General features: G+C 52.8%; 1 protein-coding gene across 3 annotated transcripts; it reads right to left on the bottom strand.

The window, feature by feature from the left end:
* Positions 1-27,375: 27,375 nt before the first annotated feature.
* THBS2 (thrombospondin 2) lies at positions 27,376-55,622 on the bottom strand. Of its 3 annotated transcripts, none has more exons than XM_036926503.2 (22): positions 55,298-55,622; positions 52,653-52,727; positions 51,255-51,811; positions 49,658-49,742; positions 47,060-47,256; positions 45,326-45,466; positions 44,638-44,734; positions 42,154-42,321; positions 41,770-41,946; positions 40,874-41,047; positions 40,245-40,372; positions 40,020-40,172; positions 39,340-39,558; positions 37,257-37,364; positions 36,482-36,641; positions 34,592-34,710; positions 33,725-33,959; positions 32,067-32,294; positions 31,718-31,989; positions 31,170-31,267; positions 30,029-30,168; positions 27,376-29,308 (listed from the first exon to the last, which is right to left on the bottom strand). In XM_036926503.2, exons 2-22 carry the CDS (start codon positions 52,702-52,704, stop codon positions 29,301-29,303), a joined length of 3,516 nt encoding a protein of 1,171 aa, XP_036782398.2. In that variant the 5' UTR covers positions 52,705-52,727; positions 55,298-55,622; the 3' UTR covers positions 27,376-29,300. The 3 variants fall into 3 exon arrangements, with proteins under 3 accessions (XP_036782398.2, XP_036782396.2, XP_036782397.2); XM_036926501.2 differs by having other exon boundaries at positions 42,154-42,324; positions 55,298-55,621; XM_036926502.2 differs by having other exon boundaries at positions 42,154-42,324; positions 47,060-47,253; positions 55,298-55,621.
* Positions 55,623-70,627: the final 15,005 nt, after the last annotated feature.

The following is a 70,627-nucleotide window of genomic DNA, read 5'->3' as shown; positions in this document are numbered from 1 at the left end:
AATATTGTGTCTCCTTGTTCTCTATTCTTTTTTTGGGGAATTCCAATTTAATATTTTAAACCTTACTGGCTCACTCCCCAGGCTCTATAATCTTTGATATTTTTCATCTTTAGCTCTTTCTCTTCAGATATATCTTCTAACTCACTTTCTCTTCAACTGTGTTGGTGGTATTCTTGGCACCTTGTTTATTGTGTGTATTTTGTGGTTTTTGATATTTGATGAAACCGTGTCTATTAGAATTCTCTGAAGTCAAGGTTCTCTGTTAGAGAATTTATTTTCACTTTGCAAGGTAACTTTTTTTTTCTAACTACAGAGGTAGCATAAATTGTTCTGTAAAGGCATGTATAAAGTCTGGCTTGTGGCTACTCATTCTAGAGCAGACTTTCTGCACCACCAAGTCAAGTCTGTGACAGATAGGTATTTATTACCTCTATTAGCAGGAGATATATTTTATAGATCACCCTTTACTGAGAATGCAGCTATTCGGGATGTGAGCTCTGTGCAGTGGTCTTCAATCTGACCCTCACCTTGCCAAGCACCTACACTGTGGCTCCTCGCCTTCATAGCAAAGGCTAAAACCCATGCTCTAGGTCACAGAGGAATAAGATATACCTCTGCTTCCAGCTCTTGAAGACTTTTTTTGGATTTTGGCCCCTATTTTATCTTTGCCTTCTGAGTATCACCTTCACTTTCTTTCCAATTAAGTCATGAATTGAGAAATGTAAAAAAAAATGTTGCACCCTGATGGTCGGAGGTCATGCTTTTACCAAACTGAGCTTTACCACATTTGCCTAGAAGGCAAGGCACGACCATGGGCACAGCTGTGCCCTTCTGCCTGGCCACAAGGGTGCCCTCCGGGGTGACCTGGCCACCTGAGAACAGCAATGCTGCTGTGCACGTTCGGCCATCGGGAGGCCTGCTGCTGGGAGGCCGTGGCAGGTGGATCGTATCCCTGAGGCAGAAGCCCATCCGCTCCAGACTCCAAACTGGCAGCTGGCACCCAGCGGATGCTGGTGATGTTTGGTGCCCTGCCAGGTTCCTCGAAAACACGTGTTTAACACAAAATGGTGTTAACGTTAAACAAGTACGAAGTGAAAGCAAAGTGAGAATCCACATGTTCGCCCCCCATTCTTGAAGCTGATCCATCTGCCAGCAAAACGTTTGCCCCTCATGCTTCTGCGTTGACATCACCTGGTGTCCAAAGTCTGGAGCATTCAGTGAAACATTTGTAAAGCATCTTCGTATCAATATCTCACTCTCATGGGTATTTCATGGGGCAGGGGCAATAGCACAGGGCAGGGGACAGGGGCACAGGGCAGGGGCAGTGGGCAGGGGCATGGGGCAGGGACAGAGGGCAGGGGACAGTGGGCAGAGGGCAGGGGGCAGGGGGCAGTGGCTCAGGGCAGGGGGCAGGGGCAGTGGGCAGGGGGCAGTAGGCAGCAGGCAGAAGGCAGGGTCACAGAGCAGGACAGGGGCAGGGGCACAGGGCAGCTGCACAGGGCAGGGGCATGGGGTGGGGCACGGGGCAGGGCAGGCACTGCCTTTAGAAGACCCCGCCTTTACTAAGCAAGGCCAGAGGCTCCAGAAAGGGGAGAGGTGTGCAGATTCCGGTGGCTGGCGCTGAGACTTGGCGGGACTAGAGGGCATCACCGCTTTCCCCCAGGGCCCCACTAGTTCCCCAGTGCCATGCTCCCTGCTTTCTTCCCAGGGAGAAGCCATTACCCTGATAATGTCCGTCCGAGATGGTCTCTGGGGGATGTGTGGTCTGTGTCACAGAGCTCAATGTGCCAGCACGTGGTGTGGTCCATCTGGTTCTGTCTGCTTTCATTTCATTTTTATCTCTTTAAGAAGAAAATTAAAATCTCATATGCAAAGTTCTCATACTGTGATTCCTGGAAATTCTGGAGTCAAAGATTTTTTGTCTAGTAAGGAAAAAAATGAACATTTAGAGCCTTCGTGCAGGACTGAGGTCAGCGCCAGCAGACAAGGCTTCCAAACTCTGCTGCCAAAAGCTCTGAGCAACGTGGCAGCCGCAGAGCCCAGGCACCGAGAGCAGAGCAGGCGGCCACCGCGGGGTGTGGGCCCAGCCAGCCAAGCCCCCAGCTGGCTCTGAGGCCTCTGCAAAGGCAGGAAGAAGCACAGCCATCAGCCTCAACAATGTGCAGCTCGGTATATTTGAATCCAGACGCTGGCCAATTAAATTCACAAATACAACCTAGATGTTTGGTTCATAATGTCCTAAACCCAGTGCTAACCCACAGCAATTGTTCTGCCCACTCTCTTGCTAAAGGGAAAAGTTGTCTTTGTGGCAGCTTCCAGAGGGGACGCTTACTCAGTAATGCCGTGCTGCTGAGGGCCTGTTGGGGTTTTTTATAAGCCAGTTTCCTGTTGGGGGTCCTTCACTCCTCGGGGCTTGGGGCCGTCTGCAGGTGCCCTGAAAGGGGCCAGGGATCACTGATGTGGGGGCTTGAGAGGTCACCCAGGCCAAGCTGCAGGGGTCGGAGACTTGCCTCTGGGCAACACAGCCCACGGCACCTGCTCATTCCTTTGGAAATACGTGTGTGTGATGCAGTTTTCAAAGGGAGAATCTACCGGTTTCTAATAATGGGCCCCAGAAACTCGGGCTGAATCCCACTACCAACATTTGGAAGGTGCATGAGCAATTAATTTCAGTTGTTTTCACTGAAAAATATTCCAGTGTGGAGACTGGTTTCCCAGAAGGCTGGGACGCTTCTGGATCCACAGTGTGACCTCACAGGGGGGCCCTGGGGCCAGCCCTGTCCTCCCTGAAGCTCTGTTTCTGTGGTGGCTCCTGACAAGGGGTGGCTTCTGCTGCTTTTGTGCCAAGCAGACTATAAGACCAAGAGCTGACCTCCACCCACTGCTTTGCTCTCTCCCCCCAACTTCAGCTGCCTGAGAGGCCAGAGCAGTGAGGGCCAGGAGGAGGAGACACAGAGGGTCATCCAGAAATGGGCCCCATACACAGGTAGGTGCCGAAGCAGAACATCCCTCCAGGGCTGTGCGGCCCACGGGGCTCAGGTGTGGCTTTACTGGGTGTCAGTTGCCTCTGTGGCACCAGCAACGTGTCCACTTTGTCTTTCCGCCAGCCAGAGGCCTGGAGCTGGGGCGCCTGCCCGGGGACTGCTGGGCTCCTTCCTTCTGGAGCACACAGTTCAGCTGCGTGGCACCTGCAGCCTATTTTTATAGGAAAGGGAGAAAAATGAACTTGGCACGTGTGAGCCAGACCTGACGAACCCGTTGCCTCCACAAGAGAAGGTGTAACGTTTTCCAGAGAGGAAACCAGACAGACTGTTTATTTAACTCACTTTCCTTGATCCCTGGCAGGTCCACATGGGTGGCTCGCTGTACGATCACAGAAAACAGAGGAGTACGTGCGGCTCTCCACCGCCCAGGCAGAGCAGGGCACACGGGCACGCGCGTTCCCAGCCAGCAGTGAGGCCCGGCCCGGGCTGACCGTCCCCACACGCGGGCCATGTGCAGGCCTCCCACCAGGCTCCCTCCGTGTCCTCCGCCTCCGGCAGCTCAGGGTAGCCCCCTGGGGAGGCCTCACCAAAATCGTCCGTCTAGGACTCCGACCAGTGTGCAGGGAGGGAGGGAGGGCCAAGGATTTCACGGTTCAGAAAGACCACGTGGTGGGGAGCTGGGGAAGCAGAAGCACAGTCTCTCTTTTGGTTTCATTGGCACTATTAGTGGTCTTTCTACTGCTGCTTTTTGAAAATCACTCAGTCGAAGTACCTGCTCTGTCCCCCAGTCACAGAGCCAAAGAGCACACTCTCTCCAAAATTACTGAGATTTGTGGTTTAAGAGCATTTTCATTTTCAAAAAAACATACTCATCAAGATTCCAGGTTGTCTGGGAAAACGCAGAGCATTGCATTTTTTAAAAATCATAGATTCATTCCTCATACCATCTTTAAATAATAAGTAGAGGAGAACAGATCTTGGGCCCAGCCGAGGGCCTTGTGGCCTGTGAGATATTAACGACTATCAGCAGAGGAGACCGGGCGTCTGACCATCTCCAACCGTCTCAAGCAGGCTGACTGCCGGGAGCCACTGCGGGTGGCCGGCCACGGGAAGCCCCCCTAAAGTCAGATGCGGCTCCAGTCCAGGAGTGAGACCTGCCTTTGTAACGTTGTGTTGTGTTTAACTCATGAAAGGTTCTCAGCTCAAAATACTTTTATTAAAAAAATAATCATTTCCCCTGTTCATGAAGCCCTATATTAATAAAAATGAATCATGCTCAAATTTTGGAAATAAGCATTCTAAATTGCTTTCAGTGTTGTTCCTACACAAAGATAGGATTCAAAAAGGAAGTTACATATTATGCATGTAGCTGTGTTACCTTAGCAGGATTTTAAAGCTTGTGTTCCCTTCCAGCATTAGAAATGGCTTGTCAAACACTCACCCCGTGAACGGCTGTCAGTTGACAAGGGCCATGCTCTTCCCCAATCTCTGAAAGCACCCCCGAGGGCCTGGTAGTGCCTGCGTTTCTTTGTCCCGATGTGAACTCAGGGTCTGATGGTTCACAGGGGCAGCAAAGGTCAGATCTCTTCATCGCTGACTCACTTTTTCTTACCAAAGCCCTTCTGTTGGCTGGCGGCAAGGTTCTTAGGGGTTTTGGGGGTTCTTGTCCCAGTACTCAAAAACAGGCATGGGCCTAGCGAGACCCCAGGGAATTCTTGCATTGCAGGAAGCACCCAAAGTCCATGGAAAGTTAACCACTTAAGTGATACCCACTCGTAATGGTGATGCAGCGTGATTCTTATGCTGCAGCAGGATCACAGCTTGAGTGCCCGAGGCCGGTCCGGCCCACGTGGTCTGCAGGCGCTTCTTTGGGCTGGAGGCCTGTGCCCTGTGCTGGGCCTGGGTCTCATGGCAGCTTTCCCCTCAAGCTCAGCCTGGTCTGGACACTGGCCCAGTTTTCCACTGGGTCTCCAGTGCAGCATGTGGAAGCCGGTGCTGTGCGGGCTGGTGTCAGCTGAGGGTCACGCTGTGACCCAAGGGGTCACTGCGCCACCCCGTCCACTGTTCCAAATCCCCTGTCCCCAGAGTTCTCCCTTTGGACTGGACCTCAGTCAGGAGCATGGTCTCTGGAGGGGAGCGGACAGGGAGGCATGATGCACTCACACCCGTGGGTGACCTGGGAGAAGCATGGGGACCTCTGCTGTACCCAAGGGTGCAGTAGGAAAGGGTATGTGCAGTAGGCATCACCCTGTTGCAGCAGTGCTGCTAACCAGGTGCTGAAGTGACGAAGACAAGGGAGCTCCCACGTGGGCATGGCAAGAAGCCACAGGCCACCGGACCACCTCTCAATGAGCAAGCCAACTAGCAGTGTTCCACACCCCAAGTCAGAGCTGGGGATGACCAACGTGCAAAGAAGGGTGTGTTCCTGCACATCAAGGCCATCCCCGGACCTGTGCCATTCGCACCCCTCAGCTTCCAGCCGGTTGGAGAGACCTCCCAACAGTGCCAGCTACCATGCCGCGCTCAAGGGGAGAGCTGCTGTGAGACCCGGCCCAGCACAGGGCGCAGGCCTCCAGCCCAGGATGTGCCCACGGGCCACGTGGGCCACACAGGCCTCCCACACTCTCGCTGTGGTCCCGTCACAGTGCCACTATGAGTGAGTGGGGGTCACACATGTCTTCCACTGAAGCAGCTTCCACGGCTGCTCACAGAATCTAAAGGCCCAGAGCCTCCCCGCTGGCAAGCAGCCCCCCTCGCGCCCCGCCACGGGCCCTCCAGGTCGGCTGTTCCTCCACCTTAAGGTCACGGAAGGCCTGATGGCCGCCTGACCTCTTCAGCTGCCCTTCTCTTTATTTCCCCTCTGAGGGTATAAGGGCACATTTTTACCACTTGCCAGCCCCATCACCAACATTGGTCTGGCTCCTGAGCAGTACGATGCCCTTGATAGGGTGCCACAGGTACTCGGGCTTCCTGCATCTCGAGCTGTGCGGAACGGGAATGTCCTGGCCTCACGGCCCCCACGGAGCCCTGCGGTCGGGGGCGGAGCAGCTGGGCCCGTCCACCCCTAAATACACCGTGAGATCATTCTTGCTGCCTCCGCAAAAAATTTGAGCTGACTGGAAATCATAAGGTGGTAAATAATGATATGTTACCACAGTGAACAGGAAATTGAGAGTTTAAGCTAAAATGCAGTCCAAAGCAGCAGCCCAAGCCGAGGCAGAAAGCCCACCGGTCCTGCACACAGCCCGTGGCGTCCAGTGGGTGCAGGCTGTGGGTGACTCGGCTGGTCACATTGGACGGGAGGAAATCTATGCTTATCAGAAGAATATTTTAAGGCAGTTTATTAAAAGAAATTTTTTAATGATTTCTCAGAGTCTGAGAAAGGAAATGGGGAAACCAAGATATCTAATTTGTTTGAAAGCTGTTATGATTAGCCAGCCAAACATGCGATATCTCAAGCCACTGAAGGGTGCATAAGCACAATTTTGTTTGCACTATTTGCAAAGTATGTCTTGATTTTACCAGCTCTTTTCATAATCTAGTCTTAAACAGCTTAAGAATGAGCAAAGACTCTAAAGAAAAAGGAGACAAAGGAAAGAGTGGAGAGATCCCCCCGGGCACGTCCTCTCCGACCTGGGGCCCAGGACTCGGCCCGGAGCACAGTTCACACCGCGCCATCTGCCCTGTGGTGTGCCTGACAACCTGCCACGTTTGGATAGCTTGTTTCCCAGGGACAGTGGGGATGGAAGTCCTGGGGGCTCCTTGGACACAAAGCTTGCCTGTGGCTCACATCCCAGGGGCTGAATCAGGGGTGACCCCCACACGCCCCCAGGGAGGAAGGGGGCCATCACTAAAGGTCTTTCACCAGCACCACTCAGGTGGGCTGTTCTTCCCTTGAAGAAAACAAAAGGTCAACAATTTTCTTTTAAAATCAAAATCCGCCTCTTCAGTCTTTCTGAGAAACACAGTACATGCCAACACTCCTGGGCTTGGTGCCGGGAGTCAGGGTCTACCCGTCTCTCCGCCCTCTGTGGGGTCAGCGGCTTCCCGCACCCCCTTCCACTTCCCCGACGCCCAGTGCGGCTCTGCTCATGTTCACCTTCCTCTCGAGTCAGGCTTTTGGGGGGATGCTGAGTCACCAACCCAGATACCAGGGACTCCCCCAGACCCATGACCACTGACCAGAGGCCAGTGGCCACTGTTTGGGAGCACAGAGCATCTGCCCCTAGGGTGGTGAGGGCACAACCCCAGCTGGGCCTGCCTGGGACCCTCTCCACCAGGCTCTCCTGTGATCCTGAACGAGCCATGCCCTCCCCACCTCCTCCTGGCCCTTCTCTGTCCTGTGTTGTCCCAGGTGGCCCTTCCCTGTGCCCTGTGTTTATGTCAGGTGCCCTCCTTACCGTGGCCACCCCCAATGGCCCCCCAGCTGTCACCCCACCTATTCACCACACTCGACTCCAAGGGCCACTGAGTTTCCCCGTGCACATGTGGTCTGATGCCACGTGCCCCCATCACTAACAGTCAGGCTCGTGAGTCCGGGACCTTGACTGCATACTCACTGGGGAGTCTGACGGGTGAGCGACCGTCCAGGGTCTGCAAGGCACAAGACAGTGGGTCACAGCTGTGAAACAGGTGATGGTGCAGGGGCACTGCCCAGCTCAGAAGGCCCAGGGCAGCAAGCCTAACCCTGTGTGGCAGGTGCAGGCAAGCTGAGCTGCATGGTGAGGCCCTGGGAAGGCTGGGAAGGTGGCCAGGAAAGGCCCCTGATCAGCACAGCGGCGCTTCAGCAGGCTCCAGGCACAGCCATCTCCCTTGAGTCTCAGTGCAAGGGTGAGATGTTTGTTTCTCAGGTGACAGGTGGCAACAGAGGACCCAGAACTGTGATCAGGACACACCCCTTGGGGGACGGCAGGGCCCTCCTCGCACCCAGGCCCTGTGGTGGAGGGGCTGAAAGTTGACAAGGAGGGCTCACCCAGCATGATGGAGCAGGATCATCGCCAGCCCAGCGGGGAGGGCCCACAGCAGGGTGCCCTCCAGAGGAACCAGGACCCTGGCCAGCCTGGGGAGCCGGGATGTCCCACTGCAGGTCCTGCCTGATGTGCAGCGCTGGTGATCGGCACAGAGAAAGGGTAAGAGTGGCCTGGAGACCAAGCCTCCATGGACAATGGCCTTTCTACCTGGATGTGATCACCTGGAAGATACCATCAGCAGAACGGCTGGGGCACCTGCCGCAGACTGCACTTGGAGGAGGTGGATGGAGGGAAGACACGGGGGCCTGGGGGACAACGGAGGGGGAACAGCTGGTTGGAGTCATGGTCACCCGGGGACCCAGGGTCTTGTGGACAAGGAGGCTTAGGAAACAGCATGGTCAGCTGAGGACAGTTGGTGCTCGCACAGTTCTCTCCAAATGCAACATGTAGCCTGACACCCCGAATGCAGACTGACTCAGGGCCTGGGGTCACCTGAGTCCTGTCCTGACAAAGAGCTTCTGGGCTTGATGAGCAAGGCATCAGAGACCAGGGCCAGCAGAGGGCAGGTGGGCGTCAGTCCACAGAGGGGGGCCAGCGCGGCGGGCGGCCAAGTATCAGGCAGGGAACGTTTCAGGTTGTGTGAGCGGCCCACGAAGTCGTGCTCGGCACCCTTGCAGGGAGCACCTCCATCCTGAAGCCAGCACAGGGTGAGGCGAGCATGGCAGCCTGAGCCGTCGGCCCAGCCACTCCAGTGGAAAGAGAAGTCGGTTTTATGTTGCTGAATGAGTTAAGAATAGGTGAATCCCTGGCAATTTTGTTTAGCCAAATTATACTTTTAGCCTCATGTCTATATATTTTAAAGGCTCAAACTGTTTTATGATCTGCTTAAAATAACATCATCTTGACATTTGCTTTCAATACCACATCTGTAACCTTTAATAATACTTTTGAAAGAAACCCTTCCCCCTTCGGATAAATGAAAAAAGAAATCATTCAATTAAGACCAATTACTGGGTCATTTTTACGTACCTCCTTGGAAGAAATGTTTTCCATGGAGAGAGGGTTTAATGGTTGCATGGCAGGAGGGAGTCTGAGGCTGCTCAGAGCCCCCTGTCATCAGTGCTGGGGCCTGGGGCAGAGGCTGTCACCCCGCCCCCAGACGTGGGACCCAGGCCGGAGAAGCTAAGCCAGATGCTGAGGGCACTGCTGGTGACCCAGTCAATGTCCATGCTCATCTCCTGATGCCCAGGCACCATGGCCCTGCCCCAGAGAGAGGGCCTCCTGCAGGACCCTCTTTACTCCAGGAGGTACCGACCGTAGGCTGCGGCCAAGGAGTTTCAGAGGCTGGCTCCCAGCCTGAGCCAGTGCCCAGGGTCCCGGGACGGTGCAGCCCTTCTCTGGAAGAGCCATTCAGTGCCCACACAGCCATTTCCTTTGAATCCGTCGTTATCTGATGCTGAGAAATATGAGAACAGTTTCTCCTGCTCACTTCCCAATGCATGATGGAGAATTGTAGCAGGGCCCCAGCCAGCCCACGAGCCTGGACCCAGGGACGATTTACTGTCCACCACCTCCCCAGCAGGGAGACCCCTGAGGGCCTCAACCCCCAACCATGCTCTGGCCTCTGGGTCCCGCACATGCCCTCGTTCCCCAGGCCCCGCTTGCTGCCCTGACCTTTACCACCCTTCTCCCTGGCAACACCAACACCCCCAGCAGGATGCCAGCAGCCGGTCACCCCAGGCCCTTTGTCTGCATGGCAGGCCCCTTGACCAGTAGCCTGGCACCCTCCTCTGATTAGAACCACGTTTCTGCCCCCCCTGAAGCTGAGCTGCTTCCCATGCGTCTCCTCACCACCACTGGTGCAGTCAGAATGTGCCGCCCTGGCGAGCCAGCCTGGCCGTGGTTCTGTGCCTGTGAATGATGGCATTTCAGGAAACAGGACGCAGAGCGCTCACCTGCGGCGCTTGGCATGGAGCGTCCCACCCAACCCTCTTAACTGACCCGTGGAGTTGACAGCTTTGGGGATCTGGCGGGGACTAGCGTGAACCCCACAGATTCACGGAGGTCTAAAGCAGCCGGTGTGGATACACCCTGGGAATATACTGTGCCCAGCACAGAGACTGCCTGGTGCCTGGGAGTCCTTGCTTCTTTTGTGGCATTAATCAGGGGACACTCCCCGGGCCCCAGGGCTTGTAAGGGGCAGTCAGAGCGCAGGCTCAGCCCCACCCCCAGGAAAGCCCAGGGCAGAAAGCCAGGTAAGAGGACCTCTAATTCCTCTGGACCATTTTCTCTCAGAACTTCTGGTTTGTTAACAGTGGGTAACAGAACAGCTCGTGTATGTCCCTTCATTGAACTGTCCTTATTTTTCCGTCTCTGGCACTGGCACCGTGAGTGGCCAGGACCACCCACCCTGGATCCCCGGGCCTGTAGATCGAGGCCAGGTGCTGCCGGAGAGCCTGATCACCGGCCCTGCGACTCGGCCGACTCGCCTGTGAACCGACCTGCGGGCAGCTCTGGGCCATCTGAGGAGGCCGTTGCTGCAGAGCACTGAGCACAGAGCCTGATGCCCGGTGAGGGCCCGTGAACGCCAGCGCATGCATTTCCGTTCGGAATCCTGCGTGCTCTGTGATCACAGTCTGATCCCCGCGTGTCGTCTACCATTTCAGATGCGCTATGACACGGTTTTCAGTGGCATTGAATGATGGAGAGCTGACAATTCTCTCTCCTTCCCCACCAGCTGGGCACTGCCCCTCAGGTTCCCGTTCCCGACCATTCCCGGTGGTAAGGACGCCACAAGGTCCCATTCTTCCCACACGCCCCGCGCCCCACGCCCCCTGTCCGGTCCCTGCTCGGCCGCCCTGGGATCTCCTGGGGATCTTCGCCGCCCGCACTCCCCCACCATGTCATCCCCAGTGGAGTTCCAGGGAAGGAAAGGCAGAAGCACAAGTGGGAAGGAAATAATGCTCTCAGATATCAGAAGGTTTTTCTGAAGTAAAAAATTGAGGCTACAGAGCACGAATCATCTGTGTTCCAAGAAACAAGATGATGTAATTTGATCTTTATCAAGACATACTCTGATGAGGTTTTTGGACTTCCAGGAAAGGAAGCACTTCAGGCACCCATGTGCTTTCAAGAAGTTACAACCAGGCTGGCCCGGGTGTCTGGACAGCAGCCCCTACCCCGGAAGAGAAATGCTGGCAAAGGCGGAAGAAGATGAGGGAGTGTGCAGCCGTACAGACCGCACGTTCTCGGCCCAGAGGCACGGCGGCTGGGCGTGTCGTCTCCTGCCTCTCCCCAGCGGGTGAGCGCCCACCGCCCAACCTGCAACCAGGGACGCCCAGCCCGAGCTGCCTCCGCCCTCCACAGCCCGCCTGCCAGCGCACACCCCCTGCACCGGCTTCCCCAGCCCCCCACCCCGAGGCGGGTGCCCTGCCGATGACACCCCACCCTGCAGGACACCAAGCCCTCTCCCCTCCTTGGGACTGGCCCATCCTCCCTTCCCTGGCCCTAAGCTTCCCCCGAGGTTGCTGTGGAAAGGAGCACTGCGTGGGGTCAAGAGAATCTGGAAATTCTCCTAAATCACATAGGGGAGAACTGAAGCTAAATGTCAAACAGCCATGCGCAGTAACTGTTAAGCAAATGGATGGATGAGTAAATAAATTGAAAACGTAAGAAGGTCTCCTCAGCAGCAGATATCACGATATGCACTCTTTAATTTCATATTTTCTGCTCATAATTACTTTACCATATCGCAAAACTATTGCGTTGTGTCACACACAACAAGATAGCTCCTGGGCACTGTCTTTGTAAAGGACAAAAGAAAACGCAGACCAGTAAGTCAGTACATGCTTGATAAAGAGGACAGTCCTAAAATACCAACACGAGACCTCAGGGGATGGCGCTGGGAGAGCGCGGCTCCCATCCATGAGCACTGGTGACGCCCAGACGCCAGGCCCTGGCTCCCCGTGGACTCGTTTCCTGCAGGTCGAGACCTCCGTTCTGCGCCTGGGACCAGACGGCTCTGCTCATGTACTGGGTGGGTCTTCCGTTTCTTTGCCAGCGAGGAAGAGGGACATGAATAGGACTACCTGAGTAAGAGCAGCCCCCCACGAACTGATGTTATGTGAGTTTTCAGAGACACTGGCTCCATTTTAATTTAAGTAAATGCAGAAATGAAGACTTGAACACTGGAGAATCTTTAAAAATCATCTTTTTGCCAGAACATTTGTCTCACACAAGATAAGCTCCAGCTGAGCCAAAGGCAGCAAACGCTTGCTCATTCTTGAAAGAATGCATTGTGCATGGATACAGCACTCGGCACAATTTTGATGTAAAGTCCGTCCCACAGAGTGTTTGTCCTGTGGTGACCCGGGGGCTGTTCAGGGTGACATGTGGCCAAATGGGTGGGGAGGCAGGAAGCAGGGACTAAACCCCACAAGAGAGGCTTATACCCGGTGAGCAATGAATGGCTTTGCATCATGTTCTAGGGCATTTCTAAGTACTCCACCCACTGATGGAGACGCTCTTTTATTGATGTGAGTCCATAGATGGCTTTTGATAAGGGGTGGGGGCTTCACGACTGGCATGGTGGTGCATGGAGTGTGCCTGTGAGGCGGAGTCAAGCGCCTTACCTGCCATCCTCGGGGTCATGGCTCCTGGCAGACCAATGCCTCAGCAGCAAGGGCCACACTCATTCCCACATCCTCACACCAGCCACCACTGAGTGCCCGCTGCACCCAGGCTCCGGGTCACACACGGCCACGGACCAGTGTGACACGGTGTGGTCTCCATGAGCACTCCTGCAACATAACTGCTCAAAACTCCCCCACTACGGCCAGAACGAAGTGAGCGGCACCAGAGTGATCTGGGAATCCGTGATTGTGGTAGATTTCTGGCTCTTAAACAAGAGTAAGTCTATGTGACCCTTCTCTACACCGGCAGTAAAAGTGGAGTCAAGGTTTTGAAATAATAATCATTCTGTAACTGATAGAAAATAAACAGTTTGTGCCTCACCAGTGGGGAGACATCAAGTCTCTTTCCTTTCAAAGAAATGGCCAGTTGCTTGTACCCCTGGCAGTGCTGACACTGGTAGGCACAGCTCCCCAGGGCCAGAAGAGCCACTGGCCCTGGAGACCACATGTGTGGCCAGCTCTGCTGGATGACATGACATCTGTAGCTCTGTCCCCCGTCACAAGCAGGTGCTCCATGCTGCATGTGCACACACTGGGATCTGACTTTGCGGAAACCCCGCTGGGCAGGGATGGGGTCACGTCACTTTCAACTGGAAGCCACAGAGCCGAGGTCCAGCCCATTGCCGGTGAGCTCAGGGGTTTGGGGGCCTGACTCCTGCCCCATGACCACAGGGAGGGAGCCTGTGTGGGCCGAGGTAGGGTGAGAGGGGCCCGTTTCCAGGGCTGGTCAGTCACGGGCATTAACAATCCCTACAGGCCCCAGGACGCCAGGCCCCTCGCTCACCAGCTCCACAAAACCCGTGCCTTCTTTCTGTTAGGGACAAAATATTTCAAAACTTGTTGTTTGGTGTTACTCTTACTCAGAGGGTCTTTTTCCTCTGTGGAACCAGTGTAATACTGTTTTGAGTCCTATTTGAAAGGCATTGGTAGTGATTTCTAACTAAGGCTTGCAAAATAGGAAAGGTTGTATGGAATCTTTGCAAATCAGGGAATGAGGGCAGCATGGCACATGCTATGGGGTCGCCCTGCCTGGCCCTTCGGGATCTGGGATGTTCATTTGCATTCCCTGCACCAGATGGAACAATCTGATGCTGGCTGGGCTCCCCTTTTAGACGTGGGCAGGATGGGGCATTCAGAGTGACCCGCAGGTGATCACATACAGCTTCTTTTCATTCAGTACGTGTGACCACCGCTGGCACTTTATCAGATCGATCTTGGAGTTCGCAGGCTGAAGTCTCATGCTGAGTGGCTTCAGGCAGATACAGGGGGAAAGAGACTGAGGGGGAACCCAGAACACAGGTATGATGGCTGAAGACCCCTTCCTGTGTTTGTCTCGTGTAGGACCTGGGCGACCCCCAACCCTGTGGGATCCACGGCAGAGCCACAGAATTAACAAAACTGCATCACAAAGTTAGGAGGTGGTAGAGCAATGCATGTGCATGTGGCTGACATTATTCCTGCACCAGCCTGACCGGGGTGCTCAGCTCGCAGCCCTGCTCCCCAAGCCGACCCAGGTGGGAGGAACGCCAGCGCTGGCAGCAGACACGTTCACAAGAGCTGGGCCTCTCCGCCCTCCCAGGGGATGCAGTGCCGTGACATTGCTGGGGGCGCAGTGCGGGGAGGAGGAGTAGACCATCCCAGCTCCCGGCACTGAAGGCATCTGGAAATAGCAGACCTGACCTTGCCTGTTGCCCGTAAGAATAAAACTCAGATACCAAAGGTAAGATGGGTCAATATTAACTTTCTACAAAAGATTCTTATGACTGACTTGAAAGGATCCATCTAGGGAGGGAAGTGCTTGACATTTCCCTTCATTTAAACCACTCACTCAATTTCTTCTAAGGCTAAACCTTTTCAGTCACACTGCAGCCACCTGGCAATGAGCAAAGTCTAGGATCTATGGTCTCCTGCCTCCATCACTCCCACGGGTACTGGACAGTCCATTTGTGGTCTGCGGACTCTGCCTGTACCGAGGGACATTTGTTACGCGAGGGACCTGCCTTCCTTCCTGCCAAGGTGCCTTTCCTTCTACTCCACCCCATGCACCTGGGGCAGGGAGCTTCAGGAGTGCCTTCTTACAGGTTAACTGCATGCATAATTGCATGTATCATTCATTCCCAGAGAGGTTTACAGACCTTCACAGGGGACATTTCAGGGACATTTCATATTCACAGAAAAATTGACATTGCATTGATTCCACCCATCCTTCCCTCTTGCAAACTGTAAAATCCCAGGTTTGTAACAGGGTGAAATCGAGTGTAAACGTGGCCCAGATTCTTCCTGTGGATGCAAGCCCTTCGTATTATTCTGGAGACATTCCTGACATGGTTTGCAAGCTCTCAGAATTCATAGTTCTGGGCTATCATTCAACAGAAACAGCTTCTCATGGAGGCTCACGCCAGGAGCTGGGGACCTGCAAATGAAACCTTTCCAACCTGGTTCAGGGGCAGGAGAAGTGGAAAAGCCACCCCCACAGTACCGCAGCAGGCCACCCGGCCAGTGGTCACACCACCCTCCCTTTGCCCCCTTTGTCACAGGTGAGGTGACACCCGTGGGGGTGACCTGCACACCTTTGCTGTGCCTGTTCCTGTCACCTGCTGTGCCTCCTTCCCCCTAACTCTCCTCTCTGTCACCAGCAAGCACTCCCATGTCTGCAAGGTTACTCTCTAGTCTGAGCTGACGCCCCTCAAGCCCGGCTGAGCCAGACCCTCAGGACTGGGTCCGATCACAGGACACAGAGGCTCACCAGGACCCTTGCCATCACTTTTTCTTGTCCCAAACTCTTACTAATTAGTCTTATCTTATCACCTGCCTTGTTGGAGTGGGCAAGGCCCTCCTGTGGGCCACAGGTGCATGTCACTGAATGTGGTCGGGGTGCACTCAGGAGCCAGGGGTGCCTCTGGAGGAGATCTGGCAGACAGGACTCTACCTCGGGCCCTGCAGGTCCGAGAGCACCAGGTAGCTCCCGCCTGGCTCCCATTCCCTCCCTGGGGAGGCAAGATGCTGCCCACCTACAGGGAGCAGCCAGGAGCCTGGGACCTGCAGCTGGCGGGGTGGGGGGAGGCTTGCCACAGGTCTGGGGGGGCCACTTCCTGCCAGAATCACAGCAGCCACACTGAGTGGCGACCTCCAGACCAGCTCTGTGGGGAACACAGGGACTGGTGGGCGGCCAGCTCCTGGGTCTCTTTCCACCAAGGCCACTTCTCAGCAGCTCTAGGCGTCAAGATGTTGGTGCTGGGCCTGCACAGACCCGTCTGCCTCATCAGCTGGACTGGCTCAGCCTGGGGGTTCTGGAGGCAACTCTCACATGGCAATCTCCACACCAAGGTGGCAGCCTCCTCTGCCACCAGCCCAAGTAGGCCCTGCCCACCTGAGGTGCCCGACCTCCTCCAGGGCTGGTCCTGAAGATCCCTTACTGTGCTATGGGGATGGACGATGCTCACTCATCCTGTAATTACTGACTGAGTGCCTCCCCTGATTCTAGTTTTCTGCCGTGTGCTTTGGTATGAGGAGAAAAGGCCTAACCCCTGCTCTGCTAAGCTTGGCATCTCCCTGCACAGCCAGAGATAGACACATGGAGCAGTGAAGGCCGGTCAGGGTTCTAAGTGGCATCAGAACTTCCCGGGAGAGAGGCATGATTCCATCCTCCTCCAACTGCTTATCTCTCGGGGAAGTTTTGGACCTCATAACCAGAACAAGCACTCATTACATACAGAGTGTGCATTTCTACATCAACAATTTCCATCATGCATCTAATAATCTGAATCTAAAGCCAAGAGAACTTTAGAATTCCTCTGCTTTACGGGAAACATTGGCATACATGGCATGGCAGCAACCTGTCAGGGCTTCCAGGAGGGGTGGCCTCTGTTTTGAGAACTGGAACCGAGTAGCTGATCACATCCTGTTTGTGCAGGCAGTGCCCAGGAGACTCAGCCCCCTCTCGGTGTGCCCCCAGAGCTCTGCAGTCTGGCCTGCCCTGGAGCCATGGACACATGAATCTTTACAACCAGAACTGTTTTTTTAAAGCACCTGGAGAGGCTTTCACTCCTGATGCCTGTATATCCACAAACACGTGAGTTATGGCCCCGGCTCCCAATGGATTTCTATCTGGTGAAGGAGGGGTCACAAACAAGCTTTTGGTGCAATGCAGTGACTATTCCATTACATCTGTTGAAGCAAAATGGCCTTGAAATTATAGCACAAGTTTTTCTTGTAGAAAACTAAACTAGAAGATCTGAACTCATCTCAGTGGCCCAGTCCTGATAGAAACTGTTTTAGTCATAGCCTTTTCATTCCAGTCTGTCAATAAAATAGCAAGTGATGTGGGTGGACAGATTACACACATATTTTCTCCTACCAGTGATATCTGGAATTATTAGTGCATTATCATTATAGCAATAAGAAAATACAATGCTTAAATACAAATACACAGCAATATGCATATTTTTGTGCAAATATGGCTTTGGTACAATCCACCAACCTTTTTCCACATAATTCTAGCTAGTTTATCATTTTGTACAATATTCCTATGCAACAAATTGCAGAGGAAATGGGGAAGGGAATTTTCAACTTCAAAACCTGAAGATCAGCAGTCCCATTTATTCTGCACAAATAAGTCCATACCTAATACATCCAGCCCCTGAGGGGAGCCCTTATGGGGGGTGTGCCATAGGCCCTGGCTCAATATTTAGGAACCAAAGAAGCTAGTAAGTTGATTGGTTCAACGGCTAGAATAAATAAAATAAATAAGCCCATTTCCCCAAATTAGGTAACAATGTTACATCTCTCAGAAATGCAAACCCATTTCTCTTTTCCCATTTTCTCATGGGTTTGTGTCTTAAAATGTCAAGATAGTATAGCCTATGCCAAGATCACTACCTGTCTGAAAGCATGCACATCTGTTAGCATGCACTGGTGAGTGTGCAAATTCTGTGTGCATGTGCTCTTCTCCCAGTGTGTGTCAGTGTGTGTGTGTAAAGATGAGTGTTGTGTGTGTATGCAGTGGGTGACAAAAATTTTATATTAGTAAATATTGCCCCTATGGCCAGAAACAGCATTAACCTACAGATATTTTATAAAGGCACTAACCTTTGTTCCAAAGTACATATTTGAACAAAAAGCAAAATTTAATGGGGTCTCAAATGACTTGTGAAAACTTCTTTCTATATATGACATTAAATCTGAAAGAAAACACGATGTATCTAGAATCAAAGGTAAACAAAATTGTTTTGCTGCCTAAGATTTAATTTGTTTTCAGGAAATAGTAATGCATGGAGTTTAATATAATATCCTAAGGGGATATGCATGTATTTCGACAACGTAGTATATATGAAAAGATATGCAGGCTTGAGGAGAAGTATCAGTAACTAAAACATGAAGAGAGAAGGATCCCAGACTGCCTGGGGTTTGCCTAATACTTGCTCTGTTTTTTGTCATGTGCTTCTGTTTGCCTAGCTCATCAGCAAAAGGGTTTCCACGCAGTATTTTTGTTGTGGCAGAAAGAGCACAGGGCTCAGGTCTCCGGCACAGGGCTGGAGGAAGTCCCACGTGCCCTCTGCAGCACAGCGTCCTTCAGCTGCAAAACAGGGAATGCCACCCCTGCCCTCCTATCACAGGGCATACCGTTCCCACTGGCAGACCTGTGACATCTTGGCAGGGGTCCCCAGGAGTCATGTGAGAGCAGCCCTGGGCTCCCCTGTCATCTGTCATCTGCTATCTGCTGGATAGAAGGATTCCCAGGTCTTGGGTACAGAGTCCAGGCCCTAGGATAGATGCACCCCCCAGTTCACAGGCAGAGGGCCAGGACTGCTCTGCACAACAAAAAACTGGAAAGGATATAGTAAGCGACCTGTTGGCCTTCACAGAAACCCCATTGGTTCTGTCAACTGGGAAACAGCGTGGGGGTCAGAGGGAGCCTGACCCCAGGCTCTGAAGCCACACCCAGTGAGCTGACTTGGGCAAGGCCAGAGCCTGGGTCTGGGCGAGGGGCCTGCAGGAGCAGGGCCGGTGCCTCCGACTGTGCTTTGCAGGGAGCTGGTGTGCACTGCCCACGCCTGTGGCGTCGTCCAGCTGCGATCCTCACAGTCACCAAGTCGTCTGCCAAGTGGTGGGACACACTGACTGGAAGTCTGCAGTGCTGAGGGGGCTCTGGTAGGCTGTGTCCTCTTCTCCCTGGTCCCCAGGGCACAAGGTCCCCAGGGCAGGACTGAAGCACAGCAGGACCCAAAAAAGCATGGGTAACAGTTGAGTGAATGACCTGACGTGTTCCAGTTTCCTATTTGAGATCAGAGGATTTTCTGAGACCTCACATGGCCATTCCCTCCATGACACTATACCTCATGCCATATACAAAATGTGGCTTCCTCAGGACAAGCTGAGCATAAAATCAGGCCTGTCTCCAGCTTCACGAGCAATAAATACACACACACACACACACACACACTTTCCCAGAGCTGGCAGTGTGGTCAGCTCTGAGTCCCACCCCTGGCGGCCCCGACCACCGTTGGCCATGCCTCCCAGCTCCCCACAGGGTCAGGCTCCCCCCCACACCAGGACACGCAGAAAAGGGAAACATCTGGTCAGCTGGTGGGGGACCGTGTGTGCAGACCAGCCCCAGGCGTCTGGTCCTGCCGGTCCTCCATCTTCCTAATCAGGGAACCTTGGAATCTCGGTGTCTGACAAAGTTCATGTTCCTTATTTAAGGTAGATGTTGAAACTTTCCATTTCATAATAAAGTACGAGCTAAATATATTTTCACTAGCCATTAAGAAAACCACAAAAGATTTGCTGATCTTTTTTTTTCCAGAGAACTATTTTTTATGTCATGTTTTGGCAAGCAGAGTAATAGCTATTTCTGGGCGTTACGCTTTTCTTGAATAAGAACTCTGGACTTAAAATGTTAACAACCACTTCAATTTAAAAATTGAGAACATATACAAAACACTGAAAAGATTAATACTGCATAACCTAGTGTTATTAAAATTTGCAAAAGTTGCAGTTTATCAAACAAGAAGGGAAGTGCAAACAAAAGAAGCATGAAATAGTGGCCATAGTAAATGATGTGGATCTCAAAAAGCAAAGAACAGGGGAAGTTAAAGCTGTCAAGTCCTGGCTGTGGAAAAGGGAGGGGAGGCCACAGAGGAGTCTTACGGCGGGAGGCAGGCGTCAGTGGGCCCTGTGAATGCTCGGGGTTCCTTGCCCTATCCACCCTGGGAATGGCCCGCTGTCCCACCTCACAGCCACCCTCTCCCTGCTCAGCCTGCAGGCAAGGGCTTCCAGGACTGCGGCTGGTGGGCAGATGCCCAGACTCCCTTTGGGGGCCCCTCTGGTGCCTCCCATGGCCTGGGCAGCCCTGAGCTTTGCTGCCAACAGCGGGACCCACACAGCGAGGGCACATCAGCCCTTGTGTCCCCACTCCCAGGCCAGCTTCCTGGACTTGCCTCTAAGATGAATGAATGGATCCCATGCCTGTGGCCATACTCTGCTTTAGGGGGAAGCAGGCTAAGTCAAAGCCTCAGTACTCTGTTTCCCTGGTTACTAAAGCATCAACATGGGAAACTCATCTTATTATCATAAAAACTGTAAGCTGCACCATAGGACCAGCCAGTCCTCAAGAGCAGAGCCCTCTGGGTGTCCCCATGCCTCCTGGGAAGGCCTCTGGCCACACTGGTGGCAGGTCCCCCCTTTCCCCTTTGTCTAGGCTCTGGGGCTGACTGCCCTGCAGACCAACAACACAGTATTTTAGCAAATCACTCCCAGGGGAGCACATTTATGCATTTAAAAATACATTCCTTTGCAAGATTATACCCAGGACATTTTTATTAAGATTTGGGCATTTCTCAAACCCTTCTGGCAGCTTTCAGAGGTTACTGCTGGGGGGTTACTCTTTGTGATGGCTGACCTCACCCATCCCAGCTGGCTAATCCTGGCTTAATTCTGCTGGGTGCCCAGAGGCTCCTGCAGCCGGTCTGCCCCTGGCAAGGTGCTGGTGGACTGTGTCTGCTGGCCCTGAGACTGGGAACGTGCTTTGAGCAAGGCCACATCCTGCCACTGTCTCTCCAGCCTTGCTTGGTCTCGCTTGAGTCCAGCTGAAATGTTTATGGCATCTTCATGAAGAGGTGACAGCACAGAGGCTGTCAGTGAAGTGTACACATCTGCAAGAAGCACCAGGAAAGCAAGCCCAGGGCTGCCATGTGGGGCCAGGTGTCCTGGGGACGCCGAGAGTCCTGAGAGCTTCCCTTCAGACATTCCTTGCTTCTTTTCAAGTCTTTTGGGAATTTTTTCCAAAGGCATTTTTAATTGCAGTTTATAGTTTTCTTCGTGAGATGGACAACAGCGTGACGGTCAGGATGGAAGGCCGGCCCTTTGGGCTCCCACCATCCTCATTCCAGGCAGGCCATGTTTCCCTCAGGCTGCACCCATCTGCGCCCAGGAGAGCCAGCACCTCTGTGCAGAAAGCGCTGGCCACCTTTCCATGACCCGACTCCTGAGCAGACGTCATCTGACCCCCACCCCCGGTGAGGTCACAGCCCACTTCCCTCCCAGCCCTTGTTGCAGGTGGCTCCCTGCAGACAGCGCCTTTCCCTCTGGGCTCTCACTGCTGTCAGGTGCAATCCATTCTCCAGCCCCGGTGTTTAGACAACGATGGGGGCTTTGCCCAGGAGCAGGTGCATGGACTGCGCACCCCAAAGGACCCAGCTCGGGGTTTTGGCCACGGCTCTTCATCTCTGCCCCTGTGCCACCAGGGGCAAGCCTGCCTCTCGGAGCTGAGAAGGGCATGTGGGTCGGTGAAGGTGGAGGGCAGCCCCTGGGTCCCTGGGCTGTGGGGGGCATCGGCTCCTTGTGGCATCCTGTCTGGTACCCAGCAAAGTCTTTCTGCACGTGCGGTCCCCCTCCCTCCTGTCGCGCTTTGCTCGCCCAGGTCTCTCTGAACCTTCCCTCCTCTCCTTCCAGAAACCCCTGCACCTCTGCTCGCACCACGTCTGACCTGTCTGAGCCCCTCCTGTTGGCCTTCCTATTTCCTATTTCTAACTACCTCAAGACATCTCAAATGAGTGGTTTCATTTATTATCGCTATTAATTTAATTCTTAAATTTAATTAATTAAATTAATTTAATTCTTAAGGAATACATTATTTCTGCCATGTAGTAAATGCGAAACAAGCTCAGAACAGTTAAGTAAGTTTCCCAGAGATGCACAGCAAGCAAACAGCTGAGCCCCATGCTGCCTGTCGACCAGGTCACACCCCCAAATCTTCACATTTTCCAGGGGTGACCCAGTAGCACACATCATGCCAATAAAAACTAGTACTTGCATTTCACTGCGTTCTGCCTGTGAGGGCATCTGCCAAGGGCTTCAGATGCACAACTTCACATGCACATCAGAACACCCTGCGGCCATGATGTGGGCAACCTCCCTCCACACATGGCAGCTTAAAAGGTCTAAATAATGTGCCCAGGCTGGGCAGGGGTGCGTGGGAGCCCCGCACTTTGCAGCAGCCCCCACCACACAGCAGCGTGTGCCAACTACTCACCAACCCATCCTTCTCTCCCCAGATAACTGTTAAGCTCAGCGAAGCTCTTGGGTAGGAGAACCTCTCACACAGACCAGCAGGACTCCAGTGAGGAAGGGGTGGGCCCCAGTGAAGCCATGAAGCCATCACTTTTGGTCCCCAAGGTGTGACGGGCTGGCTGCATGAAACCTGGAGTTCATTGGGAGTCAGCACCCCTCCTGCAGCGACAAGAGGCACGATTTTCAGGCAGAGGCTGCGGCTTCCCACTGACCAACAACAGGGTGGATTCCACATCAGGCTTCTGGTGGCTGGCACCTTGCGCTCAGCACAGTGCCCGTCTGTTCTGCTGAACAAGGACAGCCACCACTGTCCGAGCTCTCGAGCCACCATACTGTGTGCTGGCCATGTGACCCGGAGAATCTACTCCCATTCCAAGCCTCAGCTTCCTCATATGTAAGATGGGAATAGACATGAAGCAAGCACGATTTGAGTGTGTGATGCATGGCATCTGTCCCAGTCTTCGCTGAGTGAACACACACACACATGCAAGCTTGTGCATGCACACACATGTTAAAACCTATTGCATCTCAAGAACAGGCTGATACAATCATCTCTCAACAGTTTGCCAAGAGACAACACAGAGCTGGAGCAACAAGGAAACTGGTGGAAATGCATATTCCTCACAGACTGTGCACAGCTGCAGGACGTCTGGACACCTGAGGTCTAGAGTCCAGTCATGAAGCCCCATCACAGCACAGGTTTGAGGAGCTGGATGGGGCTGTGTGGAAAGTGGCAGCAAAGACTCCACAGGGAGATCAATGAAGGCCTCCCAACACTGTCCAAATGCAAGGGCCCTGAGTCCAGGGTCCCCCACTTCTCTGGACCCTCCAGGAGAAGCAAATCTAGCTCCCATCCGATCCTGGGGGTCCACCTCCAAACTCGCTCACACAGCATGGCAGCCAGGGACACACACCCTGCATGTTATCCAGGGTGTCCCATCTCCTCCATGGGAGCCTGGGGACCATGCCTGCTCACCAGCGAGAACCAGAGGCTCCGGGACATGAATTAGTTGCAGGCTGGTCTTGGCAGAGCTAAACTCAGAGCAGACACCCTGACTGCAGAGTCTGATTTGAGCTCCGTGCCAGGACCACCACCAGGTGATCAGCAGCGGGTGACACAAGTGGGCCGGTGGGGAACAGGGGCCGGCACAAAACGCACAGCCACCTGAGGGCCACACAGGACTCGGACTGGCTCCTTTCCCAGCAGGCACTGCGGCTGTGATCTCGCCCTTCCCATTTGCTCCTTTTCGTTAAGGTGACATTCGTGTGAAAAAAAATAAACCATGTTAAAAATGTACGAGTTGGTGGCAGGTAGTGAGTTCAAGGGAGTTTAGTGAATTCAGTCTTCTTAAACCATCACCTCTGTCTAGTTCCTGAACATGGTTATCACCCAGAAAGCAAACCCCATACCCATTAACAACCACCTTCATTCCCACCAGTCCCTCTGTGTCTCCAGGGAGTCCTCTATTTTGAGTTTTCCAAATAGATGGAGCCATACTGCATGTCACCTTGTGCCTGGCGCCCTTCGCGAGCAGAGCATTATTTAGATTCACGTTACCATGGGTCAGAGTTCCCGCCTCATGGCTAAGCCACATTCCACCACACGGGGAGGCCTTGGTCCACGGCCCCACCACCTGTGGCTGGACGGCGGGCATTTAACTCGACTCTCATGAATAACACCATTAACAACAGTTGCGTACAAGCCTTTCTTTGTGTCCTTCGTTTTTTTTTTTTTAGTTCTTTGGGGTCCATACCTAGGAGTGGAGTGGCTGGGTCCACAGCATTACCATGTTAAACTTTTAAAGGAAACACCAAACTGTTTTCCAGGACAAATGACCCATCCCTGCCAGCAGTTGGTTCCCATTCCTCCACATCCTCACTAACACTTACTTTTTTTGTTGTTTTTTAATTATTGTAACTTCCGAATGGCTGCGAGGTGATGTCTCACTGTGGTTTTGATTCACATTCCTGATGTTTAAGTGATATCGACCGTTTTTTCATGGGCTTGTTGGCCAGCTGAATGTCTTCTTTGGAAAAACGTCTACTCAAATCCACTGCCCATATTTTAATTGAGTTTTCTGCATTTTTCACCATTGGGTTGTAAGAGGTTTTTATATATTCTGGACACCAGACTGTTGTCCGGCTGGTAAAGAGCTTTCCCCAGTCAGCCACGTCCATCGATGCAGGAGCGGTTTTGTTTTGAGAGAGTCCAGGTCACCTCGGCCACCTCTGCTCCTCATGCCTTTGGGTCATGTTCAGGAGTCCGTCCCCAAATCCAAGGTCATGAAGATTTTTCCGTGTTTTCCCTGAGAGTTTTGAGGTTTGAGCGCTGACATTCGGCTGCTAATTCATTGTAAGTTAATTTCCGCACGTAGCACGAGGTGGGGTCGACTTTGCTCTTCTGAGTGTGGAAACCCAGTGGCCCGGCGCTGCTGGTCGGAGAGACTATTCATCCTCATCGGGAGGCCTGGGAGCCCTTGTGGGTAACGCAAGATACATATCGTCAAGTAGCCTATACAAATGTATGTGAATATGTTATATATATTGCTTGTTTAATAATGAAACCACATTAAGAGAAAACTAAGTCCGTGATTTTTAATGGGAAAAGCACACGTATCTGTCCCAACCCAGGGTAACCAGACACTTTGCACAGGTGGGAAAGCAAACCCACCGACTGACAAAGCAGATGGAATGGGTGATGAGCAGCCGAGAGCAAAGGAACGGTGCGTGGACAGGTGTGGTCAGGCCTTCTTACGCTGACCCCTCTTCCTCTTTCTGTGTTTTTTTACCTCAAAAGCAGTCCTTGGGAAGCTCTAGGAGTCAGTGCATCCTTGTCACCTGAAGTCACAGTGCAGAAAACCCCCCTGGTGCACAGCAAAGGCTGACACCACATACCCAACTGGACGGGGCACCAGGACCAGGACTGGAAGGAGGCAGAGCCGCAGCCTGGCAGCCATGGGTGCTGCACCCTCCACACCCTCCGCGTCCTCCCAGGGTGGCTCCCAGGGCCCCGCACCTGACTTATATTTGCTCCTGGTGAGGCCCTCTGGCCAGAGCTGTGTGTCAAGGCGTGTGGAGAGCGTGTCCGCCAGAACTATGACATCAAAACACCACTTCTCATAATGCGTTTGGATTGTGTAGGAGCGAAGAAGCCCGTTATCTGGAAAAGTGATGTCTGAAAAGTAGTAGAAGTTTTCAGGTGCCAGTATGGCTGAGTCAGGAGGTGAAGGTCAGTCTGTGAGGTGAACCTGCGGCGCCTGGTCCCCTGCTGCAGCCACCAAAGGGCTCGGGGCCTCCCTGCCCCCCAAGGAGGCCTCCAGGCAGAGGGCGGCGAGGGTCGGGACCACACTGGCAGCTCGGGGCCCAGAACTCTTGGCAGGAATGCCCATGGGCCTCCCCCCAGCTGGTGTCCCTCCACTGTGCCCACAGCGAGCCCTGTCTCAGCGCCCACTGCTTTCTGCCAAGTCACTCCCATGGGGGCAGAGGCTCAGGTGGGGCCAGGCTGGGACTGACCCTGGTCCCTGGTGTCCCCTCCTCCTCCATGGGCACTGCAGGCTGGTTGATCTCCCACGTAAGGATCTCCCTGCCTGAGCAGAGCCCGGCCTATAGGCATCTGAACCTCCACTTCCTGCAGGACACTGAGCAAGGGCAGGGTGGGGCCAGACCTCCCTCCAAGCCCAAGGCCATTCTGCTCCTGTGGCTAAGACACCACTTTGTGGAACTCAGTCTGATTGGGCAGAACCTGCCTGCAATGCTAAAAGGCCCAGAAACCCCGTAAGAGCCCCTGTTCACCCCCCACTGGGAGGTGCTGGCTGCCAGTGAGGACCTCCTTCCAGAACCCTGTCCCGGATACTTGTTCTGTGATTTCACCTGCCAATTCCTGCCGCCTGACAGGTGTGCACACAACGAGGATGGGCTGGCTTGTTACCCAGAATCCCCCAGGCTTCCTCAGTGCCCCCTGGGCTGTCCTGCTTCAGCCAGAGCCATAACCAGCTTCTCCCAACCCCACAGAGGTGCATATCTCACTCTGTGGCAGAGCCCTACACAGAAGGAAAGAGAAGGACTCAGCTGTTTCTTGCACCGGCATTGTCTCCTTCGAGGGACCCTGCACCTGTGTCAGGTCACACAGACAGTAAAATTAGTCCACAGAACCTAGGTTCTGAGCAGGCTGGGGCCTGGGGCCGCTGTCTGGCGGAGGTTTGCCTGTCTCCATCAATCACAAAGCAACAGGAACACGTGGAGAAACGCATCTCACTTCCCTGCCTGACTTGCAGACATCGTTATTAAACAGTGTCTTATGTTTTTGCTTCATGAGTAAAAGGTGCATTAAACCCCACCCCCCACCCCACCCCAGAGTTACCTGCAGGCCTGCAAAAACCCTTACTATTTGCTTTCTAAATGTTCAAAAGGCTTTTTGACTTACATATTTGGCCTGGTCGGTCCCCACATTTTGTCACAGCCCGCCCAGTCCACACCCAGATCACAACGGGGCCGCTTCCCTTTGGCCACCTCTGGGGCCTTCCCTGAGCCTCGCTACCTCCTGGGGACTGGCTGCAGCTTACCTCGGCCAGGCATGTGGGTTTTCTTCCCCAGTGTCCCCCCGTGTCTCCCCATGTCATGCTTTCCCTGTATTTGACTCACCGTGATGCTGACAAATCTCACGAAGCAGCTGGAAACTGCCAGGAAGAGAAACCCCAGAATTCCCGTGTGCTGTCCTCTCACTGGCAGCCGGCGCGCTGGCCTTCCCTGCGACGGGTGACCTGGCATGCGCCTCGCTGAGTCTGCTCCTTTTGGGGCTTGGCTGAGAAGCATGGCTTGTATTAGCAAGAGGGTCCCTGGTGCTGCTGCGTGTTTTGTGAACCATTCAGGGGTGCTCACCAGAATCCACCAAGCAATTCTCTCTTGTTTGACAGCGAGAAGCCACAGGAGGGACGGATTGCCTAAGGCTGTCCTGCATAGCTCTGGGAGGCTGACGGTTCACGGGGTGCCTTAAATGGAACCTCCTTCCCTGCAGAGACCCCCAACCTACATCTCCAGCTGTAACCAGCATGCTTTTTCTCTTACAGGATGCAAGACATCAACTCTTCTCTATTACAGATTTTCTCCCTTCCCCCCAAAAGAAACCCTGCTAATTCTTCTTAAAAAAGGGGCAGAAATTCATTTACAGAAAACCTTCTTGCAATTTATTTCCCATTATTAGTCTTTAAAGTATAAAAATGAAGCTCTAGCTAAAGCAGGGTTTCAGTGGTGAAATTCTGACCATGTGAACAATAAATAAATATTTACAGTCTTTTGCAAAACAAATGAAATTTCATTAATCTGTAAGAGAAGTTTGTTTTAAAAAAAACATAAATAATTTACAAAAAATATATGGTACATTCTAAATATTCACATCATTGTCCCACACCACGGTATAGTCCAGCTTAGTACCACTAACACAGAAAACCCACACACTCTTCCCAATCCTTACATTTAATGAGGGCTCCTGAGCCTCCGTGGTCTCGGGAATACAGCCCCACAAAGAAGGAAAAGAATGCAGCCATCATAGAGAGAACCAGCCTCAGAGGAGGCAAAACATGACTTTATCAAATCTACAGGGCAACGAAAGTTAGGGGTCCCCCCCCATTTGACACAGGCACTAGTCACAGCAGGGGACAGGTGCCCACCTGCATCAGACAGACAACAAACTTCTCTTATTAAGCCCTTACATGGAGTGAGAGTAAGTAATATTTCCTGCACAGCAATCAAGCAGCTCAAAGCAAAAGGGAGTCACACTGGGTTATATTTCTGCCTGACTGGATAATGGGTGCATCTGGCAAGCCATTGTGCATTCAAACGTTTTTAACATCCTACAGACAGCAGATAGATAACAGCAAAAAATAGTGAATTAAAGTCATTGGCAATAGTATACATTAAGGTTCCATTATAAAGGCTTCATTATTATTTATTCATTCTGTTACATTTTAAACATGCTTCATCATGACAATGTAATATTGTAAAGCTTCAAATTTTCACAGGAAAACACTTTGCTGTAACTTTTATTATATACTTACTATGTGTTTATGCCTCGAAACTATACTACCTGTGTATTACCTGGCACATTTAAAATAAGTTATCAGTGAGTGGGCCTGCATTCTATATTCATTTAATAAATATTAACAGAAGATTTATAACTGGAACCTTAATGAAATGTGTTACCAAGTTAGGTCAAAACAACTTTTCCACAGTTTCAAGGTCTAGAATAGGGATTAGATGCCACTGCTGATTCACTGGTCTGCTTGTCTGCATCTCGGGGACTCAGGCGATGGGAACACAGACTCAGGGAGCAGCGGCCAGGAGCGCTCCCAGGTCCCCAACGGCACAGGCGGTGGCTTCAGAGACGCGCTTCGCTCGATAACCCTCACTTAAAGAGGCTCTGGCAGCCCACGTGTGGAGGCGCCTGGGCCCCACTGTGCAGAGAACGAGGCATTTGCTGCAGGACAAGCTGGCAGGGGAGCAGTTTCTGTTCCTTCTCCCAATCATCCTTAATGTGCGATGGGCTGTGGGGCCCTCGCCCCGGGGCTGCCCCTCCTGCCCCTCCCTCACTGCAGCAGTGCTCCAGCCTGAGCGGACCGACCTGGAGGGCTCAGGGTCACTGTGGAGCAGTCCTGACCCAAGAGACTCAGGGCCTCACTGCCAAAAGTAGGGCAGCTATATTTTTCATGCTTAATTTATGGTGATGGCTACAATCTCCCTTCAACCCCATATACACATAAATACAGTAAGTAATTACATTTTATATGTAAACGTCGTTCTCTTTAAACAAACAAGGGAAAACAAGGTCACGGCGTGCTCGATCTCAGGTCCACGTAGTCTCATGTGTCATCAAACTGTCTCTCCCGGAGCCAGTGGGTGCTCACCGCTGGGCCCCATTAACACCTATCCTCGGAGGGCACTGGGCTTGGGGTGGATGCCAGGGAGACCCCGAAGTTAAGGTCACAGACAGACGGTGCTGCTAAGGCGGGAGAAGCCGGAAGTCCTGGGATGGACCGAGCTGTCCAGGTAACAGCGTTTACAGAACACGGCGGAAACGCAGTGGATCTCGTTTAGACGTCTACACAAAGTAAAACAAGCAGAATTAGGACGCCAGACCATGGTTTTGGTTTGTTTTATTTTTGTTCTACCTATAACTTAAAATAGCGTTATTTTAATTAAAAAAATAAAGACACCCACAACATGGATGGATACACACGAGGCCGGAAGGCAACACGAAACGTCCTGAAGGCAACATAATGGGAATGAGACTCAGCAGAGGCAAGAAGCCTGTGACCTTCATGGCTTTGCTTCGCCCGTGATTTTGGAGAAGCATCTCAGAGCCTCCATCACCTCATCTGTAGAACGGGGCATCTTCTTGTCCACGTGAAGGACAGGATCGTACCAGGTGGGCACCAGTTCCCTTCCTGGGCTGCAGTACCTGACTCGAGTCTACCTGCAGACACAGAACCCCCTCCCTGCCTGCCCCTCCCTTCCTCTTGCTTTCCTTCTGTCTGTCTGTCTGCCTGTCTGTTTCGTTCTTCCTGTTTTTTCCAGCATGGGGAGCAACCTAAAACATCACTGGGGGCCCAGAAGGTGAGGACACAGAGTCACCGGTGGAGCTCGACGGGGATGGGTGACGCCTGTGAGGGACTGGGCAGTGTGGTCCAGAAAGATTCCACATTCAGCTCAGACAGACAGACAGACAGACAGAAGTAACTCAGGCCCAGCCATGCGCGGGAGGTGGGCTGCCCAGCTGACTGCCCCATGGCTGCCGTCCCGCCCCTGGAAGGGCTCTCACCTCTGCACTCGTATTTGAGGTCCGAGAAGTAGACCATTTCTTGAGAGAAGACGAACAGGCCCAGCCGCCCGCCCGCGTAGGTTTGGTCGTAGATGGGCCCTGAGTCGGCCATGACCTGCTTCCCTTCGTGCACCAAGACTCTGACAACGGGGAGGAAGCAAGGGAGGGCGTGAGCTACACAGGGCCCGCAGAGGCTGGGCTGGGCCCTCGGGAGCCGCCCCGTGCGCCATGTGACAGGTGTGCCACGGCACTGCCCATGCCTGCACCCCACAGCCTCGCCCAAACACCCTCCCACAAGGGCCTCAGAATCCCCGCATCTGGGAGCCGCGGATGGAGAGCAAGGAGCTCCACGTCCCCCTGGCTGTCCGGGGCCCAGGTCCCCACTCTGCCCACGAGGGCCATGGTCCTCATGGCCCTCACAGTCACAGCCACGCTCCCCTGTGTGACAGGAAGAGAGGGGCTCCACCCAACGTGACATCTGGGCAGACTGGATGAGAGCCCCTGGGAGGGAGCACCTGCTCTGTGAAGGGAAAGCATCACACCCTCTAGCCAGCCTGTACCCACCGCTCTGCTCACAAACCTGAGGCACAAAAGCTCCTGGCACCTGGTGAATCTGACCAGATTGTGCTCGTGTGAACTAAGTTTCACCTTGCAAAAAGCTTAAATTTAAATTATCCAACTTTGTTTCAACCAAAATCAATTACAGATGTGTCATGCTAGGAGAACAAAATTCTGTTGGACTGATATTTGTGAAAGTCTTTTTCAAAAACCTGTATAAATTCAGCCATGCACAGTATCAGAAATAAGCATGGACCTGTTCTCCAAATGAAGCATGCGCTAATGTGGCAAATGGGCAGTTTTTAAATTTCTCTTCCCCTTCCTTGCCCAGAGGAGAGATGCTCACCACTTTCCAATTACTTTAAGTTTGCTCCTCTTCAACAGTCTTGTTTTTGTTTTTTAGTGATGTGAAATAGAAGAGCAGAATAGGAAAGACACACATCATTTAAAGTGCAAGAATCCACAGACTTAGATGCCAGTTACAGCCACTCTGGTTTCTGTGTTAACGTTCACACTTGCCATCCAGTGGAAAGAGGGTCTTGAAGCAGGAGATCACCTGGTAGCCAGCAGCTGGCACCCTCACCTGATAAAGCCCGTCTTAGGTCTGTGGGTCAGATGCCACCTGTAAGCAGTGTAGTCCTTCCAGCCAACATTTTTGGGGTCGTGCCATAATGTACGAACCTGAGGGAAAAGCAAATCTTTTGAGTGTGGTTGGTGCCCTGGGTCTTAACCAGTTTTCCACCAAATGGGGAGCAAAACCGTGCCTCTGCCCCCAGGTTCATGCTGGTACATCTCCCACCAATGCTTCATAGTAAGAATCCAGTGTGGACAAGCCCACCAGGGGGACCTCAGTGAAAAAGCTAGTAATGGATGCAATTTGGATCCTCTGCTCCCTCAACAGGGGACTTTGGGCAACACGCTTAGGCTGTCTAGAAGAGGGCAGGGTTACGAACCACGTTTAGAAAAGTGCCAGGCATGCACCATTAGTATGGCAGGTACTCAGTAAGTGAGTATTCATATCACTGTGACTCAGTTTAAACTAACAAAAGCAAAGGTAGAGAAACCCCGGGAATAGGCCAGGCCCACTCCCCACACCCAGGGACCCACAGCGGTGCCGGCTCGCCCTCCCACCTGTCCTGGCGTGTTCCCAGTGTGCCACAGGGCATTCCTCAGGTGCTCGCCCGTGCCTGTGGTGGAGTTCACCACCTTGAGAGACACTCCAGAGTAGCCGTATGCCCGGGTGGGCTGGTCCTCCCAGTAGGTCTGAGTGACCTGCTTCCACATGACCACGTAGAAGCGGCTGCTGGACTGGTAGCCAAAGACGAAGCCGGCGTAGTCGTCATCCCGGTCCGTGTTGACGTAAAACGTGCCGCTGAAGTCGACGGACCCAAACTCATCGAAGCCTGGAAGCGAAAGGAACGCGTCAAGGCCTGAAGTGGGGGCACCCGGGATTGTGGGGGCTGGCGCTCTGGAGTCTCACCCACGGCGATGCCAGGGTCGGAGTTCGCCGTCTGCACCAGCTCCTTGCCCTGATGGCGGATGACCCAGTTGGGGTCGATCTGAGTGGTGCCCTTGGGGTCCAGGGGGACCATCTGGAAGTTGCGGAAGTCGGTCTCACTGATGGCATTGTTTTCCGGACACACGTCGTCGATGTCGGGGACGCTGTCATCATCAAAGTCGTCTTTACAAGCATCACCCCGTCCGTCACCTGTCACCAGGGCAGTGGGGGACAAGAACACGGTGCATGGGGGTGCTGCCCTCTGTGTCTGACGGAGCCCATGGGAGGCTCTCAGGGAAAGCACTGGAGGGGCTCTGCCATGTCTCACGCACACGCTTACAGCTCCCAGGGCACCCAGCGTGCAGGCTGTGCGGAGGCTGGGCCTCTTCCCAAGCACTTTTTCCAAGGCTTCTTTCCGCAGCGAGTGCGACCTCGAGCTCCCTGGAGAGCCACTCCCCATGCGTTCTGAGCTCAGGACTCGAGCACAGTCTGAATGGCTGGCCAGGAACATCAGCCTGAATTTCTGGCCCTTTTTCTGTTAGTTTTCAGAACTTCTACTGTCAGCTTCCTTAATCACCCCTGCCTGTGATCTGCCTGGCATTTAAAGCAGAATTCTTACACTAAAAATGACTCTTCCTGGGAGATACAGCCTTCCTCTTTGGAATACTTCTTATCCAATTTCCTAGTGAGGTGGTGGGTGGGCTGGGGAGGCTCAGGTAGGCCACAGACCACCCTGGGATGACAGGGAGGTGATATCCGGCCTTTGTGGCTGCCCTGTCATGGTATAGTGACCACCCTGCAGGCAGGCAGGTGCCAGTTTGCTAAACTACCACTTCCATGCCTGCTGCTGGAAGGAGAAGATACCGAGTTTAAAGGAATTTCCCATCACACCCCCCAAACCCTTTTCCAGTTGTCCTCAATGACACACCCCACCTCCTGCATGGCAGGAACATGCTCCCATCTAAGGAACCCTAACCAGCGCTAACTTCCTGAAGCCTGCTCCCACCCGGGCCCTGCCTGGTCGAAGGCCCAAGGTCTACCCTACAGGGTCGGTGAGCCCCTCCACCCCCAGGCTCGATGGCTATTCTCAGGTTTCCTGCTGAAACCTCCTCATGCTGCTCCTGGGAGGTCCTGGCAGCTGCCCCCCAGTCAGCAAGGCCCTCCGCATGCTTCTCAGCCACATGGGCTCCGGCTCCCAACCCCTTACCTCCCTGAGGAAGATTGGTGTCCTACACAGCTGCCTCCCATTTGTTACCTGGGACTCATGCAAAGGACAGCCACTCATCCAGGGGCCTGATGCCCTCGAGGGCCCATCCTGCTCAGGCCTGTGGCCCGAGCCGGTGTCTTTCCCAGATATCACATACGACCACCATGTTTGTTAGCGTTAAAGGATAAGCCCCTGACTTCTCAATGTTGTAATCGGAGGATCACTGCTCCACCCTGATTGTCACGGGTAAGTCTCCCTGGAGACCTTGGCTTACCCCAGCCCACGTGCACACACACATGGTCACCTGCTGGCTGAGCCACGCTGGGAGCCAAGGGCACAATCTGCCAAGAAATGCCCACCCTGCACCCTCACACGGCCCAGCCCTTGGTTTCCCCCCAGGAGGCCTTCGCGCCGCGGCAGGGCCAGCACCCACCATCCGAGTCCTCCTGGCCAGGGTTGAAGACAAGCCGGCAGTTGTCCCTGTCGTCGGGGACGCCGTCATTGTCGTCGTCTGAGTCGCACGCGTCCCCCTTGCCGTCGTGGTCATGGTCGGCCTGGTTGGAGTTGGGGATGTAGGGGCAGTTGTCCTGGTTGTTCTGGTGGCCATCCTCGTCGATGTCCTCATTATTATCACACTGGTCACCCACTAGGTCATTGTCCGCATCGGTCTGGGGGACAGAGCAGGGACCATGATACTGAGTGCCCACCAGAGACATGGGCACCAGACCGAGGGTCGCCACGAACATGCAGATGGGGCCACCTCACCCTACACGCAGGAGAGGACATGGCCTCCTGAGGTCACCCTGTCTGCCTCAGAATAGGGGTTGGGGCTCAGGGGTCTTGCCCAGTGCCACCTCTCTAAGGGGCTCCCTGCATTCGAGCAACTGGAAAGAATTAACGGCTGCAGAATCGAGTCCCTTTGTGGCATTGCTGGCTGCAGTGTATTCTGTGAACTGCATCAGCATATGTTATGATCCCACATGTGTGGTCCAAAGGCAAGGCAGGAAGAAAAGCAGCTCCCTGGGCTCGCATCAGAGAAATGGAGAGGATTCGATGGAGACACACAAGACCTTCAGACGGTGAGGAAAGGCATCCCTCATTTGGCCTGTGGCCACTGAGATACAGGAGACGTGCTTAGATGTGAGTTCAGTAAATATTTTCAATTAAAATTATCAAAAGCCTATGTTGTCATGTCTTGGCAGAGCTGATGGAGAACCACAAAGGCACATGTACCTACGATAAGGTCCTCTGACCCCTCCTTCTGCTCACAGAGAGCCTGGTCAGCGGCCTAATCGGTCACCTGATCAGGGTTGTGCACCAAGGGGCAGTTGTCGCAGTGGTCGCCCACGCCGTCGCCGTCTGTGTCTCTCTGGTCGGTGTTGTAGACATAGGGGCAGTTGTCGCGCTCGTTGAAGACATCTGGGTGTTCCAGGGAAGAAATGGGAGCACGCTGAGCTTAGCACTGCTTTCCTACCACAGTAAATGACTTACTAACACTTTTATTTAATGAAAAGAGTCACCTAAGAATATGATAAAGTGTAAAGATTATTAGATTCACAGAAGAACATATGTCTGATTTCCCACTGAAATTCAAATCCCCTGAGTTTAAAACAGAACCAGCTCTTGGAGGTTTCCAGACAATGCCACACAGCCGGGAGACACTGAATGTGTTATCACAGCAAGAATCTGAATCAACGATGTTGATCATTTTCCCTGATAGCCTCTCAGAAAACATGCACTGAGCTCCTAGCAGCTGATCCGCTTCCTGGTTTATGCTGCTTCGTCCATTTCCCACATTGGTAGGTAAGCAGAGATTGGCAGGGTTTTTAAGTATAATGACTTATTTCAAGAAATCTGAAGATAGGCAATTCCATGAGTTCGGGAGTTACGAAAAATCTGAATTAAGTGGAATATGAATTAATACTGTCTGTCAGTGACCAGGCACAAATGGCAGAGCCAAACACCGCAGATGCTGAGTGGAGAGGACAAGCATCAGGAAAGGGCTGGTCCGGCCTGTCCAGCCAGGTGGGGCCTCAGGCTGGGGGGAGGGCATCAGCCACACAAGTGAGAGGACCCCTAAGAGAGGCAATGGGGACACATTACGGAGGCCGGCTGGGCCTGGGGGAGGCACCCGCTGCCCAGAAGCCTGGGTAGTGCGGGCCAGACACAGTCCTGGTGCGGGAAGCTGAAGTCCTTGCTGTACCAGGGACATCGAGAAAAACAACACACAGGTGAGGGTGAGCCGGTCGGGCTGGAAGCTGACCCAGGGCTGGGCAGCATGGAACATCACCGTGAGGGGGAGGGGCCTGGCCTGGGACGGGGTGGGGGTGGGGAGCCTTGGGAAGGGGGAGGGGCCTGTGGGGGAGAGGAGGGGCCCGGGAGGGGAGGGCCCTGGGAAGATCCTGGTGGGGAGGGGAGAGGCTGGGGAGGAGCCTGATGGAAGGGGCGGGGCCCGGGGAGGGGTCTGGTGGGGAGGGGAGGGGCACAGGAAGGAGCCTTGTTGGGGGAGGGGCCTGGTGGGGAGAGGAGGGGCCTGGGGCTGAGCCTGGTCGGGGAGCAGCCTGGTGGGGAGGGGGAAGTGCCTGGGGAGGAGTGGCAGGGGAGGAGCCTGGTGGGGAGGGGAGGGGCCTGGGGCTGAGCCTGGTGGGGGAGCAGCCTGGTGGGGAGGGGAGGGGTCTGGGGCTGAGCCTGGTGGGGGAGCAGCCTGGTGGGGAGGGGAGGGGTCTGGGGCTGAGCCTGGTGGGGGAGCAGCCTGGTGGGGAGGGGAGGGGTCTGGGGCTGAGCCTGGTGGAGACAGGGGACGGAGGGGCGGGGCCCAGGGAGGCGGAGCCTGAGAAGGGCCGTGAGGAGCCGTGGGGAGGAGCCCGTCCCATCGCCCCAGAAGCACCGCCTGGGGAGGCACTCTGACCAGAGTGACCCTGGGAGCAGCACAGGCGGGGGCCTGGCATCAGGAGAAGGAGGCCAGACGCACAGCTTTCTACAGGGTGGTGCTGAGACGGGCGACCGCCCGCACTGACCCCTGGGGAGGCTGGAGAAGGAGCACAGCTCCCAGAGGCGGAGCTGAAGGCATCGTCAGCCTCGCGGCGGTGTGTGGAAGTGGGCTTGTTCAGGGAGGGCAGAACGAAATGCCAGCTGGCAGACACGTCCAGCAGCGACCTTACAGACGCCCGTTCGAAGGGGCGGCACTGACCGTCGCCGTCGATGTCCACGGAGCAGGCATCCCCCTCCCCGTTGTGGTCTGTGTCGATCTGCGCGGGGTTGTGCACCTGCGGGCAGTTGTCGCAGCGATCCCCCACCTCGTCTTTGTCGTAGTCAGACTGACGGGGGTTGAAGAGAAGCTGGCAGTTGTCCTGGAAAAGCAGGGAGGGAATAATTCAGGAAATAGCATGCGGGTGTCAGCTGCATGGTCCCTGCGAAGGCTTAGTCCCGCAGGCTGTGTCCCCAGATGGTCAGTGTGGACACAGAGAAAATGGACAGCCCAGCCCAATACTTTCTTGATATCCAGTCATTTCATAGTAATTTATGTCCCTGCCCCCCTTAAAAATTTTGAGATTTTCTGCAGTGAAGATGATACACATACACTTCACGGTGAGGATAGATGGTAAATGTTGATGAAAGGGTGAATGGGACCAAGGATCAATGCATCAGATGTAGTAAACTAGGAATAAAATTTGGTGCTGTATTATATACTAATTTGTTAAGACATTTATGTCTTGCAACATTAACCGCAGGAAATGGTAGCATTGAAGGGTCACCGTGAAGACGGTCTCTCCCATGGGAGGGCCGACCGGCTGCTGGCAACGCCAGGGGCGGGAGACCGCTGTCTGTGCGAGCAGCGCTGCGGGCCAGTTCCCTTTGTAAGTGATCTACACTCTCTACCAGGGATGTGAGTTACTCATGCAGGAGAACTCGGGAGGTCTCAGGAAGAGCGACAACATCGCCTGCTGACCCCCAGCCCGACCGACCTTCTCGTCGTCAACACCGTCATTGTCATCGTCGCCGTCGCAGGCGTCCCCAACACCGTCCTTGTCAAAGTCTTCTTGCCCAGAATTAGGCAGGAGGGGGCAGTTGTCCTGCATTCAGAGGAAGCACATCGGTCATAAACATTTGGAAAAGCCCCTCGCTGGGGAAGGCGGCCAGATGAAACAGTGCGGATGAGACCACCACCAGCATGTGTCACACGTCTGTCACTGGGAAACAGCAGACCAAAGACCGGAGGCACACACACCTCTGCTCAAGTGTTGCCCTAGAAATCAGGCCACTCCTGCTGAGGCCGAGACAAAAGAGGCTGTACCGGCTGTATCCTAAGGCCAGGACCCGCAAAGCTGCCCAGCAGCAGCAGAACCAGCAGTGAGCAGTGTTGCCCCATGAACATGGGGGATGCAGCCTGTGTCCCCTTCCTTCCCAGAAACCTCCACTCATCACCAACCCTCTGAGCCAGCAGATGCCAGCAAGTCTCTGAGGGTGCCGTGACCCTTTTACAAAAGGCTTGCGACTGCAAATTCCTTCCACTGCGTCAGCTCTTCCCATAAGAGGGTGACTCACGTAACTGGTGAAAAAGTCATTTTGTTTCAGTCCAACCACATTATAAATCAAAGCTGAGCTGTACAGACACACACTTGAGGGAACTGGAAATAGCAGAAAGGGTGATGGTGGACAGGGCTGCAGCTACACTAACGTGCTTCCCAAGCCAAATGGACTCATCATGGACCCCAAGTCTGAACAGAGCATGGCCAGCCCTGGGGCCACGTCCAGAGCGAGTTTCAACGCTAGGTGATGAAGGGAGAGAAGTCTTGGTGGGGGAGCACATGTCCCGGGGCTCAGCTAAGTGGAGGATCCCACACCTGCACAGCAGGTGAACAAGGGGCCGACTCAGGTGAGATGCAGGGGCCCCTACTAAGTCTGACATTTGCATCTATTCATCCTCAAACTTATTTATATTTGGGAACTGTGATGTGCCATCTTCAATCAAGAGAGAGTGAAAGAGGAAAGTTAAAACTTTCTTAACCAAAATTCACAAGAAGGAATAAATATAAAATAGATGAATATATTTGCAAATGATGTTCTTTACAGGTTTGTGGCACTTACGTTTCTGAAGCTATTAATGGACATATGACACTGAAACTTTGGGGAACACCATGGATAGTGGCCTTGTGAGCACCTTGCATGATGAAAGATGGTTCCCAAAACATATGCCACATCCCAGTCTCTGGGACCTGTACATGCTACCTAGCACAGCAAGAGATGCGATTGCATGAAGGGTTTTGAAAGGATGAGTTTGTGCTAGAGTAGCCAGGTGGCCTCCAATACAACCGGGTGTCGGTCTTACAGGAGAATCAGGAGGTGTGACAGATGCACAGAAAAGCCTCTTGAGGGTGGAGACAGAGGCTGGAGGCATGTGACCCCAAGCTAACGGATGTCTGGGGCTCCGAGAAGGTGGAAGAAGCAGGAGGGCCCCTCCCCAGAGGCTCCAGCGGGACTGAGGCCCAGCCTCCAGACTGTAAGAGGATGAATCTCTGTTGTTTGTGGTGAGTCTGCATCTGGTTTGTGGTGATCTTCAGCCCCAGGAAAGATACACCTGTTACAGCCTCTTCTCCCAGAGTCCTCATCTCCTATACTGAACACAGTGAGGCTTTGAGAAGAAAAAGATTTGCCAGATCTGATGGGTGTGCATAGCCCTGACGCCTCAGGTTGCCAGCCTGGATGGTGCGGGCCTGCTCATGGCACCCTTGACCAGCCTCACTGATTAAAAGTCTCTCTTTGTATTCAGTCAACAAACACACATTAGCTGAGGTTTCCTCCCCAGGTCCCAGGTGGGCAGTTGTTCACAGTGATCCCTGAAAGTATCATAGAGGAAGGGGGCAGCCCAAGGACAGAAACCCTTCTGGTAGATGCTGGGGAGATGCTGGCTGAGGGCCAGGCCCCCTCCCCACCAACAGGCAAACACGTTCCCTCTGTGGCAGGGTGTACCGGGACAGCCCAGGGTCTCCAGTCCCCAGGTAGAGCCGCAGGAGCTCAGGGGGAAGCCTGCACCTGGCCGGTCCTCACCTTGATGCAGTGGTAGGTGGCGTTGGTGGTGCATACCAGGTTCTTGTTGGGCCAGCCATCCAGGTCCGAGTCCTCGCCACAGATGCGCCCGTCGCCCGCGTAGCCCGTCTGGCACTCGCACTTGTACATGGGGTCACTGAAGTGTCCCAGGTAGATGCACTCCGCGTGCCTGTGGCAGCTGTGGGTCTTGTCCTTGCAAGGGTTTTCAGGCTCGCACACCTGCAGGCAAAGGGCCTCACGCCAGTCACGCTGAGACTCTTAGTCCACGGGAAGGACTCTGTCGGGGTGCTTGGCCTGCAGCCACCAGGCCAGTATCTAGAACTCAGACACTAGTTCCTTCTGGAAGTGGTCTCAAGGCACTTTCCAAAGACTGCTGAGCTATACCACCATCACCTCCCAGCCTCCGGGGGACCGTGTGGTGTGGCTGGTGCACAAAATGTGGTCACCCTGGTCCTCGGGGAATGCTCTGCAGGGAATCTCAGCTCTGAATGGAGTGGCATGGAAGCGCAGCTCCAAGTCCCCATGCTGGTCGGTGGCAACAGCAGGCAGAGGCTCCAGGACAGTGAGGCTCCTGAGTGTCCCCCAAGCCTGCCCTCTCGCCTCCCTAACCCACCCTCAGTGCGCCCCGACTCTGGCCTGACTAAAAGCCTTTAACAATAACATAAAGGGCAGTTGCTCACTTGCTTTTCCGTTCTGGCCGCCTCGAGGCCGACGCCGTAGGGCTGGCTGCCTTTGTAGCGAGGTGGGCATGGCAGGCAGTGGAACCCGGGGTTAGTGTTGACGCAGCGAGGGGCCTTGCTTGTGGTGAAGCAAACATCTGTGACCACAGCACACTGTGGGGACAGGCAGCCGTGAGCCACTGCCCTAGTCTCCACGGGCCCCTCCACCCTGGGGGGGACACCCACCTCATCCAGGTCCTCACAGTGGGTGCCATTGCCCAGGAAGCCCACCGGGCAGGAGCCGCAGGACCAGGAGCCGTCTGGGAAGCTGCTGCACTTGGCCCCGGGAAAGCAGGGGTTGGACAAGCAGCCATCTGCGTGGGGTGAGTAAAGCTGATTAACTCAGCTCGGGCGTAACTCACTGAGAATGCACCTCTGCAAGTGCCGGAGAGGCCACGTGTGCACAGCAGCCCTCCGTGGCTAGGTGTAGTGAATGGATGCTGATCAGAAATGAAATGGTATCGGTTCGTGTGGGGTAAGGCTTGGCGGCCACACACGTCACCTGGCCAAGAGCACAGCATTAAAAGGAAATGGTGCAGCAGGCTGCAGGACACGATGGTTACCAGACAAAATGTTCATCCTGCTTTGCAAGATTTCTCTTTTCACATAAAAATGCTAAGAAACATAACACAAATGTTAAAAGCAATTGTCTTTTTGTGCATAAAACTGGTCATTCTTTTCTTTGAATTCTGTGTATTTTCCAAAAGTTGTCAGAATAAAAGCCATGGTTTCTTCAAGGACCTCTCCGGCTACAGCTGTGGTCACAGGGACAGACGCAAGTGTCCGCGCACCACGTGCCCCCCACACACACCCACCTATCGGGCAGCTCCTCTTGTTACACATCTGATGTTCGGTGACGTCCCCCACACAGGCCTTGCCTCCGTGCTGGGGCTTGGGGCTGTTGCAGACGCGCGTCCGCTCCCGGATCCCTCCAGCACAGGTGACCGTGCAGGCAGACCACGGGGACCAGGGGCTCCACCGGCCGTCAACTGCAGTGAGAGGGCAGGGAGCACATCAGGGGCCATGACCTGCACCGTGGGCTCCAGAGGAAGAGCAGAGATGCAGCGGGAGAAACTGGGGAGATGGCTCTTCATGACCCTGAGACCCAGCTGCTGAAGACGAGGGGTCAGCTGGCTTTGCTTTTGCCTCTGGAAAGAGCAGCCGCACAGCCTCTGCTCTGGACACTGGGACCCAGTGGGGCTGTGGCTGCAGGTGCCCAGCACAGAGGAGCTCACATCTGAATGGCTGTGGCTGCCGGGCCTTGCCGGTGCGGAAGGGCCACAGCAGGGAAAGGAGGCCCCTCCGATCTCCTTTGCCCTGAGTGTTGGTGACTTCACAACTTGGGCCTCCCAAGAAGGCCTGGTGTTGGGACCTGTGTTTTCTGTAAACTTGGCTTTCTCATGCCCCAGATGCAGGGAAGGCATCTCCTGAGACACATCATTTTGTGCAGTCCAAGTGTGTCCCATAACAGTTCCCACAGGTCTGGTGTGTTTCCCCCTTGATTGTAGATTAATTGTAATGTAACTGAGCTAGCCCAGAGAAGGTCGGGGCTGACCGCAGGTCAACAACGTGAGCTCCCAGGGCTGGTTTCCAGAAAAGGGCCAGCCGAAGTGCTTACAGCCCCCTTCCATGGCTCAGGTCTGTCCTGCTGAAGTGGCCAGGACCTGGTCCCCGCCGTCTGCACCCACTCCCCCACGCTCGCCCCGCTTACTTGGGCACGGGACGCCCTGGCAGCCTTTGGTCTCCCGGCCGCTCCCTCTGCAGTTCTTGCCCCCCATCTGGGGCACTGGCGAGTTGCAGAGCCGGATACGTGTGATGTTACCCAGTCCGCAGGTCACAGAGCAGGAGGACCACGGTGACCAGTGGCTCCAGCCACCGTCCTGCCGGACTAGCTCATGGAGGAGAGAGACATCAGGGCTTAGCCAATGGCGGGGGCTGTACCCATGAGTGGCTTATCAACCAGGCGGGCGAGGACAAGGAGCCCTGCAGCAGTCCCCCCAGCATGACTGAGCACCCGAGACATGCTGCGGCCCATCCTCCCAAACCCCAAACCCTAAGGGCTGGCGAAGCCCCCACCCCTGCAGCCGACACTCACTGCGGTTGTCGCACTTGCCCAGGCTGCACGCCCGCGTCTGGATGGACGGCCCCAGGCAGGTGTTGCTGGTGACGTCGCAGGACCGGCCTCTCTGCTGGGTGCCAGACCCACAGGTGGTGGAGCACTCCGTCCACTCCGCCCACGGGGACCAGCCCTCCTCACTGTCCGCTGCTGGGTGGGAAATGTGATGGTCCATCAAGCCTCCGCCCAGTGGCAGCTGCAGCCCTTGCTGCACTGTAGGACCCACGCTCCGCGGAGCCTGAGTGATTTCTCTCCCCATGTGACTTGCAGACCTGGGAGTGAGCCCACCACACCTGGTCGTACTCAGGACCACCTTACCAGGGAGGGTGGCAGGAGTTTGGCAGATGCGTGAGGACTAGACACAGCCAGCCAGGGGTCCACTGTCCAAGTGTGCGGACTCGGACCCTGCAGGCCAGGGAAGGGGTCCATGGACTTCTAGATCCACAGTGCTGAAGTATGTCCACTTGAGCTTGTACTGAGCTACAAAGATTTATTTCCATCTTAACCTCATTTGCTAATTTATATATGGTAGTGAAACTTTCCAATTTTTTGGTTGAAATTACAGGTCACTACATTTAGTTCCAAATAACTTACATTGGACAAATCAAATGAAAAGGTAATTTCCTACAAAAAAAACTCTTCATAGGAAATATCAATCCCTAAATCAGAAAAAAGACAGTAACTTAAATGCAAGAGATCTTTCCAGTACACAGGAAAAAATATGATTTGCCCAACTGTTCCTTTAAGCAGTGAAGAGCCCTATGAATGTGCTGCGATGAAATGTTCCAGAAATAGGAGCAAGGAGGTGGTTCTGGAGGCCTTTTGAAGCCCTACTGTGCTCTTGATAGCATAAAATGTCCCCCTGTGATCTGACGTGGACCCTTAGGTCACTGTGGCTACACCGTATGCTGTGCAGTACAATCCAATTTGACACAAAACACATCAGCACTTCCATACTCTCTGTTCTGATCATAGAACCACCCCTGCAAAGTGGGGACAATCACTCTGTTTTACAGTTAATGAATCTGAAACCCAGAGAAAGTACACGTTGCTCAGAACCACAGAGTTGGCAGATCCTGAGCCCACGTCTGAAGGCATTCTCCTTGCGCATCCAGAGGGCGACATGTGTCCTGGGGAGCCGGCATAGGACAGCGCAGGGCAGCCCCATGCCCCACACGTCCCCGGCAGGCCCCGCAGCCCCTGCGCGAGTGGGGCCCCGGCTCCTCCAGAAGTGGAGGGTGCTCAGGGACTGGAGAGGCCTGGCGGGAGGACACCATGGCAATGCTCCCAGGCAGCCCCCTCTAGGCCCCAGACCAGGAGTGTGGGGATGAAAGAGAGGAGTCAGGACATTCCAGAGCAAGTGTCCACAGGGCCAACTACCCCAATCTGGGTCATCTTGTGGGGAGGGGGGGTGAGGGAACCGTGCCAGGAGGAGGGGGAATGTCAGCATGCAGCAAGGGCCAGGGAGGGCATGCCAACAGGTGGAGGCCGCACAGTTCCTGTGGGCGGGCGGCTGTGATTTTGGACAAACACAGCATGGGGGCTGGGAACGCTTGGGCAAAGGCCCGGGGGCAGCAGGAACAGACCCTGAACGTCTGGAAGTGTTAGAGTACAGGTGAGACCCGAGTCCCAAGGCCTGGGCAGCAGGTGCTTGGCATCCAGTAAGTGGCCTCATGGCGGCAGCCCCTAGAAGGCACTGACCCTTGGGGGCAGGTTTGGTGCAGGTGCAGACACAGTGCAAGGTACCCAACACAGGCCCCCCAGGGCAGACACCCCCAGGGCAGATCCCCCTAGGGCCGACCCACCCTGGGTAGGCCCTCCAGTGCAGGTACCCCACTGAAGACCCCCAGCACAGACACCCCAGGGCAGACTTCCCAGAGCATAGCCCCTCCCAGTGTAGGCTCCCCAGCATAGACCCCCAGCACAGACCCCCCAGCATCTCTGGTACCTCTCCTGCTCTCTGACCACACAGAGTGCCCAGCATGGGGGGAACACTCTCTCTCTCTGCGTCGGCTCCTGGGTTTCCATCACTCGGAGCTCAAGCAGGGAGGGGTGGGGGTCAGTCTCAGCTTGGTGGAGTCCTACCATCCTTTGTCCACATGGTGTTTATAGGATTACTTGCTGCCTTAATGCACCCAGAGCGCCAGGCTGGTGTCTGCTCCCTGGCCAGCATCCACTTGGGGCCAGGAGTCAGGGTTCTTTGCACGAGGGGCCACTGGGGCTCAGCGGCGTTCCCGGAAGGTGACAGCACACAGGCCTCAGCCCTGAGCTCTGGTCTTACAGACCCCACCCTGGTCACCATAGCGGAGAGGGACACCCCGGGGAGTCATGTCCTTGGCCTTCTGCCCTCCACCTGAGCCCCCTGTCTGAGCCATCCCTGCTCTGCCAGAATCAGCCAACAGGTGAACACCCAGCCCACGGAGAGCCCCCAGAAAGCAGAGGCGCCCATCCGGCGGCACTTACAGTGGAAGCAGGAAGGGCAGCATTCACCTTCAACAAAGGATGGGCTTGCACAGGTCGCTGGCGGGCAGGTGATTTGGTGGCAAACGGTCTTAAATTTCTATAAGTAAAGAAGGACTCATGTAACACTCACTGTAAAGAGTGGGCATTGGGGCCAGGCTGGCCTGAACAGAATCAGTGGTGCAGATCCTGCCCATCACCAGTGGACTGACAGCAGCCTTCCCTTCTGCTGGGTGCCCACCCCCGGGCCCCCTGCCCCCGCCCCCTCCCTTTCTGCGGAGGAGTGAGGCCTCCTGCTGCTGTGTGGGCAGCAGGGGGCAGTAGGGCGAGGTCGGCTGTACAGTCTGGCCTCTGAGACCATCCCCGCAATGGAGATCAAGTGACATGAAATAAGGCAGAGAAACTAGCCCCACGGCAGGGCGAGACCCAGCACCGCCCAGGTGTGCCCTCCAGGCCCTTGCAGAAGTGCAGGGGATCACACCAAAGTCAGGGGCAGCTGGCTCTGCCCCACGTCCGCCCCTGGGTAGCTTCAGTGGCTTCGCCTCTGGATTCCTGTTCCTGGAGTCCCATTTCTGGCGCCTTCCACATCCCTGGCCCTATGCCTGTTCTCCCTGGCCACCTCAGAGCAGGTTCTGGGGCTTGGGGGCTGTTGGTGGTGCCTGCCGAGGAGGAGTGTGGCCCCAGGCCTCACCTTGCAGGTGCACCTGGTGCAGCTGTCCACCACCCAGGTCTCGTTCTCCGCGAAGAACCGGCCGTCCTGCCAGCAGGCTGACACGTTCCTGGTCTTCGGAGGGCCACCCATGAGCTCCCAGAGGATCTGGTTGTCACTGGACTGGGGAGAGGCAAAGACTTTACCAACTGCACACAGGCGCCCTCCTCAGACGGTGCCCGGGCAGGGGCAGGGGCAGGGGCAGGACCAGCAGGGGCAGCCTGCTGCTGAGTAAGGCCGCCCCAAGCCCATTCGCACCACGGGGGCCTTGGTGCACAGGCCGCACCGCCGCTGCCCGCCACTCTGGCTGCAGCCGCACTCGCTCAGGCACCTACCTAGTGGGCGGGAATCCTGAGGCCTGCTGCCCGCCCAGGGGCCCAGCCCCCAGGCCTCAGGGAAGCAGGGGCGAGTTATGAACACTAAGGAGCCATTCCTCCGATTACAGGGACGCTCTGAGAGCACGTGACTAGACGAACGCACATTAATTCTTGATATCTTGGGAGTTACAGGCCAGAGAAAAAGACACAACTTAAAGAAATCAAGTTAAGTGTGAATTACACAGATTGTCCTTAAACATGCATGTTGTCTGCCTACCTCTTCCAGGGCCCTGCCCCGGCAGACATTGTGTGGGTACATTCCCCACAGGCTGACTTCCAGTCTGCGGGTTGTGGGCCCCTTGAGAACTGGAGGACAGATAACAGACACACTCTTTGCAAAAGTCAGAGACACACGGCTCCTGGCTTTTCTGCGCAACTTCAGGAAGTCCACAGATGCCGTCAGCCCCGACTCCCGGGCCAGCAGGCTTGACCTAAAGCTCCCTCGGCTCGAGTGCCCACCCCTCCCACCACAGCCTCTTTTCTGCCTCCAGGACAGCCCCTCTCGGCCACCAGCATTTCAACCCGGCTGCAGCCATGCCCCAGTGCTCTCCCAAGGCCCGCAGGACCCAGGGCCCAGTCGGAGACCCCTTCCCTCTGCAACTTCTCTCCTGACGTCACTCCATGTCCCCTGGGGCAGTCATCTACACTGGGCACGCGCCCAGCATGTGGGCCTCCTCGCAGAGGACATGCGAAGAAGGGGTTACCATGGCAACCATTCCCCAAGCCGTGAATCACTCGTCCTGAGGCAGGTGAGACCCTGTTTCCCTTAGGTGTGTAGCAGGGGAACCGGGCCTGGCTGCCATCACCTCATCTCCAAGGGCAGGCTGCTTCCCAGACCGCCGGGGCTCTTGCTTACCATGCTCGCCCCTTTATGTAAAAGTGTCCCCTCTATGCAGGATTTTCATTTCCTGGGGAGATGAATTGCCCCAAGTTGAGAATTCGTTTTGGAGAAAGTGCACCCCATGAGTTTTTATTCAGAATCCTTCTCACGTCTGCTAGCTGTCCCCTGGCTACACTGGACTTGACCCGAAGTCCCCAAGAGGTGGCCATGAGCATCCCCCACTTACACGGGGGCTTTTAATTGGGGTCCAGCATGTTTCTGGGCACAAAGTGGTTAGTATGGTTAGATGAGGGTTCACTGAGTCCTCCCCCCAACCCCTCGGGCGGCAAGTGGTTAGCCTAGTGTCACACTGGGGATCTTGGGGCCTGTGCCCCACCCTTGGGTGGGAAGTGGTCAGCGAGGCTACACTGGGGGTCATGTGGTCTGCACACCCACTCTCGGGGGGAAGCAGTCAGCATGCTCACCCTGGTTCTGCGCCCAGCCCTCACCCGCACCCACCACTTTCCTCAGGCTCTCGTGAAGCTGGCTCACGATGGCGTGCAGCCCGGACAGCTCAGCGACCATGCCGCTCAGCTCCTCGCAGGAGCGCTCGCACACCTGGGGCCTCTGGTCAGCGCCCTGGCCCACGTACTCCGTCGTGCCCTGAGGGCTCAGGCGGAGCGTCTCCGTGTTTTCGCTGATGGCATTGACTTCTGCTAAGGGAACAGGTGAGAGTGAGCAGCCCCAACCTGGGGGGGCACCAGGGGCAGGTGTTTGTGAGTTCCCGCAGGGCTTGCTGCTAAGTGCCCCCCGAGAGGAGAGCAGGGAGGGCAGCCGGTCCCAGGTGCGCCCACTCAGCGACCCTGCACTGACGTGGCATTTAAATGCAGCCCGCTGGCAGAGCTCAGCTCAGTTTAGGAACAGAGAGAAGCACCGGAGGCCTGCGCGAGCACGGGTTACATGCCACACTCGGCATCAAGTGTCTCATTCAGACTGCCTAGAAGTCACACTCCCCTTTTCTCTGACGGCTCCTTATTTTCCTCCTGTCAACCTGTTTTTCAGCCATAAATCCCACCAACCCCTCTCCATTCATCCTTCCGTCCTAAACACCTTTCCTTTTGGCCATTCAAGGCAAGTCGAGCTGCAATAAGTAATTTCAAGACTTCACCTTTTTGTCCCGGACCCTCGTATCCTTTTTCTGCCACCTATGAGACCCCTGAAGGGCAGGGCGATGCCATGGAACCCTGACCTGCACTAGAAGTCACACACACCCCCAAGTCACAGTGACATGTGGCTCTAGCACAGATCGCAAAGCCACTGTGGGTGAGTCCAGAAGCTGGAGCTGTCACAGACGGAGCGGCTGTGCCGCGGGCCCTGGATTCCCCCAACCCTTGCCAGCTTCTGCTGTGCCGAGGCTTTAATGCTTTATTCTCTCAGACAGTCCGTGCCTGAGGAGTTACAGCCTGTAAACATTATAATTGTGTCTGACACTCTCTCACTAAGTTTTATTACTTGGTCATAAATCCTTGCTGCAGTTCAGCTGATCTTGGGGGTCCCCCAGGCTCTGCAGGCTTAATACGGGGCTTAGCCATCCAGACATAAATATGTTCCTGGCTACACGTCTGCATCAGGGCAAAAGGGGCACCACGGCAACAGGAAGCACCCATGGCCACCGGATCCAGGACCGCCTGAGTGCTGGTGCAGGACGGGAGCCTCCCGTTAAAGGCATCCTTCGTCCCCCAGTGGGAGGGACGGAAGGGCACCACTGGCCTGGGTGAGCACTGGGACCCAGGCTGGAGTCAGGGCTGCCTGTCCTCCATCCCTGGAGGGTAAAACACCTGCCTTCCCTGCCACAGGGATGTGCCACCTAGCAAGCAGGTGGCTGCATGGGGCACTCAGCTCTTTCTTAGATTCTACCAGGCTCTCCTCCAGCCAGGCTGTGGGAGCCTCCTATTTTTCTCCTTGTGTCCTGTTGAACTTCCCGGCATGCTTAGTGTTGGATGTCAGCCTACTGTCTTAGCCTTTTCACAGCTTCTGCTTTTTAGCGACCACACCCCCGAAAAGACTTCATTCTAAGGAACCAGCGGGTGGCAGCTCCGCCGGAGCCAGAGGTGCAGGATGGGATCAGGTCCCGAGCGGCAGTGGCGCAGGCAAGCAAGAGTTTGGTCTGAGGAGTGTGCTTACTGCCCAGATTGGCCCAAAATCACAATTTTTGATCCCTTTTCCACCTTGTGCTCCAACTGACCAAAAGTTGGGCGTCACTGGAACTCCAGCTGCGGCTGAAGCTCTGGGCATGGGGCTGGGGCATGGAGCCGCTACTGGGTATGACCCTGTGGCCATAAAAACAAGTTACTTCGATCATAACTCACAGTTACTTAATGAAAACAAATCACAAACGGAATCGTGTGGCAGTCAAGAGCCTATTTTGTGGGGGCTCCCTGACCAGGGGGATGGCCCGCCCTGCTGCTCCCAGATAGGGACACCTGGTTGCTGGTGGGCACTCCCGCTGCCTCAGGAAAACAGACATGCCCGTCTTAAAGGTGTTTTTAGAGTGAATGGCATATTGCATTTAAAAAGCCTGGCACAGTGACCTGCACAAATTAAATGCTCAAGAAAATGTAGGCGAATCACAGTTGGACATAAAGTCAAAATGCAATTAACAGACAAGTAGGATTATCTGTCAGTGATTCAAGTAGTGTAGATTTTCATAAGAGGGTTGTGTCAACAGCTCTGTATAAAAACTGCCATAAACCAAGTATCTGACAAATATCTGTGGTATTAGCTTATTAAGATGACCTTCACACATTAATAGACTAAATAAATAAATTTCATATTATATTAAATCATGTGAAAATGCCAGGGATTTATTTTTTTCCTTGTAAAATTAATTATTTTAGATTATTAAAATACTTTCCAAATTAATCCCTCAAGCAGTTTATAATTTTCAGATGTCAACATGTCTAATTTGACCAGCTAGCTCCCTCAGAGACAATGGTGGCATTTTATTCAAATATTTTTAACTCAAATCCTCATCATCCTACATTCACATGCATACAGCATAATAGAAATGTGAGCTGAGGAAGTGAAATGTGAAATATGCCATTCAAACACACTTACCTCCCTGGCTGTGCTGACAACCTTTCTTGCTTAGCACGTCCTCCACAGAATTCTCAAACAGCAAGTAGACGTTCTGCAGCAACCCCTGTCAGCACACAGGAGGGCAGAGCACGGGTGAGTACTCGCTGCCGAGCTGACTCTCACTTCAAAAGGCAAGATATGATCTTAACGTAATGACCACACTTTCTCCTGTGCTTTTATGCTCAGTCAGTTTGAAATCTCTTCGTAGTGAGTTATTCTGTGCATGTTACTATTCAAAGTCCATGTTTAGGCATGACACAGACAGTGAAAGTTAACCTGAAAGAAAAGTGTTCTGTGGAGAAAAGGGTGGCTGGGAGATGGTGACTTTGGTGTTGACCTTGGGAGACCCAGGGTCTTTGGGACAAGCTCAGGTGGATATCCTAGCTGGCTTTCTTTGCAGGGAAATGTGTTGGCCATCGGTGTCTTGCTTTTGGTTACAGGCCTTGAGAACATCCACCTGTCCTGTCACCACACAGACGAGAGGCCATGAGAGAAGAGGCCCTTCCACACCGCAGGCAGGCAGTGGCTTGTTACAGGGCAGGGCAGGTCAACCATGTGTGGCCTTGGGAGCTTCCCGATGACCAATAAAGATGAATTCAATAACTAGGTAAGCATCTCCAGGCCTTTTGCTCAATAACTGAGCTTAAACATGTACTTATTTCTAAGGAACATACACATGAGGAAGAGGATGCTGTACTAACACTGCTGTAGGTTCCAGAAAGTATTTCAACTAAGATGAACACGGGACGCTTCCCGCATTAGTTGACAGCCCTTGTTAGAAAACCCAGGTGTTAACTTGCTCTCCCACTGCTTCAGGGCTAACTGGGAATGTGGGAGAGGGTCCAGCATACTGGATGAGCCTGGGCTTACCGGACAGGTTTGACCAGGGCTGACTTCTTGATCAAGTCAGCCTCAGGCTGGAAGTCAGTGGCCACCTGTGCAGGTGAGAAAGCACACCTGTGACAGCTGGCTCTGCTTACTCCTGGTTTAGAAAGGCACGCTTGCATGTGTGTGTGTCCACGTACATGCAGGTGTATGCACACATGTGAGCATGTGTGTGTGTCCACACACGTGCAGGTGTGTGCATACATGTAAGCATGTGCATGTTCCTGTGTAGGCAGGTGTGTGAGCGTGTATCCCTGTGCATGCAGGTGTGCACACACATGTGAGTATATGTGTTCCTGTGTGCACACATGTGAGCATGTGTCCCTTTGCACAGAGGTGTGTGCATGCATGTGAGACCTTGTGAGTGCAAGTGCATGCACGTGTGTGAGCATGGGTGTGTCATGTGCATGCAAGTGTGTGCATGGATGCACAGGTGTGCACTGCTTTGGGTGTGCACATGTGTGAGTGTGTATGGCATTTGTGTGTGGGCATGTGTGGTGCATATGCCTGGTGTGTACCCACATGCAGGTGTTGTGCATGGCCTCTGTGCGTGCACATGTGCCCATGTAGGCTTGCATCCTCATGATCCTGTGTGGCTTCTCCAGGCCAAACCTGACCCACAGGCATTGCAGGAGGAGATATCCACCGCTTCCTCCTGCTGCTCCCACTCAGGTGCATCCACCATACATACCCTGAAGTGACTCTCTCGAACAGAACCTTTAGCCACGTACATCCTGCTCTTCTCCGTTGTCAGTTGCTCATAGAAAGGCTCATCCAGGGTGAAGCTGTCAATCAGGTTGCAGCCCACATACAGGCTGTAGACCTCACCAGCCACCTGCACAGTGATGCTCTTCCACTGGGAGTCTGCCAGACCCACGTCCTCCAGGGAGATGACATGCTGGGCACCCTCAACCCAGTAGGTGAGGTCAAGAGTGTCTGCCGGGCCATTGGAGACGATCTCAAACTGCCTCTGCGAGGCACCAGGTCCCTCCAGAGCCAGGAGCGTGCCCCGGGATTTGCGATCCTGCTTGAGGCTGGCCGTGAGGAAGAAGCCCTCCTTCTGCTGCATGGCCTTGGCAATCTTGCTGAGATAGTCTGCAGCCACAGGCGGGATGTAGTCAAACCGCACAAAGCGATAAGCAGGCACGCTGGGGTCAGGCCCCCGGAACTGCTTGGCCCCAATGGTCTTTCGGTTTATGTTGCTGATGCTGAAAAGGTTGAAGGTGGTGTCCTCGTCCTGGTCACCAGCTGCCCGAGGGAACAGAGAAAGGGGTTACCAGCAAGCAAGGCAAACCCAAGCCCAGAGAGGTGTTCTCGCATTGGGCAGCAGACCACACTTTGTGTGCAAGTAAATCAGTAAATCAATGAGAACACAGATATTCTTCTGTGTTCCCTCTATTTTGCAGGCTTGCCAACGATGTATTTTGTGCAAATCTAATACACAGTGTTGCTCATGGAAGTGTGAATCGTTCCACCTTCAATAGAGCTTTCTGGTAATATTTCAAAAGTCCTTAAGATAAAACCTTTAACTCAGTAATTTTCCCCATGGAACTTAATCTGAGTATAATCACCGATGTAGCAGAGACAGTCACAACAGTTTTCCTTGTGGCATCATTTGATTTGTATTAGTGAAAATAAAGCAGTAACATAGATGGAACTTGGTCTGAAAAATACTAGGGTTTATCTTCTGGTGGAATATTAGACAGCCATTAAAAATCATGTTGTAAGAAAACAAACATGTGAAAATATTTGTGATAATATTTTTGAGGTGGTAAAAAGTGGGAAGAAAAGGGGTATAAAACACTATATACTTCCAGGGTTGTAAAAATAGCACATAGGAAAAAGGCTAAAATTTGTATAGCAAATGTTGTATCTCTAGGTGGAAGGGAATTTTTCTCTAATCCATGGATTTTCCAAGATAAATCATTTCATATCATGTTGACTCAGAAGTAAATCACTATTTACTTACAACAAAGTTAAGAAGGCTTTGGAAAGTTACAGTCCAGCCACCATTGTGCTTCATCCAGCTTCACCCCATTGGTGAGCCCCACCCAGGAAGAACCAAAATCAAGAAGATCCCCACACTCACCTTGAGCCCTGGAGGGGGCCCACAGGGCCAGCAGGGCCAGCGCCCAGAGCATCCTGCCTCCCTGCAGCCGATCCCCTAAAGACAAACCAGACCCTGTTACCGACGGACATGCACCGCCACATTCAGTGTCAGCTGGAGCTCCTTCTCACATGACCACACACAACAGATTCATGTACAAATCTGAAACAAATGCATTTGTAGGAGGTAAAAGCTAGATAAGAAATGGGCTTTTCAAATGGCGCTCTTCTAACCACAGCTAGTATTTATTGGACTAGTATCTGTGGACTAGTGCTGTGCTAATCACATTCAAAATATTCATATTATTTAATCTTCATGATGACTTCAGAGGGAAATACTGTTATCATCATCCCCATTTGACAGAGGAGTAAACGGAGAGTCAGAAAAGTTTAGGGCCTGCCTGGAGCAATGCTGCAAAGCACTTAAACCCAGGAAGTTTGCTTTTAGAAAAACATGAGCCAGGTGAACCAATCTGCAAAGGGATTTTGCCCAAGCAGCCAGGAAGAAAAGTCGTGCATAACATAGTTAAATAGAGGAAATATTAACTGTTTGTAGGAGTTAGAAATAAACTCAGTCCAGTGGGCCATGAGTATAGAAAGCACAGCTTCCACCTGGCAGGCATCAGTCTCTGCTTTCCTACTTCCCTGCAGGCCTGTTTTCCATTCTGCAGGATTTTCGGTTGGCGCGGTTCAGGGCTGCAGATGCTGGATGAGAAGTCAGGAGACCTGGACAGAAGCCCGCCTGGCCATTAACCCTGCTCAGCCCACGGCCTTGGCCTCCCACCTCCCCAGTGAGCGCGTGGCCCCTGGCTGCTGCTCCGAATCAGGGCCCAGGCCAGGACCCTCGCCCTTCCTGTTTAGGAAATCAAAGCTCCTTAACTCCGATGTAAGGAATCTGAGGGGTCTCCCTCTCCAGAGATGTTTGGTGAACTGGAAGCAGTCACCCTCCTGGTTGCAGAGACGTCCCCAGAAAGGAGGAGGAGGCCCCTCAGGACCTGGGTTCCCTCTGGAGTCTGGGCCCCCACTCACCCAGCAGCCCCATGAACGTGGAGTGAGCACACGGTGGGGCCACCGGGCACCTCGGGCATGCCCAGCCTGGTGGGACTCAAAGCAGAGCTCTGCCAGCACCTATGTTAACTTCGCTGAGACTCAGTTTCATCCAATGTAGGAGAAATAGCTGTTTAAAATACCTACCTCGTAGGGCTCTTAACAAGACATAACACGGTGGGGTTGGTATTGTGGCTGTTTTGGCACAGCACAGACAGGTGTTAGCTTCCGCCTGACTGTCACCTGGAATGCCTCCTCCTGTGGCCTTCCAGGGGGTGGTAACCAGAGGACCAGCGCTGGTGGGCTTCCTGTGGGAACCCCTGTGTGGGGCTGGCCGGTCAGACCTCAGTGAGTGCCGGCTGGTGTGCCCTTCGAATAAACGGGCCTCTCCTGGGGGCGCCAGTCCTTGCGTCTTTTACTCCTTCTCCCAGATGTGTGCCATCTGTTCCCTACCAGCGGCGGGGACAGCGGCTCTGGCAAAGGGGTGCTCCATCCAAAATATACAGTTTCAAGTTCTGGATGCCCAGTTTCCCGCGTCTGAGCTTAAACAGAGCCGAATTCAGCTCTGTGCCATCTGAGCTGAGCCCTTTGACTCCTGAGCTCACAGACTCCCAGGGCGCTGCCACCTGCCAAACGGGTATGAGCCTCCTGCTCTCACGGGTGGTGGCAGGAAGCCCAGCAGCAGACCCTGACCCTGGGGGCTGGGACAGCCTCAGTGCCCACAGCGGGGTGGGACTGCAGCCCCTGCACCTGGTGCACGCTGCACACACGCACTGCCTGCACACAGTTACAGTGTGTGTTGTGGGAATATTTTTCTCAAGGAAAGATTTCCAAAGCCTTTCTGCAATGGAATGTAATTGGAACTTATAGCAATCTTTTAGCATTCTTTCTATTTGGCAATCGCAGCAAAAAATAACTTTACTGAGAATTGTCTACCTCCCCCCATCAAGGACCACGTGATCAGGTAGATTCCCTTCTGAGCTCCACAAACTGCCCCCAGCCTCGGGTCTGCGGGCCCCAGACCCAGCCTCCAGCAGCCCTGCGGCCTTTTCATGTGCAAACCATTCCCACGGGACGCAGGCCGCCTCAAGGCCCTGACAGCTCTTCCCGGGATTCCTTATCTCACGCATTAGCTGGGTTCCAAACCGCGTTCAGCTACTGAGGATGTTTCGAGGCGGAGGCTCTGTCATCTCTCTGCTTCTTCACGTGCTCTGGAAACTATTCCTCCAGCCCCTTTCCCACGGCCCCTCTCAAAGACAAAGGCTGATCCGGAAACTTCTGGTTCGGTAGCTAGGACCGCTAGCATTTGCTCAGGCTCCCCGGCAGATCCGCTCACGGGACAGCAAGACTCCCGGGAGGGGCCCTGGGGGTCCCAGCCTGAGCCCCGCGGACTCACGCTCGCCTCAGCTCTGCAGCGAGGGGGGCAGGTGGAGACGGGTGCTATTGGGGTGTTCATCGTGCCCCCCCACCCACAAATTACAAATCCATCTAGCACTTTCCTTCCCCCTCTTAGACATCAAAGCAGCCTTTTCTGAAAATGAAAGTGTAATGAAATGAATTGGTAAAAACTGAAGTTCTTACCTGTCCTGTGAAAACGCGGCGGCGGGGGCTGATCCGCACTGGGAGTCGCGCGCAGAAGGACCGTCTGCCCCGGGACGAGCCAGCCCCGCTCTCCCGAGCAGCTGGTGGGGGCCGGCCCCGCAGCCCGGCCTTTATATGCTCCTGGCTCCTGGGTGGTGCTGTCACTCAGACGGCGAGGAAGCGCGTTTAATTCATGCCTTTGAAGGAGTGGCACAACTCCTCTCTGATCTCGCCTTTGCTCTGAGCACCTGGCACCCGGGTCCCCGTCCAGCCCCGTGCCGGTGGCGCCCTGCTCCGCGGCCCCCCAAGCCAGGACAGAGGAGGGGCCGAGGAGGAGGGGCGGGACGGCCTTCCTGGCTTCCAGCAGGAAATAAAACGCTATAAATAAAACCAGCGCAACTGGCTGGAACTCCCCTTTCTGCCCAAGAGAAAGAATGCTAGTTCTGGGCTTTAAATATGTTTCCCATTACCCGAAGCTAGGTGGTCTTTCCAAAGCGCAAGTAACCGTCCATGAGACGCAGAAGGGCACCGGGTGGGCGGAACCTGTGCGCAGGTGAAGCTGTTTTTGGAGGATTAACTTATCAGAGGCAAAAGAATGATATTTAATCAAAAACAAGTGGGCAAATTTTATTTTAATCACTTAGAAGACTGGAAAATACGACTGGGAGAATTTATTTCCATCTAAATCCTATTTTGTTCACCCAGCTGGCCCCCACAGGATGGCCTCCCACTGTGGACCCCAGGCCTGGGCCGGTCCGCAGGGCACGTACTTTCCAGTGGCGTGAACAACCTGCAGTTGGCCTCCACAGGACCCCGCAGTGGGTGGCCTCACAGCTGGGTCTGCAGGGCAAAGCCCTGTGTGTAAAGTCCGTGGTGCAGCCACCACCCTGCCACTACCAGGGGGCTCAGCCTCTCCCGAGGCCAGGATGCACTCTGATGAAGGGAGGGAGACACGGTGGGGGGGGGGGTACAGAGGGATGAGGAGAGGCTGCACTGAAGCCCTGGTGGGCACTAGGCAGAAGCAGAGGTGTGGGGGGCCCCCAGGCTGGTCTGGGCCTGGTGAGCCTGGGGTGCACAGGTCAGTGTAACTGGGAACGTCAGGGACATGCCCGGTGAGCCCTTGGGGGGCCGCAGCGCCCCCCAAGATCCAGCACACACTGGTCCCTGCCAGGTCAGGGCCTTCCTGGGGCAGGAGAAGAGCAGCTTTCCCCTAGCACACCCTGCGGTCCGGGCCCACCAGGGCCTGTAACTGGGAAGGGTCCTCTCCCCAGGGTGCATTCTGAAAGCCCTCTCCCCACCTAACAGCTGCAGGCTGCTGCCTGTGTGGTGCCAATTTCTGTTGGTGGGAGAACTCTGCCCAAAGCAGGTACCCAGCCTGTTTAAGGTGAACTGTTTTGGTCACCTAGTCGGTGGCAAAGTCATTACTTCATGAAAAGTTTGGACTTCAGGTCAGTATTTGATAATACAACAAATTCTAACCTAGTCTCCCTTGAAGGGCGTTCAGTGGGTGATGCTGTCTGTCTGTCTGTGTGCCTGCCTTCGCCTGCCGTCGGTCGATCCTGTGGCTGGAAGCGGTTTGGACTCCTGGTTCCAGCGCAGCCAGGCCTTCACCCCCTCATTCGCTCAGCTGGTGGTCACTGGGCAGGCTACACTACGTCCTGCTCCACCAGCATTTCAGGAATGCAGAGGGGACAGTCCCTTCACCCCAACAATGGAAAGGGCCTGGGAAGAAGGAGAGTCCAGGGAGCCCCTGGCCACAGGCACTGGGTGGCTGGGGTTCAGGAGATGTCTCCCTGGGCATCGCACAGGGGAACCGGGGGCTTCTGGAGGAGACAGCCATAAGTCCCGGGATGACGACGTCAGGGAACATCCTTGGACAAGGTGTCCCAGCAGAGACATCTGCCTGTGGGCCCAGTGGACGAGGGAGGGGGCAGGCACTGGACATGCAGGCACCAGCATTGCCCAGGGCTGGACCCCGTGGCCTCTGTGTGGAGGGGCAGGTGGTGTGAGGGGAGGGTCTGGGGAGTTTGGAAAGTCCGTGGAGACCAGTAGAATGCCAGTTTTGGAGGAAGGAGGACCAGGCAGGGCTGCACAAACTGACTCCTGTCCCCAAATTCAGGTCCTCTGGAGCCATTGTGGAAGCTCATCAGAAATGGGGTCTCTGCAGATTAATCAAGTTAAGATGAGGTCCTACTGAAGTAGGGGCCCTAAGTCCAATGACTGGTGTCCTCATAAGAGGAGAGACCTTGGGACAAGGACAGGCGCAGAGATGGAGCCAGGAACACTGCGGCTGTCCCTTCTGGAAGCTGGGTGAGGTGGCAGGGGCCCCACCACAGCCCCGTGGGAGCACCTCGGCCTCACCTGGACTTCAGACTTCTGGCCCCCAGGATGCAAAACGACACTTTCTGTTTTCCAGCCACTTGGAGTATTGCTTCCTTACGGCTGCTGAGGAAACACATGCACATGCATGGCCAGGTTCCAGAAACTTCCTTGGCCACAATCTTTATTTTTTATTTGATATATTTTTTATTGAAGTGTAGTTGATATACAATATTATATTAGTTCAAGTATACAACACAGTGATTTAGCAGTTACCATATTACTAATTCCTCAGCCCCACTAGTGTGGTTACTGTCTGTCAGCATAGGAAGATGTTACAGAACCACTGGATCTATTCTCCACTCTGCACTTCCATCCCTGTGACCAACTTACATTATGATTGAGATCTGGCACCTCTTTATCCCTTCCCCCTTCCCAGCACCCACCCAAAGCCTCCCCCATGTTAACTACCAGTCCTTTCTCAGCGTCTATGAGTCTACTGCTGTTTTGTTCCTTCTGTTTTGTTTTCTTTTAGATTCCACAAGTGAAATCATATGGTATTTGTCTTTCTCCACCTGGTTTATTTCACTCAGCATAATACCCTCTAGATCAATCCATGTTGTTGCAAATAGTAGGACTTCTTTTTTATGGCCAAATAATATTCCATTGTGTATATGTACCACATCTTCTTTATCCATTCATTTACTGATGGGCAATTTGATTGCTAAGATGCTCTACATCGATAATCATCAGGGAAATGCAAATCAAAACCACAATGAGATATCACCTCCCATCAGTCAGAATGGCCACTATCCAAAAGACAAGAAATAACACGTGTCAGCAAGGATGCAGAGAAATGGAAACCCTCTTACATTGTTGGTGGGAATGTAAATCAGTGCAGCCACTGTGGCAAACAGCATGGAGGCCTCTCAAAAAACTAAAAATGGAAATGCTGTACAACCTAGTACTTCCACTTCTAGGAATTTACTCAAAGAAAACAAAATCTCTGATTAGAAAAGATACATGCACCCATGTTTATCACCACATTACTTACATCAGCCAAGCTAGGGAAGCAGCCATCCTTGTTGGGAGAGGTCAGGGCTCCCCTGCCATCGTCCTGTCCCACTGGCATTCCTGGGACAGACCACTCCCTCCACCTGACTGTGATAGACAAGCTGTGAGGAGGGGAGCAGGCTGCTTGGTGGCAGGCAGGCAACTTGAGCTCAGTTGGCGGGAGGGCAGGGCTGGGCCCAAAGCCCCCGTGGGTCTGACTGTGCCTTTGCGGCTCCCTCTGCCCAGGAGGCGCTTGGCCCTGACTCTGCAGGACCCCATTGGCTTCTGCTCACTGATGGGTGGGTGCAGGCTGCCCCCAGGGAGGGCCGGCTCTGCTCTGCCCTGGCCCCCATGAGGCTGGCCTTGGCCCTAGGGGACCAGCCTTGTCCCCCTCATGTGGGTCCTGGTCTCCCAGCCTGCCCCCGCCCTGCCACACTGGGAGCTCATGCACAGCTCAGAATTGAATGGAGCAGGTGACCACATGCTTGCCCCAGGGCTGCACTAGGACTGGCCTCTCGCTGCTTTGCTGAGCTCCACCCCAAGGCCCTGCCTGGAGTCTGTCCCAGGGCTCAGCCCTCCTGGCCCCTCGAGGCTCCTTCCATGCCCGCTGCTTCTCCTGGCTTTGCGCTGTGTGCCACTGGCTGCCCAGGGCCTTCCCACCCGCCCAGACACGTGCCTCTCCCTCCTCTTCCCTGGGCCTCCTGCTTCCTTCATGTCCGCTTCCCACCAAGCTTAGGTGTGTAATTTCAATGTTTTCGAAACTCTGGCCTGGCCCAGCTGGGGGTCCACAGGCAGCAAGCCGACCTCTTCCTGCTCACGACTCTGATTCCTGTGCTCAGACGAGGCCTGTTTCTCCGCCCATGCAGGTCTTCATTCCCGCATCTGAGGCTCACTGTCCAGCTTCACCACATCAGGTTCTGCTCGCTGACCTCTCGTTGCACACGGGCCTCTGGTGGAAATGCTCCTGAGCCAGGCGAGGGTTGGTGGGCACGTCCCAGGGTAGGGGCGGGGGTTCACTGACCCCGGGCCTGGAGGGTGTGAGCCCAGCGGGGCTGAGGCACGGGTGGGGTGTATTGCTGCCCTGAGGGTCCAGCACACACCGAAGGTAAGTCCCTGACCCTCTCTGACCAGTGCTTCGTGGGGTGCTCCACGGTTCCTTGTGAGCAGAAGCGGCCAGGTAGGGGACAGTGGGGCATGCCCAGGTGGCAGCCTGCTGTCTGAGAACCGACGGTGGTCGCGGAGGGAGGGGGAGTTCAGAACACCTGGAGCCCCCAGAGCAGGCTGGCCTGGAATAGGGCCCCGAGCAGCCGGCAGCACTGAGACTGCCCGGGGCGAGTCTCCCAGCTGCCGACGTGGGGCTGACTTGGGACAGGCCGGCTCGGAACGGCCCTGTCTGAGGACTGGGATCCATGGGATCTTCTGAAGGGGAGATCCAGGTAGCTCGTCACAGCAGTAAATGAAAGCTCTTTACTTGAGATCAGCCGCCAGCCCACCCAGGCCATCTTACAGAAGGAGGGGTGCAGGCTGGCCCCTGGCCCCTGGTTCCCCCAAGGCACACTCAGAACAGTAAAAGCAGAGCCCCAGTGTCTGGGCCGCAGGGCCTGCACTCGGTTCTAGACACCGGATTTTAGAGGGGGCGTGGCCCTGGTGCAGGACCACCCAGGGTGGGCGGAGCCTGAAGGCCGCCCCGGAGAGGGGCCTGCGGTTCCCACAGCAAACCTCGCGCGCACCGAGGCCGAGCTGCGCGGGCTCCAGGCAGCTGCCTTGGGGCGGGGGACCGCAGTGAGCAGAGAAGGAGGGATTCCCGCCACTCAGCGCACGCCGCGCCCTAGGCTGCGCTGGGCGGCTTGGCTGCCGCAGTGCCAGTAACTATCCTGCACGCTAATGAGTGAGCAAAGCAACCCCGTTCTTTCCCTGACATGGCAAAGGGGAGACGCCCGGGTGGAATCAAGGGGGAGGGACAGCCCCCGGTCCCCAGGGACCCTCAGGCCAGCCCGGGGCGCCTCGGCCCTTTGGAGCCGGGGCCTGGAGGGGAGGCTGGGTGCCAGCCACGTGGCCTTCCCTGGCCGAGCAGAGGGCACGGGCAGCCCTGGGGTCGGCGACACCCCAGCCGGGTTTGGGCGGCGCACCAAGGAGCGACGAGCCGAGCCCCTCGAAGGAAAGGTCGCGGACGCAGCTGCCATTCCCCTCAGGTCCTCTGGCCGTGATCACGCAGAGCGCCGGCTCCCCTCCTCTGGGCGGAGGGCTACGGGAAGAGAGGAGAAAGGGCAGCATGACTCGCACCAGCTGGGGGCAGGAGGGGACATGCCGCGGACAGGCCGGGGGGGGGATGAGGTCATGGGTTATTCTGATTTTTGGTGTGAACTGAGCTTTCACATAAAAGTGGGAGGCCTGGGAGTGGGGGTGGGGGGTGCAGACAGTGGGCAGATGAGGGGAGACCGCATCCCAGCAGAGGTCCTGAGATGCTGGACAAGCAGAAAGCCAAGTGACACCCCAGGCCAGCCATGCCACCCTGCCCAGTCCCTCCCCAGGCCCTGGTGTTCTCTCCTTGAATGGGCATAACAGAAGCCTGCTGAGTCAGACCTGCTTCTGGGCTGGGGAGCCGCTGGCTCTTTGATGCTGCAGTCAAGCCCCGAGTACAGGCCCCTCGAGTCCCGAGCACACCCTGGTGGTCCTAGGAGCAGGGACACGACTCTTCAGCTTCAGAGAGACAGCAGAGCCGGCCGCGGTGACCTGCAAAGCCCAGCGCCCTTTCCCCAGACCTGGGTCAGGAGCGCACCTGCACCAAACCTCAGCACGCTCCCCGAGTTTGCTGCTTTTAAAACCCTCTGAGATGCTGCAAGAGCCCAAAGCCCCTCAAGCTGCAGGTGGGAGCGCCTCCTGCTCTCTGAGTTGGTCGGTGCCACAGTGATCACCTTGCACCAGCAGCGGGGCACCCATGGAGTGAGAGCGCAGCCCCCGATCGAGGTCAGGGGGGCCCTCCGAGGCGCTGTCTGCCCCTGCTGCATGGGGCGTTGGCAGGCCTGACACTCAGCTCTTGGGGCTGCCACCTGCTGGCCTCCTCCTGGCTGCCCACCTCCGTGCTCACTCTTGCTGTAGGGCACAAACCTCACTCTAGCTGGCTACCACCCCCTTTGACTTCACACTCATCAATCCAACACCTGTCCAATGCACCATCAGATATAAACCTGGGCCACAGAAAATGCGCCAATTCCCTCCCCTTCCCCACCCCCGTGAACAAGAAGGCCTTGCACACTGCCTTTTGCATATGAACAAGTGTCAGTGAGGGTGCAGCGGCTCAGGCAGGGACCATGAGCCATCCTGCCTCTGCCTCGCCGAAAAGTCCTGCTGCAGGGCCCCGAGGCAGCCCCGTGCCAAGGCCCCACTGTTGGCCTGTCCCTGCACTCCGACCCCTGTCGTAGCCATCCAGACAGCCACCACTGGGCTCGCAGCCACAACCGCCCTCGCACAGCACACAGAGGCCATGTAGCCTTTCTGCACCTGATGCCTGCTCATGAGGCATGAGCCCGGCAGCACAGAAGACAGACAAACACGACATGAGGCAGCAGGGCACCGAGGGGCCCTGCTCGGGAGGCACCAGGAATCCCTGCTGGCAGCCCCCCTGACCACTGCACCTGGGTCAGCCTGCATGGAGATCTCAGCCTGCCTGGCCCCCCAGCATCGTGTCACCCAGCCTACGGAGATGAGCAGGCTCCCTGGGAACACCAGGGAGGGCTCCCGTGGCCTGTCCAGCCTACCCCAGAGGGGTGCCCTGTAGCAGAAACAGCAGGGCTGTGAATAAAGGTTAAATTTGCCTCCAAGCTACACCCATGAGTTCCCTGAGGTAAGGGTATGTCTTTCCAAGCTCCCTCCCCCAGAATTCTGCACAGAGGAACTTGGGAAAGATTCTGGGATAATTGACTGATGGGCAGATAGAAATGTGCAAAGAAGAAAAAGCCAACATTCTGTGAGCTTATAGGCACTGCAGGATAGAATCTGGGGCGTGAAGAGAAAATGCTGGGGGTCCCCATTTAGGAAGTGGTGGGAGCAGAAGAGGACAGCAGGCCCAAGACCTGCAGCATTGCAAACCAGCCTCCGTCCGAGAGCTTGTTCTGTTGGGCTATGGGCCGGATTCAAAGGCATCCAAAGGAAGCCTCTTCCACTCCAGACACCTCCAGCCCCCTGGACGCAAGGTGGGGGTGAGGGGATGGCCCAGCAGCCCCCCATGACCCAGCCTGGGCGCCGTGGAGCCAAGACGGCAGAGACCAGGGCTTTGCTTCCCACCAGACAGCATCCCAGGAGAAGGGCGCAGGGCCCAGTGCAAGGGCAGAGTTCCCATCCAGCCCTGGGCCTCCCTGCTGCACAGGCCCACCCCTGGGGCTCATCCACAACATCCTACCAGACCCGGGCAGGCTGCCCAACGTGTGCTGTGGCCTCGCACCTGATGGCTGCGAAGACACAGAGGTCGGAGGATGAGACTGGGGAGGCCACCCCAGAGTGGCGGGCGGGCCCCGCTGCCCACCACCTGCAGCCCCAGTGAGCCAGGATTGCAGGTGGGGAGAGCCAGGCAGGGCCCAAGGGCTGTGAATTCTGCAAGGGCACAAAGGTGCTTCCAGAGAAAGCCCAGGGCACTGTGCAGACAAGTGGGCTGTAAATGGGATTCTGGGGTCTGCATCAGGTGGGTCCCAGGACTGGACACAGGACCTACCAGGTCAGAATAGCCTCAGGGACCAGGGGTCTAAGCTGTGGGCAGCTCCCAACTCTAAAGGTTCTTGGAGTTGGGATAAAACAGAGAATGCAGAGATGGAGAAATAAATGGAGCCAGAAAAGGCAGTTTGGGACATTTCATGTGGCTGGAGCAGGAAAAACACCCGGGTTAGTGAGAGGACAGCACCTCCCCACGGCCCCATGGCGAGCATGGCCACTAGGTGCACACAGGACTCCAGGCGTCGGGCAGAGACATCCCCAGTGGAGGCTGCAGCCATCTCTGCTCCACACTGAGCTGTGGCCCAAAGCTCTCTCTGGATGCACTTGCAGGGTTTCATTTGTCCTAAATCTTCAGAACAACTACCACACTCAGCTGAGGTGTGAGAACAAAGTGTTTGCTAGTCTTTGAATGGATGTTGTTACATACACTCGCGTCATTCACTTGATGGGAAGGACCGGTGCTCTTGTTTTCTCAAACCCTGAAGACTGCCGTGCCCTTAGGGCTGACCTGCAGAAAGCTGGGGTCTTCCAGAACAGCCACAGGCCCAGGTGGGTCTGACTGGTGTAGACGATGTCCACACTCGGCTAAGGAGAGAGGCCTGAGAGTGCACGTGGCCCATCTGCAGGCTCCTGCCTGACTTCGCTTAACAGCAGAAGGGCTTTGCTCAATACTGCCTTCCAGGAGGGAACCACTCAATGCTCAATCACTGTGCAGTGGTCTTGGAGAACGCACACATGGCAACGGGGTTTTCACAAGCAGATTCATGCGACTGACATTTACACAATGTTTTTGTAATTAGGCAGGAATCTGAGCACAGAGACAACATGGGAAGATGCCCAGGCCAAACCGCTTTGTGCTCACCGCTCACTTGGTATGTGCATGTGTGCGTGTTTTCATGGAATTCATTATTTAGTCAAAAAGGCAGAAGAATTCCAGAGATTATAAAATATCCCAGTTAGCATGACACATAAATCTGACTCCCAATATTGAGCAAGCTTAACCTTTTGCAATCACAGAATAGTCTAGAAAAAGCTTCTTTCTTTCCAGTGTCATTGCAAGTTAATGATAAGGTCTAACTTTGCAAGATGTCCTAAGCAACATGGCTTCATAAAAAGGGCTTGGGCCTACATTTTCTGCTCAGTTTTGGATTGTCTCAAAAAGTACTGGCAAAACTTTTCTGTTAGTGAGGAATGTCCAGGGAAACAGAACCAGCAGGACATACGTATACACAGAAGTCTTTCTATAAGGGATCAGCTCACATGGTCATGGAGGCTGACACGTCTCAAGGTCTGAGTCCTCCAGACCCAGGGGAACTGGCAGCACAGGCCCCATCCTGGTCCAGGGCCTCGGACCCAGAAGCGCTGACAGTGTGGTTCCATTCTGCAGGCACACAGCCCAAGACCTAGAGGAGCCGAGGCTTCACTATGGGTGTGAGAAAAGGAGGAAGTCCGCGTCCTAGTTCCAAGAAAAGAACCTTCTTTCAGGGGACGGTCAGCCTCCTACTCTCCATCTCAGGCCCTCCGTCTGATTGGATGGGTCCCGGTGGGTCCCACCCACATTGAGGGGACATTCTCCTTTACTTAGTCTGCCCTTCAAAAATACCGTCACAGATATGCCCAAAACAATGTTTGATCAAATGTCTGGGCTCCCCATGGCCCAGTCAAGTTGACACATGACATTAACCATCACAATTTATAAGGGCAAAAATTAAAAAGCAAAAAGAAGAGAAATGAAAAACTCCTCTGATGAGATTCTCCTGGGTACAGGTTAATAATAAGCTGTATAAATGCTGCTCTCCTTGAGAACGAATTTATTCCTCGGTGACTCTCTTGAAATCTCAGTGAATAGGAGGAATCAGACAGGAGCTGATATTATTAAGTAAGTGTAAAAGGAGAAAACCCTTTTAACTTAAATTTTCATCCTGGATAGTCATTTCATTCTTTTGATTTTTGAAGCTCTTTAAAAAATGGGAAAAAATAGAAATTTTTATGAAATATTTTATTTTATTCATTCAAAAGAGCAGTGAGTAAATCCATGAAAGGTTCTAGATTAATTTATCTTTTAACAGTCTATGAATTTATTTGATAAAGCACCTGGCACAGTATTAGGAACCTCATAGTAATCTACATATTTTTAATTGAAATTGTCAATTCCAAAGTGTAGCTGTTGATCCTAAGCTTAAGGAAAATTGGGCAAAACTAAATAAGTTTTGGGCTATCCAAGACCCACACCAAAACTATAGTATAAGAGCATCTTAAGAAAATGCTACAATTAAACTCAAATTTCAGTGTTTACATTTCTTTATATTTCTTCTAATATATTCAGTATACATGTCTATGACTATGTCTAGAAATCTTCAAAATCTGGTCATACTTTTATCTAACAGTTTTATTTTTATTATTTTCGATTTTTTGATTTCATCAATAATAGGATTGTTTTCTTGATTTCCTTTCTGAATAACTTATTTAGTGTATAAAAGCACAACTGATTTTTGTACAATGATTTTATATCCTGCAAATATGCTAAATTTATTTATTAGTTCTAGTTTGCGTGTGTGTGTGTGTGTGTGTGTGCGCGTGTGTGTGTGTGTGTGCGTGCATGCACAGTCTTTAGGGTTTTCTACATATAAGATCATGTCATCTGTAGAGATAATTTTACTTCTTCCTTTCTGAATTGGATGTCTTTTATTTCTTTTTCCTGTCTAATTGCTCTGGCTAAGACTATGTTGAATAAAGGCAGTGAGAGTGGACATCCTTGTCTTGTTTCATATCTCAGAGGAAAAGCTTTCAGTTTTTCACCATTAGGTAAGTTGTTCACTTTGTTCTTTTCCTAGACAGCCTTACTGTATTGAGGTAAATCCCTTCTCTACCTAGCTTGAGAGGCTTTACAATAAAGTGTGTTGGATTTTGTCAAGTGCCTTTTCTGTACCTATTGAGATGATCATATGATTTTTATGCTTGGTTTTGTTGATGTCGTGTATCACAATGATTGATTTGCCTACGATGAATCATTCTTGTATCACAGGGATAAATCCCATTCAGTCATGATGTATGACCCTTTAAATGTGTTGTGGGATCCAGTTTGCTAGTATTTTGTTGGGGATTTTTTGCATCTATGTTCATCAGTGACATTGATCTACAATTTTCTTCTTTTGTGGCATCTTTGCCTGACTTTGTTTTACAGTAATGCTAACCTCATGTATAGAGCCTGGAAGTATTTCTTCTTTTGTTTTTTGGAAAAATTTAACAAGGATTGGTAATAATTCTTCAAATGTTTGGTAGAATTCACTTGCAAAACCATATGATCCTGGGTTTTAGTTTTGTTGTTGTTTCTGCTGAAAAGTTATAGATAATTGATTCAATCTCCTTATGTGTCATTGGTCTGTTCAGGATTTCTGTCTTTTTTATTCAGTCTGAGTAAGTTGTGTGTTTCAATAAGTATACTCATTTCTTCTATATTGTCCAATTCTTTGGTGTTTATCATTTATTAATGCTCTGGTATTTATTGTTAACTTCCTTCTGTTAATTTTGGGCTTGGTCTGTTTTTTTTTTTCTAGTCTCTTGAAATGTATAGTTGTTTATTTGAGATCTTTCTACTTTTTTGATGTAGGCATTTATTGCTATGAACTTCCTTTAGTACTGCTTTTGCTTTATCTCATACGTTTTGGTATGCTGTGTTTTGTTTTCATTTGTCTCAAGATATTTTCTAATTTCCCTTTTGAATAACTTCTTTGACCCAATGATTGTTCAAGACTGTGTCGTTTAATTTCCGTGTATTTGTGCTTTTTTCCATTTTCCTTTTGTTTTTGCCTTCTAGTCTCATGCCTTTGTGGTTGGAACAGATACTTGGATTAATTTCAATCTTCGTAACTCTGTTAAGACTTGTGTTTTGACCTCCTGCGTGATCTCCCCTGGAGAATGCTCCCTGTGCACTGGGGAAGAACGTTCATTCTGTTGCTGTTGGGTGGACTGTTCTGCACATCTGTTACGTCCGCTTCGTCTGTGGTATAGCTCCAGTCCACTTTGTTCTTAATGATTTTATGTCTGGGTGATCTATCCATTATGTTAAATGGGGTATTGAGGCCTTCTACTATTATTGTACTGTTACTGTTTGCTTGAGATATTTAGGTACCCTGATGTTTGATGCATATATATTTATACTTGTCATATCTTCCTGTTGAGTTGACCCTTATAATGTAATGCCTCTCTTTGTCCCTTGTGAAGATTTTGACTTACAGTCAATTTGTCTGAAATGAGTACAGGCACCCTGTACACCATTTGTATGGAATGTCTTCTTCCATCCCTTCATTTTCCACTTATGTGTGTCCTAAAATCTAAAGTGAATCTTTTGTAGACAACATATAGTTAGATCTTGTTTTTTTCTACTTTTTAAAAAAATCCATTCTACCACTCCATGTCTCGTTACATTTAAAGTAATTATTGACAAGGAAGGACTTACTATTGACTCTTTTAATGATTTTCTTTGTTCCTCTGTTCTTCTCTTGTCTCCCTTTGTAATTTGATGATTTTGTTTTTTAGTACATGCTTTGACTCTTTTCTCTACATTTTTAATGTCTACTTATGTTTTTCCTTTGTGGTTACCATGAAGCGTGCATAAATCTTCATATTGTTATAAAGTTTATTTTGAGATCATAACAATTTAATCTCAAGTAACACAAGACTCTACACTTTTAATTCTACTCTCACACTTTATCACTGATGTCAGAATTTATGTCCTTTTATTTTGTATATCCATTGACTAATTATTGTGGTTATAGTTAATTTAATAATTTTGTCTTTTAACTTTATATTAGGGTTAAAAGTGATTTACATTGCAGTATAACATTATTCTGTTTATGTTTAGATCTTTACCTTTACTTAGGAAATTTATACTCTCATACACTTTTGTGTTACTGTTCAGTGTTCTTTCATTTCAGATTGAAGAAATCCCTTCAACATTTTTTAAGGCAGTTCTAGTGGTGAGTAATTCCCTCAGTTTTTGTTTGTCTGGGACAGTCTTTATCTTTCCTTCACTTAAGTAATTCTTTATTGTACTAAAGTTAACATAATATAAAACTTGCCATCTGAACCATTTTTAAGTGTACAGTTCAGTGTTGTTACATACATTGATAATGTGCAATCATTACCAAAATCCATTTCCATAAAAGATGGATTTATCTTTTTTGATCTTCCTTGTAAGACTGAAACTCCATACCCATTACTAGCTCCCCATTCCACCCTCTCCTCAGCCCATGGCAACCTGGAGACAAACCAATTTTGTCTCCATGTTTCTGAACATGCTAACGATCTCATATAAGTGGAATCTTATCGCATCTGTCCTTTTGTGACTGGCTTATTTCACTTAGCCTGATGTCCTCAAGATTCATCTGTGTTGTGGTATATGTCAGAATTTCCTTCCTTTATGAGGCTGAATAATATTTCATTGTATGTATATCACATTTTTCTTAGCCATTTATCCACCAATATACCCTTGGTTTGCTTCCATTTTCAGTTATTGTGAATAATGTTGCTATAAACATATTTCTACGAGTATCTCCTCAAGATGCTGCTCTCACTTCTTTTGATCATATACCCGGAAGTGGAATTACTGGATTATACAATAATTCTACTTTTATTGTATTAAGGAACTGCCATTCTGTTTTATGTAGTGGCTGTACCATTGTGCATTCCCACCAAGTATGCACAAATGTGCAATTTTCTCTATATCCTCACCAATACTTGTTAATTTCTTCTTTTTCTTAATAGTGGTCCTTCTTATGAGTGTGAAGTGGTATGCCATTATAGTTTGGTTTGCATTTCATGGGTGGAGTGTTCAGAAAGCATTTGCCACAGTACAGAGAAGTAATTAGCCCTACACTACATACTACTGTCATCCCACTTCATAAATCTTAAAAGCAGGACCTGAAAGGATTAAACGGTCCTTGAGTAACTTAATTGAATCCTAAAATTCAATACAAGAACATTTATAGGGATATAAGACATATCTCCAGCATGCCACACAGTAAAATCCATGTCTGGTATCCAATCAAACATTACATATGTAATGATGAAGGAAAGTATACTTATAATAAGAAGAAAATCAAATACAGTAATACTGCCCACAACTGATGCAGATGTTAGAAATTGCAGAGAATGATGTTAGAACAGTTTTTAAAGCTGTGTTCCATGTGTTCAAAAAGTTAAGTAGATACATTGAAGACATAAAATGTATACAAATAGAACTTCTAGGGAGAAAAGCTATAATGTGTAACATGAAAAACACATGTGTGCTTATTTAGACATTAGTAGAATTGAATAAATTAGTGGAGTTGAAGACATAGCAATAGTCACTATCCATTAGAAAACACAGAGCAAAGGATTTAAAAAAACATAAGTAGAACATTAATGAGTTGTAAGGCAATCTGAATAAGACTTATATACTTGTAATTGAATCCCCAAAGGAAGGAGGCAAAACAGTAATAATGCCAAAATTTCCCAAATTTATAGAGCACTAAGAAGCATCTTATTGATGCAGCCAAATAAACCCTAATCATAAATAAAATGAATGAACTTACACCAAGCTACATAACAAATTGTCTATATATCAGCAATAAAGAGAAAATTATAAATATAGACAGAGAGAAACAATATATTACACATAGAGAAAAACAACTAATAATAAGAGATTTCTTTTAAGAAAAAAATCAATGTAAATGAAAAGACAATGGAACCCCATCTTTAAAGTAATGAAGTTGGAAAAAAAAAACTGTCAGCCTAGAGTTCTATACCCAGCAAAATAACTTTCAAAAGCAAAATAAGACAAGACTTTTTCAGACATACAAATTGGAAAGGATTTGGATATCCATATGCAAAAGCAGAACAAGTTAAAAAACAAATTAAACATTCTATCCATCTCTTAAATCATACACAGAGATTAATGCAAAATGGATGATAGGCCTAAATGTAGAACTTAAAACTCTTAAAGTTCTAGAAGAAAACATAGGAAAATATTGCATGACTTTGCTTAAGGAAGACTTATTTGTTGCAACATCAAAAGCACAATCCATAAAAGAAAGCATCAATAATTGGACTTTATCAAGATGAAATAGTTCTGTTTTTCAAAAAAACAAGTTAAAAGAATGACAAGATAAGCCTCAGACTCAGAGAAAATACTTACAATCTTGTATCTGATAAAGAACTTACATTCAGAATATAGCCAGATTCTCATTCTCTCTCCAAAAAAGATATCAA

The sequence above is a fragment of the Manis pentadactyla genome, chromosome 12, assembly GCF_030020395.1.
Source record: "Manis pentadactyla isolate mManPen7 chromosome 12, mManPen7.hap1, whole genome shotgun sequence".
Lineage (NCBI taxonomy): Eukaryota > Metazoa > Chordata > Mammalia > Pholidota > Manidae > Manis > Manis pentadactyla.
Note: the sequence above shows the minus strand (reverse complement) of the source record. Positions and strands in the feature narration are given on the sequence as shown.

Excerpts from the sequence above, each read along its gene's own strand:
- THBS2 (XM_036926501.2), bottom strand. The coding sequence starts at position 52,704 with ATGCTCTGGGCGCTGGCCCTGCTGGCCCTGTGGGCCCCCTCCAGGGCT. Across the intron at positions 51,812-52,652 it reads GGCCCCCTCCAGGGCTCAAG|CTGGTGACCAGGACGAGGAC; the intron begins GTGAGTGTGGGG and ends TCCCTCGGGCAG. Across the intron at positions 36,642-37,256 it reads ACGGTGTTGACGACGAGAAG|GACAACTGCCAGCTTCTCTT; the intron begins GTCGGTCGGGCT and ends CTGCTTTTCCAG.